Below are 72,089 nucleotides of genomic sequence, written 5' to 3'. Positions count from 1 at the left end.
AATAAAGTATTTGCATTTTTTTAATACACCCAATTTTTCAAGTTGTTTTTAAAATTTGTAATTTTAATTTTATTTAAGTGTTTTTTGTTTGAAGTATTGTACTTAACAAAATGTTTAATCATAGCTGTTACTAAGTAAAAAAATAAAAAAATAAAAAAAATTGCAAGGGGAAAAAAAGAACGCACCCCAGAAACTACTGCACTGATTGATTGATGGGCGGAGAACAAACACGCTAAACTCACAAGAAGGCAAGTTGGAGATGGCCAAGAAAGACGCCACTGATGCAGACTCAGCTGAGAGCAAAATGCTAAAGTCGCTACCGGCTTGCTCATCAGGGACAAACTTACACTTATAAAGAACATCTTATTAATTTTTATCACCACATTATCTGTGTTAAGCTGCTATGACACGATGCTCATCGTTAAGAGCGCAATACAAATAAAAATGAATCGAACTGAATTAAAAGTTGTTGAATGCACATTCTCACTATCTGAATTCTGAATCTGCATTTGTGATTTCTTTCATTATCATAAAAGACATAACACAATTTTTTTTGCTGCAAAAGTGCACAACACAAGTCATGGACTGTAGTGTTTTTTTCTTTTTTTTTGTTATTGCATTTTAATTTGTAAAGGTGTTCATTCAATTAAAAACAACCTGTTTGAGATTTATATCTCCTTGTCAGTTTTGATTTTCCCACTATACCTACAATGTTTTTTTTTTTTTATCAGTTTTATCAATTTTATACTGATTTTATAATAATAATAATAATAATATGAGGAAGAAACAAAGATGGAACCAGATGCCGACGTGATCTCATCTGTGGCACACAGAATAACGTCCGTTCATTGTTAAAGCCCATCAGCTGTTGATTGATGGAGGGGTGAATGCACAACTGTTTGGGGAAAATGTAATCCTAACATATCAAAGCATATTAATTGCATTCAAAAGCCAGTTTTATGTTATCAACAAGGTTCTGAATTTTTCATGTGGAGCCATCGACAGCAGCAGCCAATGCCAATGATTATGATATAGCAGATAGGTCTAGAGAGCAGAAGGGGTCCAGATCACTGGTTTGTCAGGAGCAGTTCTATTTTGGCAATGAAAGAGAGAATATGAAAATGTACTATGAATATTTTATCAAATTTGCTTAGTTTTGCTCACATATAATGAACATGCTTAAGGACATCACCTACCAGTGTAAAAAGCTACTAATAGAATTCTTTATCTTTACCTATTCCTTTATACTTATTTTTAAAATATAAGTATAAATATAAAATATTAAAATAATTTCAACATTTGTACCGTATGTAACAAATACAATTTGATTTGATAACTTCATTTTATTTATCATAATCAAACTCTTTTTAAAAAAACTTTATTTTATTTAAAGTTTTGTGGCACTATGCACCAATGGGTTTTATTCTGTACAGCAATGAACTGGTCAGTTTGCTGATGATACAATTTTTGGTTAGCCTGATTTTAAATAGTGAGATGTTAGCCGTCTGGTGTCATGGTGTGAAGCCAACAACCTGAAGATGAATGTACAAAAAGACTAAGGAGATAGAAATTGGTTATGGATCCTAATACACGCGAATTCCTTCCCTTGTGTTATTCTTTGGTCAGCAATTTCCTGCACATTCATAGAAGCAGTCATCCAATTTGGGTTACTCCATTTTGCTGGTTCAGTTTTATTCAGCTATTATTGAATCATTCCACACAGTGTATCTGCACAGCTACTTAACTCGAAGAAAAAGACATAATCTTGCTTGAGCTACTAATTGGAAGTTTGTGGGTTAAAATTCCAATATCATTAAACTATTACTGCTGAGCCCTTGAGCAAGACCCTCTACTGCTATGTACTCTATGTGCTATTCCTTTATTCGATGATTTCTGACTAATATTTGATATGTAGATTGATTTCTTCTCGCTAATCTGTTCCTAAAGCGTGCTCTTTCAGCACCACTGTTGCTACGTAAATCAGAGTATATGAGAGTCACATAGAATACAGATTAACATGTCAGAGGTAGAGCTACCTGGTCTACCTGTAGACAAAACAGGAAAAGAACGTCTGCACTACAAGGGCGTGTTTGTGAAGGGGCCATGTATTAGAAGTCCGAAGCCACTTAAGTAAATTGGTGATTTGCTGTCTGTCTGAACCAAAGAAGTAAAAGTGACTCATCTGTACTAGAATGAACTATAGAGCATCATATTTCTTCACATTGCATCATATTACATTGAATCGCATTGTATTAAATCTAACTGAAATCAGATTGCATATCCCTATAACAAATATTAATTGGTCGCTCTTCTTGTTTCTAGAAATATACCCTGAAAACTGACTATGCTGTATTGATGTTATAGCTATTGTCGTTTCTATAGCTAGCTGCACTAGAGTACAGGGTAATTTTTATTTCTTTGTGCCTGATGTTTTGACAGATGTGGTTGTCTCTTACACAGATTGGTGTTTGTGAAGCTCCTATGCTCGAAAACAAAGGTACCGGTTTGTTGGCAGTGACTTTAATTAAAAGCCAAGTTTTACTTATGCTGCTTTCTCTCTTGCACTCAGTATAATTACCAGTGAGAAATATTCTCTGGATGAGTTCACCTGAGTCCACACCACAGCAGTTCATCTAAAACCATATCATTTATGCAGAGTCTGTGACATTGTTCAACATTCAATATGTACAGAATTATCACTAGTCAACAATTCTAGTGAATATATATATTCATACAGTGGTCCTCTTGGGGGTTATGTTCTAAGACCCCCTGTAAATTCAGAAAAGCCGTGAATTTTGGACACACTCCCACAGCCCCTATGGTGCCTTAGTGCATTCATCTAGACATTGTTACTTTTGTACAATAATGAGTTTTGAAAATTGTATGAAATTTGTTAGAGAAAATATAAAATGTTTAAAATGTTTAAAATGTTATTCCTACCGTTCCTGAACATTTGGTCTTTTTTTCAAGATGCGAGTTCCAAACCATGAATTATCAGGAGTTCACTGTGTTGGCAAAGGCCGCAGCTCATTAGTGTCAGTGCGCTAGGGTGATAAGTGGAACAGAATAGTTCTGGAGTGCATGTAAAAGTTCATGCCAATAATTTTGTAGTGGTTGGTTTTGCAATATGACCAAATAACATAGCCAATGTATTTACTTGTGTTAAACTGCATATTTTTTTATAAATTAGTAATATGCTAATTGATTTCCATGTTCATGTGTTAAACAGGGTTATTATTTTAAATGTATAACAGAATTTAAAGGAATGCATTTACAATTTACTGTTAAATAACTTATAGTAGCAGAAATATTATTGCAACTACAATTAATTTGTTAGTGGGAATAGTTGATGGAACATACCGTATCTAATAATATAGTGTATTCCTCCACATTGGTTACATGCACTATGAAAAGTGCAAAGTTAACGAGGTCTCATGTTAGAAAAAAAAAAGAGAACTGAACCCTTACTGTCTGTACCATTTGGCATCTTGATTTGCATTGAGAGTTCCAGATAAGACATCATGCACACACAGTAGTGATACAAGTGCATTTGAGGACAAGAAATTGAACTCACGTTAATACACATTTCCACGGAATCCAACTCTAAACCAACATACCACATACACATAAGAGACAAACTGAATATTAAGGGGAATTATATTTATTTGTATTATTATTTTAAGATCTCTTTCGTTATGTTATTATTTTTGTGTACACAGTGGGGGAAATTTCTGTTACAGCAGCAAAGAAAAGAAATGTGCAAATATATAAAGTAGAGAAATAATACAAGTATATACATCACAATGTATAAATAGAAAAGAAAAAGAAAAGAGGCCACCAATTAAGTAGTAACATAAGCTCATAGAACCTAGGTAGATGTTAGCAGTGCCATATGCTAATTAATGTGAATTTGAAACTGATCAAACTCACACGCAGTAGGTTATGGGAAATGTAGTCTCTTTATATAATCCTGATAAAGACCCTGTCTAATTACCACCATTTAAAAATTAACTTTTTATCAAGCAGCTTTACACAGATAATGTGGTGATCAAAAAAAACATTTGATTACGTAGTGTAAATTAAACATAGATGTAGGTTTAGATTCCTGATAAACAAGTCAAAAAGACTGGTTAAAAGAAAACTCCCTGAGATGTAGATGAAACCTTAAAAGGGACTTTTTACTATGACGTTTGCAAATGGTGATACACTTATTGTCTGAAGTTACACGTGCATTTTTTCGGCTTGCCACAGAACTATTTTAATTATAAAACATAAAATAATTGCCCAATTTCATGACTACCTCATTCAGTTGTGACAGACTAATGGCTTTATTCATCCTGCAGGCAAATGCTTGTGAAGTGCACTTTAAATCCATCAATATTGTTTCGAACATGCAGAGCACAATGCTTAGGTTTCATGTCAATTACTGCCCCCCTGCTTAATCAAAGCACAAGTACTGTCTATCTACAAAATAGTCGAATTAAATGATCAGATTTTTTACTTTCAGCCTAAAAAATGATTGCAGCTTCCCACACATGCCAACACCTGGACAGCATTCTCATTCTCTCTCTCTCTCTCTCTGCTCTTAAAATGCAAAGCCAAATCCACAGCCAATTTCTTATCAAAGCTGCTGACAGGTAGAATAGGGTTTATACTTGTACCTACCTCATGAAAAAGGCCAGTCGAAAGAGATGTGATAGGATACAAGTGCATAAGCCCAGCATGTTCTACATTACCATATTCATTGTGCCATTCCCTGTCTCTATCCATTCCTTGCAGAGCATCATTAAACCTCACAGCTCCAGGCATGAACAGCAATGCATCAATATGTGTGTAATGTTTATTTACTTCATTTGATTTAATCAGTACTGCATTATTTTTTATAGCATTATTATTGATTATATCTTGCCAATGGTTTTCCTAAATCATACAGATCAGGTGTTTTATTATCTCACTGTGTAAACTTTCATAATATTTTGTTGCATTAGGATTTAAGCTTCATTTTAAATTTAATAGACTATCCTAGTGTGGGTCTGGCTGCCTGTGTGCTATGTATGTCAATGTATTTTGCATTGAGCTCGAGTTTTGGCTCAGTAAGGTGGACAAATCAGGTCTTCCAGGAAAGTTTAAGTCCTGGATTTATCAGCACAGTATCCTGCCCCAGATCCTGTGGCCTTTGCTAGTGTACAAAATGCCAATAACAACGATTGAGACCCTGGAGAGAAGGATAAGCAGCTACCTGCGAAGGTGGCTTGGTTTACCACAAAGCCTAAGCAGTGGTGCTTTATTTGCACCAAAAATATTCTGCATCTCCCGATTAGTAGTCTTACTGAAAAGTTCATGGTGTCAAGAACATGGGAAGCATGGCAATACAGAGAATCTAGGGATCCCAAGGTGGCAGCAGCTGTCATACAAGGGCACACAGGTAGGAAATGGAGGCAGGCAGGTTTGGCGTGGAGGAAGAAAGAGCTAGCCGGATGGTGGGATTGGGACAACAAGGAGCTTGGACTAGATAGGTTAATGGTCAGCAAGGAAAATCACCTGTGCTGATATTTGGAAAGCAGATTCCCATCTAATCAGGTTTTTAGTCCAAACAGTCAATGATGTCTTGCTCAAGGTTTCTTTCTCATAAAATCTAAGGGAGTTTTTTCTATGAGGAAGAAACCTTGAGAGGAACTCGACTTAAAAGGGGAACCCATTCTCATTTGGGTAAGTCCACATGCTGAATGGGTTTATAGAGCACAGTCCTGAGATTCACATGGTTGAAATCTCCAGCGTTTCTGTCGGCACGAAACACGGTTAGCACATCTAGATGGATGGCGGCTCCCAGAGCACTGTCGTTGAACCACGTCTCTGTGAAAACAAAGATGCAGCAGTCTCTGAACTCTCGCCGTGTGGTCCGCTGGAGTCGGATGTAATCCAGGTTATTGTCCAGGGAGCTGACGTTTGAAAGTAGAATGGATGAGAGAGCCGGCTGTCTAGGGTTAGCATTTAGCCTAGCACGGACACCCGCCCGCTTGTCACGTTTTCCCTTCCTCAAACAGTGCTTCCAACGTCCCCTCTCCCGGCCACCGGCATCAGGTGACACCAATAATTACATCATTATTAGTTACATCATCAGATTAGTGGTTGCATGATTCCTGTACCATAACAGCGTCTGGTGGTTGTACACATGAACACAGCATGTAAACACAAAAGTTTGTGCAAAACAGCAGGAGCAGCAGTTACTAGATGTGCAAAACAGCATGTAAACAGTTATATAGTAATAATAAATTATATTATGAAATGTATGGTAAAGAGATAAATGTGTGTGATTCGAAATGAGTATGTGTATGTGTTTGAGTTCAGATTTGTAGACGCTCAGTAACAGTTGAGTGAGTGTGTGCGAGAGATAATCTGGCAGTGAGTTAATCAGTCTTTGGTATCCTTAAATACTGGGTGGTGCAGGATGTGGGAGTCTTGAGCCCAGAAGATCCTGATAAGAGGAACAATGGTGAACCAGCGACAGGGTCATGGGCACCCAAGGCTCATTGATGCACGTGGGCATCAACGGCTGACCCGTGTGATCCGATCCAACAGATGAGCTCCTGTAGCTCAAATTGCTAAAGAAGTTAATGATGTTAATGCTTGGCAGGTCAGAACACAAAATTAGGCAGGTGGCCATAAAGTTATGCCTGATCGTATATACAGTATATATATTTGTGTGACCTCTGGTTTTCTTTGACCCGGTTTGTCCCACCCTTCATCAGTACTCTAACTCTGGACTCTACAATCTATTTGATGACTGCACACAGAGCAAATCATAAAAAAACAACATACAAAAATACAACATGAGTCTGAAATGTCAACATTTCCAAGACAATAAAATTGATTTCTTTTATTTACAATTTAGTTCGCACTCTTCTTAAATGTATGACTTTGTGATCGTATAAGGCGTTTTAAAATCAACTCGGTAAAACTAAATGCGTTATGAAACACAGTTAGCACAAAACATCCACAAATTATAATGTGCATTTAAATAAGCAGAATTTCTTAAACACTATAATCTTCTTCTTCTTCTTCTTCTTCTTCTTTCGGCTGCTCCCATTAGGGGTCGCCACAGCGGATCATCCGTCTCCATACCACCCTGTCCTCTACATCTGCCTCTTTCACACCAACTACCTGCATGTCTTCCCTCACCACATCCATGAACCTCCTCCTTGGCCTTCCTCTTTTCCTCCTACCTGGTGGCTCCATCTTCAGCATTCTTCTACCAATATAATTCATGTCCCTTCTCTGCACATGTCCAAACCATCTCAATCTCGCCTCCCTCACCTTGTCACCAAAACATCCTACATGCGCTGTCCCTCTAATAAACTCATTTCTAATCTTGTCCATCCTCGTCACTCCCAACGAAAATCTTAACATCTTCAGTTCTGCTACCTCCAGCTCTGCCTCCTGCCTTTTACTCAATGCCACTGTCTCTAATCCATACAACATCGCAGGTCTCACCACAGTCCTATAAACTTTCCCTTTCATTCTTGCAGATACCCTACTATCACAAATCACTCCTGTCACTCTTCTCCACCCACTCCACCCTGCCTGCACTCTTTTCTTTACTTCTCTAACACACTCTCCATTACTTTGCACTGTTGACCCCAGGTACCTGAACTCCTCCACCTTCTCCACCTCTTCTCCCTGCAACCGCATCATGCCCTCCCTCTCATTCACACACATGTACTCTGTCTTACTCCTACTGACTTTCATTCCCCTTCTCTCCAGCGCATATCTCCACCTCTCCAGGCTCTTCTCAACCTGCTCTCTACTCTCACCACAAATCACAATATCATCTGCAAACATCATAGTCCAGGAGACTCCTGTCTGACCTCGTCCGTCAACCTGTCCATCACCACTGCAAACAGGAAAGGGCTCAGGGCCGATCCTTGATGCAGTCCAACCTTCACCCTGAACCAGTCTGTCGTACCTACTGCACACTTCACTGCCGTCACACTGTCCTCATACATGTCCTGCACCACCCTCACATACTTCTCTGACACACCTGACTTCCTCATACAATACCACAACTCCTCTCTTGGCACTCTGTCGTCGCTTTCTCTAAATCCACAAATACACAATGCAATTCCTTCTGTCCTTCTCTATACTTCTCCATCAACATCCTCAAAGCAAATAAGGCATCTGTGGTGCTCTTCCTCGGCATGAAACCATACTGTTGCTCACAGATGGTCACCTCTTCTCTCAGCCTGGCTTCCACTACTCTTTCCCATAACTTCATGGTGTGACTGATCAACTTAATTCCCCTGTAGTTACTGCAGGTCTGCACATCTCCTTATGCTTAAAGATCGGTACCAGCACACTCCTTCTCCATTCCTCAGGCATCCTCTCCCTTCCAGAATCCTGTTAAACAATCTGGTTAAAAACTCCACTGCCATCTCTCCTAAACATCTCACGCTTCTACCGGTATGTCATCTGGTCCAACCGACTTTCCATTCTTCATCCTCTTAATCGCTGCTCTCACTTCCTCCTTACTAATCCTATCTACATCCTGCTTCACCAACTCCACATCATCCAACCTTCTCTCTCTGTGATTTTCCTCATTCATCAGCTGCTCAAAATACTCCCTCCACCTTCTCAACACACTCTCCTCACTAGTCAACACATTTCCCTCTCCATCCTTTATTGCTCTAACTTGCAGTACATCCTTCCCAGCTCGGTCCCTCTGCCTGGCCAATCGGTATAAATCCTTTTCTCCTTCCTTAGTGTCCAACCTCTTATACAGCTCCTCATATGCCTTTTCCTTGGCTTTCGCCACATCCCTTTTTACCTGCTGCCGCATCTCCTTGTAATCCTGCATACTTTTCTCATCACTCTGTCGATCCCACTTCTGTTTTGCCAACCTCTTTCTCCTTATACTCTCCTGCACTTCCTCATTCCACCACCACGTCTCCTTGTCTTGCTTTCTATTTCCAGATGTCACACCAAGTACTTTTCTAGCTGCCTCCCTCATCACTCCTGCAGTAGTTGCCCAATCATCCGCACCTCTTCACCACCACCAAGCCCCTGTCTGACCTCTTCCCTGAACCTCACACTACACTCTTCCTCCTTCAGTTTCCACCATCTTATTCTTCTTTCAATCCTTACTTTCCTCCTCTTCTTCTTCGCCTCCAAAACCATCCTACAGACCACCATCCGATGCTGTCTAGCTACACTGTCCCCGCCAACACCTTACAGTCTCCAATCTCCTTCAGGTTGCATCTCCTGCATAGCACATAGTCCACCTGTGTGCACCTTCCTCCACTTTTATACGTCACCCTATGATCCTCCTTCTTCTTAAAATACGTGTTCACCACTGCCATTTCCATCCTTTTAGCAAAATCTACCACCATCTGCCCTTCCACATTCCTCTCCTTAAAACCATACCTACCCATCACCTCCTCATCACCTCTGTTCCTTCACCTACATGCCCATTAAAGTCTGCCCCAATCACCAATCGTTCTTTCCTAGGTACACCATCTACCACTTCATCTAATTCACTCCAGAATCTTTCCTTTTCCTTCATCTCACAGCCAACTTGTGGAGCATAGGCACTGATGACATTTATCATCATCCTTCAACTTCCACCTTCACGATCATCACCCTATCAGAAACTCTCTTCACCTCTACTACATTCTTACTGTACTCTTCCTTCAGAATCACCCCTACACCATTTCTCTTCCCATCCACACCATGATAAAACAGTTTAAACCCACCTCTAATGTTCCTGGCCTTACTCCCTTTCCACTTGGTCTCCTGAACACACAGCATATCTACCTTTCTCCTCTCCATCATATCAGCTATCTCTCTCCCTTTACCCGTCATAGTACCAACATTTAAAGTACCAACCCGAACCTCTACTCTCCTACACTGCTCCTTTTCCTGCCGTCTCTGTAGACGTCTTCCTCCTCTCCTTCTCCTCCTTCGGCCAACAGTAGCCCAATTTCCACCGGTACCCTGTCGGCTAACGATACCTGTGGCGGTCGTTGTTAACCCGGGCCTCGACCGATCCGGTATGAAATTCTCCTTTGTGATCCGCATATTTGATTTGCCACATGTTTTATGCTGGATGCCCTTCCTAACGCAACCCTCCCCATTTACCCGGGCTTGGGACCGGCACTAAGAGTGCACTGGCTTGTGCCCCCCTAATGGCTGGGTTTCTTAAACACTATAATATTAAGAAATAATTACCTGCACACAGAGCAATAGGAGACAAAATTATGGGGTCAATCATGCTACAGCTCCATCTATTCCTAAATAAATTGCAGTTCATTAGCACATGCAAAATGGCACACGTGGAAGATTTCAAATCAGAAATAAAAGTATAAAAACTACACATATATGAACAGAACATACACTCTACAAATCACTCGATGTCTAAGGTGTTTAATACTTTTCAAATAGTGTCTAACATGTCACATGAAACTATATTATTTTACTTTTAGCACGGATCTACAGCAGAAAAAACTCACCCACAGCATTTCTCCATTATTCTGCTGCAGATTCTTGGGTTCAGTGTTATAAAATTGTCACCAATAGGAAACAAGATCCCATTAATGCCGGATTTACTTAAAGAACCCTAGAACTAATATTTATCCCGTTACATATAATCAGTTTTACCCGTTCTTTGCAAAGTAAGCTCAAAGTGCTAAAATACTGACTACTCTTTAGTCTACTTCTTACTAGGGCCATTTCCCCCATTTAATGTCCTTGTTTTGATCTCGGCTTTCACCTTTTGATTCTCTGGATTTACCTCGTCTATATTGTTTGCACCTCGACTAAACCTCCCATGCCTTCTGGCTACAATTTTTGGATTTTTTCTATGATCTGTCTTCCAGTTTGTTTTCAATAAATCTCCTGTCTGCATCTGCATCTGTCTTGACTTATAATGGCTTGACTGCTGTGACAGTGCTTTTACAAATGTTTTACACAGTGAATTTTTTTCCCCACTTGCCTTGACTTTCTTGCAAGGGATTCATAAAATATTGTTCTTTTTTCTGCACAACTAATTAATTCATTATGATTTTTTTTTTTTTTTTAATAAAAAAGTCTACAAAGACTCCCCTCTAATAAACTACAGAAAAGTGAACCAGGAATGTAATTAAATATATTGTAAAAAGTTAGTAGGAAATAATGTAGGAGTGGCTGGTGACTCAGATGTTACACTTTAAAACCACTGGCCCAGAAAATAGCCTCCCTAACACTTAACCATCTTTCATCATATCCAGGCATTGGAATTTTTCACATGACTGATTAGGTCACGTATGCACCACCATATCCATGTTATAATGTCACGGATATCATACTCTACTTGAGAAATGCAAACAAGGAAATATATTCTTTGGAAAGAAATTCATTTCTGTTATTTCCAGCGAAGAACTAGCTAATCACAGCTTAAATTCCATATAAAAGGCTTATTTTTTATTAAGGCGAAACTGAAATTGGAACAGGAAATAGAGTCATCATACTGAGTGAACATTTGAGTTAATTATTAGTGGAGTTGTTGTATGTCATGGTCATTGTCACAGGCAAGGGTGTATATAAATCACATTATTATACTATTATATTCTCCAACAACATTTTCAGCCTAATTGTTATCCATGTTGGAGCATGATGGAATGAAATAAATAACCTAAAACAAGCAACAAAGAGTTCATTGGGAACGTAAGCACCGGAGTGTCTTTTTAATATCCAGGTACAAAACTTGCCTTAATGCTTACAAAACACAAGCAAGTTTTTATGGCTAAAACTAAGAGCAGAAAAATATGCTCAGAATGAAAAATGAATACAAAACATTAACCAGTTCCTTTAATTATGCCTGGAGTTCCTCGTCTAAAATTCTTTGTCTTAGTTTTCTCACTGGAAGTTTCTGGATGTAATTACCAGTTTAAAATTACAGGTAAAGAAATGTTGGTACTGGTTTTTAAATACTAGCCATAATGTTTTAGTCTTAAAAGACTAAACTTTCTGATTACTTTGTTTAAATTCTTAGGTCTTAGGTTCTTGGTTTTAAGTTTCCGTGTAAACATTATCCGACCTCCTATTAAATATTCTTGCTTAGTTTTTTATGTTTAAGTTTCTGACTTGGAATTCTTGAGCTTTGGTTTCTAGCTTCAGGTTCCTCGGCTTACTTCCCTGAGCTCAGTCTTAGATTCTACAGTATGAACAAAGTTTAATTGGGAACTTAAGCACCCTTGATATATCTACGGACACAACTTGTGAATTAAAACTACATGCCAGAATTAAAAATGAAAAATCAAACTAATAGCAGAAAAATATGCTGAAAATAAAAAATTAATACAAAAAAGTAACCAGTTCCATTTAATTATACCTAGAGTTCTTTGATTTAGTTTTCTCACTGAAAGATTCTGGATATAATTATCAGTTAATTAATTGGTTTTAAATTTAAGCAAATGTTTAGTCTTAATTTGCTGGATTTCCTGTTTACTTAGATTCAATTATTGGTTTCAGGTTCAGGTTTTTAGGTACAAAGAATTCCTACTATTGAATTCTCCGGCTTTGTTTTTTTGAGTTTAAGTTTCTGATTTGGAATTCTTGAGCTTTTGTTCCTAGATTTAAATTCCTTTCTTCCTTCCCTCAGTTCAGTATTAGATTTTATGGATGAAGTTCCAGGGTTTCTTTCTTTCTTTCGGCTTCTCCCATTAGGGGTCGCCACAGCGGATCATTCATATGTTTGATTTGGTACATGTTTTTACGCTGGATGCCCTTCCTAACGCAACTCTCCCCATTTATCCGGGCTTGGGACCGGCACTAAGAGTGGCTGGGGTTGGTTCCCTGACCGGGGAGAGCACCGCATCCTAACCACTAGACCACCAGGGTTTAATTTCCCAATTTTAGATTCCAGGGTTTATGGTATATTGGGCTAATGTTCTGATGCTGAAATTATTTCTCTTTTGGTTTCTGGATTATCCTCCTGGGCTTTGGTTTATGGTTGTGCTTCTGGGCTAAAGTGCCTTGTCTAACATTTCAGTTATGCTTAATTTTGTTATTTAGGTTCCTGGGTTGAAGACGCTACATTTAAAGAGGTTGGTTTGAAAGTCCTAGTTAATTTCCCTAGTTTTAAAGATATTGGCTAAAGTTTCTGGTGTCCATCTCCTAAGAAAGAAAAAAAGAAAAAACTTTAGTATGAACAGGTTTTTTTATTTTAAACATAATTACTTTATTATATTTCTAATATTTTTACATCCCCAAAATAAATAAACTCTGTACCTTACAGATCCAAGAACTAACCTTATGCACATATAGACAAACACCTTTTCCTCAAGCCCCCATCCGTCGTCTTAATGTACAACAGAAATGTGTCCTCATCCTCATGCATCATTGAGAACAATCACAAAATACTCCACTCATTAGGCTGCACTAAATACTGCTCTTAAGACCAGCTTATGTAAAATCAGATACATTTACATTCAGTAGAATAAGTGGGTAAGTAATTAACTGTGCATTTTCGGAAACATAAAGCAGCCCAAAGGAATAGTAGATATATACACATTTTTGACCTTAATATGTTTCTTTATTATAAAAATCACTTTAAGTCTAATGGATGTAATACACATTCAGAAAATTGTAACATGAATACAATGCAGTTCGGACTGAATGCTCGACTTGGATTTACAGCACCATCCTTAGAGCTCATAAATCATACTATGTGCAAAGGAAAAAAAATATATACCCCACCACACACCCCATATATTTTTTTCTGTAACATGTCAGCACTGTTTTGTGATGAATTATAACATCTCCCACCTTGCTACCTTAAGGTATCTTTGGGGGGAAAAAAAACCAGCTCAGAGCTCATATCCAATTCAAATGATTGAACCCCTAATTTAAGACATGTTTGGGCAATTATGATGATGATTATGGTCAGAATATTATCATAGATCTGATTTCTTGCTTTTGGGAAAACAAACTCCTTTGAAACAGATGAGCCTACAGAGCTATAGGCATGTAATAAACATTGGTAAAAACTGTATTACTTCTGGCTTGAAGACGCTGAAGGTCTGGTTCATAATAGACATTGACAGCCCATATGGAAATCTGATGTATGGCCATATATAAACAACAAATTCTTCTTTTGGCTGCTCCAGTTAGGGGTCACCTCATCTGTCTCAATACTATTCTGTCCTCTACATCTGCCTCTTTCAAATTACCCACCTGTCTGTCTTCTCCCTCCACCTCCATAAAACACCTCTATTTTCCTCTTTCCTGGAGGCTTAATCCTGAGCATTCTCCCACTAATATACCCAATGTATCTCCTCTGCACATGTCCAAACCATCTAAATCAGGCCTCCCTTACCTTGTCTCCAAAACGTTCTACATGTGTGGTCCCTCGAATAAACTAATTTCTAATCCTGTCCATCCTCGTCACTCTCAATGAAAATCTCAACATCTTCAACTCTGCTACCTCCAGCTCCACCTACTGTATTTTACCCAATGCCATTGTTTCTGAACCATACAACATCGCAGGTTTCACAACCGTCCTATAAAGTTTCCCTTTCACTCTCACAGATACTCTTCCATCACAAATCACTCCTGACACCCTTCTCCACCCACTCCACCCTGCCTGCACTCTTTTCTTCACTTCTCTAACACACTCTCCATTACTTAGCACTGTTGATCTCAGGTACTTAAGCTCCTCCACCTTTACCACCTCTTCTCCCTGCTACTACACCAGTCCACTCCACTCCTCCCTCTCATTCACACACATATGCTTTGTCTTACTCCTACTGACTTTCATTCCCCTTTTCTTCAGCATAAACCTTCACCTCTTCAGTCTCTTTTCAGCCTGCCCCCTTCTCTCACCACAAATTACAATATCGTCTGCAAACATCATAGTCCATAGAGACTCCTGTCTAACCTCACCTGTCTATCACCACTCCAAACAGGAAAGGGCTCAGAGCCTATCCTTGATGCAATCCAACCTCCACCTCAAACCAGTCTGTCTTTCCTACTGCACACTTTACTGCTGTCACACTGTCCTCATATATGTCCTGCACCACCCTCACACACTTCCCTGCCACACCTGACTTCCTCATACAATACCACAACTCCTCTCTCCACCCTGTTGTATGCTTTCTCTAAATCCACAAACACTCAATGCATCTTCTTCTGACCTTTTCTTTGAATCTCCATTAACATTCTCAAAACAAATATTGCATTTGTAGTGCTCTTCCTTGGCATGAAACTATACTGTTGCTCACAGATGGTCACCTCTTCTCTCAGCCTGGCTTCCACTACTCTTTCCCATAACTTTATGGTGTGACTGATCAACTTTATTCCACTGTGGTTACTGCAGGTATGCACATCCCTCTTATTCTTAAAGATTGGTACCAGCAAACTTCTTCTCCATTCACCAGGCACCCTCTCACCTTCCAGAATCTTGTTGAACAATCTGGTTAAAAACTTCACTGCATCTCTCCTAAACATCTCTATGCTTCTACCGGTATTTCATCTGGTCCAACCGACTTTCCACTGGTAATCCTCTTAATCCCTGCTCTCACTTCCTCCTTACTAATACTATTCACTTCCTGCTTCAACATCTCCACACCATCCAACTTTCTCTCTCTCTCTCATTTTCCTCAATCATTAGCTGTTAAAAATACTCCCCCCATCTTCTCAACACACTCTCCTCACTAGTCAACACATTTCAATCTCCATTCTTTATTTTTTTTAGTTATCTCTAACTTGCAGTACATCCTTCCCAGCTCGGTCCCTCTGCCTGGCCAATTGGTATAAATCCTTTTCTCCTTCCTTAATATCCAACTTTACATACAGCTCCTCATATGTCTTTTTCTTGGCTTTTGCCACATCACTCTGTCGATCTCAATTCTGTTTTTGCCAACCTTTTTTGCTTTTGCTTATGCTTTCCTGAACTTCCTCATTCCACCACCACGTCTCTTTGTCTTCCTTTCTATTTCCAGATGTCACAGTAAGTACCTTCCTAGCAGTCTCCCTTATCACTTCTCATGTTTCATGAACATACAACATATCTACCTTTCTCCTCTCCATCCTATCAGCTAACTCTCTCCCTTTACCATACTACCAACATTTAAAGTGACAACTCTAACCTCCACTCTCCTACACTTCTCATTTTCCTGCTGTCTTTGTAGATGTCTTCCTCCTCTCCTTCTCCTCCTTCAGCCAACAGTAGCCCAATTTCCACAGGTATTGTTAGCCAACAGGGTACCGGTGGAATTTGTGTGACAGCATTGAAGTGTGCAGTAGGAATGACAAACTGGTTTAAGGTGTAGGTTGGACTGCATCAAGTAGGCGTGGGGGATCATAATGGTACAGAAGTTCACTCAGATACTGCGGCACGAGACAGTTAAGTGTAAATCAGTAGTAGTATTTCATAATCAATATAAGATTTGAATTGGAGTCAGTGTAGACTGATTAAAACAGGGGTGATGTGGTCATATCTAAATCTAATAAGGACTCTTGCTGCTGCTTTCGGAACTAACTGAAGCTTATTTATGCACTTACTCGAACACCCAGACAGTAACGCATTACAGTAGTCTAATCATGATGTAACAAAGGCATGAACTAGTTTTCCTGCATTCTGTAACTTAATCATGTTTTCAAATTTTAGCAATATTTCTAAGGTGAAAGAAGGTGATCCTGGTAATCTTATTCACATGAGCCTCAAAGGAAAGACTAAAGTGAATATACACACCAAGGTTCTTTGTCAGATGTCGATGAGCTTATGGAGGTTGTGACTGAGGCCGTTGCCAAGTTGGATCTGGCTTTGCCGGTGATGAGCAAAAAGCTGTTTTGTCCAGCAAGCTCGATGAGTGCTTTCTGCAACCCACACCACAACATCCATATTGGGGTCTGTCGTTCATTCTGGTCCTGGGCGGCCGTATTAAGCCTGCCTCTTTAGTCCCAAAGCAGAATTGTATTCCAAACTTATGGGATTGAAAGAACAACGGCGCCCCGGGTTAAAGAGATGCTGGCCAGCTATCTCTCTTCAGCTGTTGCATTGTCCCTCAAGACCCGAACATTGCCCACCAAGTCCCTACGTAATAAGTCAGCGCTGGTGGGTAAGGCTTACACCACAGCGGGTCAAGCCGCTGCATGCCTACACATTGGCGGTGCTACAGGCATATCAGGATGACCTGCTAGATGTGGGGGGCATGTGAATGTGGCGGCCAGGAGGTCTGGCAAGTATAGTTCTCAGGGCCACAAAAGAGACCGCTATACCTCTCCCGAAAGACACCTGTGGCTCACCCTATAGAATCTTTCCAATTGGGACAATTCCAGGAGGCAAAGAAACAGGTGGCGGCATTTCAGCGGTTCCTCCTACGTCACTCTTATGGGGCTGCTGGGCGGGTGGTACAGAAACAGAGCGTCGCTAATCGCACTTCCCCTGTGAAGGATCCTGTGTGTCACTCTGGGCCGAAGCCCATGAGATGAAAGATCTGAGGACTGTCATTTTCAATAAGAGGGCTTTGGCCAAGAAGTCCTGACATGGGACATGGGGATCCTGCCAGGAAAGGGCATGCTACACCCCATTACACAGTGCCTGCCCTGCCCCGGCACCCCCAGGGACCTGTTCTGACATCCCTGCCACGTTCAGTGCTTCAGGGCACGGCCAGCTCCAGCGAGCCCTCTCTTCGATCTCTGCCCGGCATTGTAGTGGACCTGGAGAATAGGCCTGGCTTTTTTTAAGGCTCCTAGAGCTGCATCAAGGCGTAGTATTGGGTCACCTGAACTTTCCTGCTATATGTGGTTATTTTCCAAACTGTTACCAATAAGCTAAAGGCACTCGATTATACAGGATGTCTTTAGATGCGCTATAATAAAATTGGCATTCACTTGAACTTGGAAACTCAAAACCTGTTCCAGCATGGCAATGCCCCTGTGCATAAAGTGAGCTCCTTCAAGATCTGCTTTACATGCTTTGGAGAGAAAGATTTTGAGTGGCCTGCTATAGAGCTCTGATCTCATCCCTACTGAACACTGACCACTTCAGACCAGGAACAGCCCATAAGAGCTGCAGTTTTGGAGATGATCTTACCCAGTCATCTAGCATCACAATTTGGCCCTTGTCAAACTTGCTCAAATCCTTACGCTTGCCAAATTTTCCTGCTTCTAACACATCAACATTGAGGACAAAATATTCATTTGCTACCTGAAATATCCCACCCACTAACAGGTGCCATGATAAAGAGATAATTAGTGTTATTTACTCACTGTTCATAATGTTGTTATGCTATATATTTAGACCACAGTCTAGTATTCTTATCTCTCTGAATCTTCTTTTGCATAGAAAGCTTGCAAGAGATGGAGGAGTGAAGACGTTCACGGTATAGGGCATTGCTTATTGTTCTTTAAGTAACTGCTTTAGATTATTCTGCAACTTTTTTGTGTGACTGTTGTCATTTCCCACATTTTCAATACAATTAGTTTGAGCATGTTTTTTTAAAACATATGTCCCAGGTATCTGGGGAATTTACATTTACTAGGTCTTTCCAGCTGCATTTTTTATCAAAACCACCAGCTGTATACCAAACATCAGCAGTGTCTAAATACTTGTTTCTTTTCACTATACAAGTCAGGGAACAAGATATAGCTGTTGACATTTATGGCTCAACGTGCATCACATGATTTGAATGCATTTATCGGAGGCAACCAACCTCCTCTGCCTAATCAACTAAGCTCAGGTGGTTATTTGATTGTGAATGTTACACTAAGATTGCATAACAAAATTCTTTGGAATGGGATCAGGATGAGGAACAGTGATTTCTTAATTTATTACTTTTATTTCTTAATGGTGGACTCTTTAACTATAAAGCTATGCTTAACAGAAATACTTATATATTAATAAAATAATAAAGATGCTGAATAGTGAACATAATAATCAATTAAAATTGCAATGACAATCATATGCCTGGGTTTCTTATCATTTCTTTCTGAGATTTGCATTGTTTAATCAGAGGTTCAGAGACTGATTAGGTCCCAATTTACATTAAAAAAAAAAGATTTGTTGTAATGTAATGGATTTTGTCATATTAAGGGTGTTTTACAGTGTCATGTCTAGTGTTCCCACTGTCCACTGTGACCTTGACCAGGATAAATAGGTCACTGAAAATAATTGAACGAGTGAGTTTTGCTTAACATATTTAAAAAAATCTTTTGCAAGTAACTATATGTCTTACTGACTTGCAGGTTTTAAATATACTGCTGAAGTGTCAGATTTCTCATACAGTACATGCCTGGCCTCTGAGACTCTATTAGTGAAAAGCTTCACATAATGAATTGCAAATGAATGCTGCCATGATAAATTTTTTTTCAGACTATAATCTGCAGCCCAGGCTCCCACCAGATACAGAGTTTACCGACCTTCATAAAACTTTCATTTGGTATGCAGCTATGCTGTGAACCTAACACACTTCACAGTTTCTGAACACATCAGTGCTGTAATTATGGAATGCGGTAGCCCAGTGGTAAGAATGAACTAAACTGAAACCTAACAGTAGTATCTTGGTGGTGTTGGGATTTTAACTCATTATATTCTGTTTTCAAAGGCCAAAGCCAAACCCCCGAGCTACCACCTCATTGAGGTACCACCTCTCAACTAAAATTAAAGTTGTTGAACAGAGTCAAATATAATTTAGGTGTAATCACAATTATAGCTCATTGGCCAAACTACAGCACATTGGACAAACTTATTGGCTAGCAACGTTAAGGATATTTTAAAACTGAACTCCTAGATTACTGTAAACTACATTACCTTATATACTGTAGTAATTTTGTCTTTAACCTAAGTAGTTTCTCTGGAGTCAAAACACTGGGCTTGGAATGTGCGTACAGAATAAAATCTTTAGAAATGTCTTAAGAAAAGTTTAATTGTAAATCAATTTTAGAACATTGATTGTTGTTTGCAAAATATATACTAAAAAAATTATCTGATGCCAGATGTTTTCCTCATAAAATAACAAGTACAAGTTAAGTTACTGGATGAAGCAAAAATGAAGTTTAGGGTTAGGAAAATTCACAGAGTTACTGAAGGAAAATTTTTACAAATTGAAGTGCAATAAAAAAAATACTACTCCATCTTTCTTGTTTAGTTTAGTGCATTTGTTCTCTGCCTATTAATCAGTGCAGTAGATTTTGGGGTGCGTTTGCCCCCCCATTAATATATATATTTTTTAATTAGATAAATTTTTTAGTTTATAATTTCAAATATAGTTAATTACAATTCTTAAAAAAACATACTTAACTAAAAGTAAAATTAAAAAGTAGTACAGTAAAACCCCGTTGTACGAGCATAATTCGTTCTTAAAAATTGCTTGTAGGTCCATTTGCTCGTATGTTTGAACTAATTTTCCCCATAAGAATGAATGTAAAAGTGATTTAATCTGTTCCGAGACCTCATTCGAGCGCTTCTTGGTTTCAATGGTAATTCTATTTACTTTCTTTTTCACATACAATTCTCAAGATTTCTATTGAAATAATATAACACAAAAAATAATAATATAAAACAAAAAAAAGTTTTTGCTGCACTGAACAATGAGAGCGACCAAGCGACATGAGATGAACTAAGCGACTGATGCTACCCTCGGCCTAAAGCAGGGAACCGGCAGCATGGGTTTGCTCGTGCCTTCGAAATTTCCTCGCAAAATAGGGTAAAATTTTGAGAGCAAGGTCACTCGTATCTCCGTTTGCTTGTACTACTAGTTGCTTGTACAATAGGGTTTTACTGTACACACAAAAAAACCCTACTCAGTTACAAAAGCCAAGTCAAGTCAAGTTTATTTCTATAGCGCTTTTCACAACAGACATTGTCTCAAAGCAGCTTTACAGAAATTTAACAGTTAAGGTGAATGGTGTGTATTTATCCCTGATGAGCAGCTATGGCGACTGTGGCAAGGAAAAACTCCCTTAGATGACATTAGGAAGAAACCTTGAGAGGAACTAGACTCAGAAGGGAACCCATCCTCATTTGGGTGACATCAAGAGTGTGATCATATTCTTTAAACAATACAGAACACTGGAGAGTAAAAACTAACATGAGCACTGGAATGTAAGATTATGAGTGATGTTCTTTCTACATTTTTTTACAGTCATTTGTGGTTATAGAACTAGGAGATACTAAGCAACTCATAAAATAGGTAAACATTTGAAATCATCACAGATCCAACACCAGCTTCACCATGCCAGAGCCTTTAAACACTCAAGGAGGTCCAGTGTCCAAACTCCACATGAAGTGGGATCCAACTGGCACTGGTACGTCTCTAGATGGCTCGGATGTTTGCAGAGTCGGCATCTACTTCTTCTTCTTTAAAGGTCCACAATCTTTATAAGGTGAGACGTGACTGGGACTGGAGCAACCTCAGGATGCCTCAGGATGGGTAGAGAAAGAGAGGCAGTGGAGAGGAATTAGCGTAGCTGCTGTTAATGATATTAACAAGCACAAGTTGATAATGTGCATTTGATCAGATGTAATGGAGCACAAGGTTATGATATGCGATGTGTGTTATGTGTAGGCTTTGCTAACAAGAGCACGGCGGACGTGGAGTGGCGTCATCATGCCTACACTTGCACCACCAAATAGAGGAAGGCGTTAAGCGTGGGGTAAAAAGCCTGTGCGTCAATCTGGAGGTCCGAAAAAGAGTCTGTGTGGGTTTACAATAGCACGAGTAAATGTAATTTGTTGTTTTCCACCTCAGTAACACACAGCTAAAAAAATCATTTCCACCACTGGTTTTAATTGTTTCCATGTCTCCTTTACTATGTAATCTTGTTCTAAAACAGTCAGCAAATCATTAACTTGTATAACCTTCGTAGTAGCCACTTAAGTGTTTCTTTGTCTCTCTCTCTTGAGATAATTTTATTCTTGTTTTTTCCCCAATGCACACTTGTTTAAATGTCACTGATTTTCATAATGAGGTGTAACCCACATTTATGACTGACACATCTATGATTTAGGGAAGGGAAGGAAAACTGATTAACCTCCCCAAATATACACTGAACTTTACACTTTGGAGAAGATCACTGCATAAAGTTACGCTACATGATATTTTCATGATTTAATTATAATAGTGAAAAATAAAGCTCAAGGAGCTTTATGCATGAAAGTGCCGGCCTTTATTGCTAAAATGCTGTTGTAATAGATTTTTGACTCCCTGTTGCTATGTTTTGTTATGGTCACTATCATAAAGACATACTATATGTGGTACCTTGTGAGATAAAGAAACTTTGTTAGCTAAAAATCAAGCTTGAAACTGCTGGAGATCAACGTAATATTACTGTTCTTCAAGAGCAAAATGTACCCTAAAGCACCCTGTATTTAACCTGCATTTAAGGTGCGTGTAAAGGATGTGAAACAAGTCTTCAGAAGACAAACGACTAGGAAAGCTTCTGGCCCAGACGGTGTTTCACCTGCCTGCCTAAAAGTCTAAAAAGCGCTAAAGAAATCAACTTGACTTGAATTCTGTGCTGACTGACTGGCCCCCATCTTCACTCAGATTTTTAACAGATGACTTGATCTGTGTAGTTGCCTGGTGCTTCAAATGCTCCACTATCATTACGGTCCCCAAACAAACCCAAATCACTGGTTTTAATTATTACAAACCTGTTGCTCTCACATCTGTGATCATAAAGGTATTTAAAAGATTGGTTCTGGCCTACCTGAAGAACATCATTGGACCTTTGCTGGATCCTCTTCAGTTTGCCTACAGATCAAACAGGTCTGCAGATGATGCAGTCAACATGGGACTGCATTATAGTCTGCAACATCTTGATAGACCTGAGACCTACACAAGGATCTTGTTTGTAGACTTCAGTTTGACCTTCTCTCGGTCAAACTGGACCAGCTCTCCGTGCCCACCCCAATTTGTTCCACTTGTAAATAACATCTGTACATTAATTTAAACAATATTTCTACTTTTGTATATAGTGCATTATATATATATATATATATATATATATATATATATATATATATATATATATATATACACACACACACACACACACACACACACACACACACACACACACACACATCTGTACATTAATTTAAACAATATCAATATTTCTACTTATACTACTCTACTTATATCTTACGTATATAGTGCATTTTATATATATATATATATATATATATATATATATATATATATATATATATATATATATATATATATTCTATATTATATAAATATATAATTATATACATATAAATAATCTGACAAATTTTCTGAAACAATTATTTGATTTGACTTGTTACTTGATCGAAAAGTGATATCCCTGAAATGTCTGGTAAATTCCACGCAATCTTCATAGACAGAGGATCCAGACATACTATATAGTCATCAGATTGTAATAGAAGCACAACAAGCAAACTTTCCTCAGATCTTTGAAAAAACCTTTCCCCAGACTTATGAGGATTGGCCACTTCACCACATATCTGAAGGATGAGCAATTCCCCAAAGAAGCTGCTTGGAAAGTCCATTATTAATTCTGTTTGTGAGTGACAGACCAAGTCAAGCTGCTCCTCTTGGGTTAATGTGATGCTCTGAGGTGACTGACCTGGTGCTGTTTGGCTGCTGGAGCATGAATAAGTGTGAAACTGAAAGGACCTGAAGACTAACAGCCTTTAAAACCAGACAGATTTTGTACACCACAAAAAGAATTTCTAAAGAGGACAAAGGCAAAAACTTGTTTACGCTCTCATTAGTTATAAAGGAGCATGACTGTGCTAAAATTAGCTATTAGCTTTCATATTAAATGTATGGGTTTCTCATTTGAATTGATTCCAATGGCATAATATTCCAGCTCGCCTTAATTCAGGGAAAGCTCTTTCACACCAAGAGAATCATTATTCACTCAGTTACGATCTGTGTCAGCTGCTGTCGTCATGCTCTCTTTCACCATGTTCTCATCATCAGTGGTCTGGTTGACTGCTGTGTAAACCCAGAACAAACTCTGATCAGCATTTGCTATGATATGAGCACTGAATCATTTCCCATCCACTATCAAAGGATGTCCTGTTGTAGGATTGGAATAAAAACCATAACTGATTGCATTAACCAAGAAATCAACCATAAGGAAGTTGACTTAGCAGTTGCTCACACAGACATGAATGTCCCAAAAGGAAGAATACAAAAATGGAATAATTAAAATGTTAATGATTCAACAGTGTGTTAATGAAGCAATCAGTATTGAAATTCTCAGATTAATGTACTAATACAGATTAGCCTATGCTTCATTATGTACTAAAGAACTGCAGTCTATTTCCTTTATTCCTAATTATTTTAGACATACTAATTTGATGTTTAGTTTCTTCAGCTCTGATACCTTTTATGGAAGTGTTTCTTCTCCCTATTCAACTTCAATAACCTGTGAGGAGTCTCTTGTAATGGGTTAGGCTTGTCAACGTTATCTTTCTGTACTCTGACATTAACCACGGATAGCACATAATTACACAACAGGATTTTCAACCACTAGGAGTAAAGTCCCTTTATAGCCTGCCAGCTAATGTTGTGCTCTGTTAACCCTTTCATTGTTTCACTTTGGGCACATTGGGGAATCAAGCAAAGTAGCAATTATTTTTTGTGGCTTATAGCCAGATTTTGTGAGTAGACATGCTCCATTAATCAATAAGAGTCTGGCAAGACCCTACCTGCTTCAGAATGTATTATGATTCTGAATGCAGAAGAGGGGAAAAAAAATCATGGTCATGGTCAGAGGACTGTGTTTGCCAGATTAAAGTGAAGTCTAATGATGAAGCAAGTCCACCCCCCCTCCCCCCGTGTCGTTTTTGTGACAGGAAGTATTTTTTTAGATTTATTTTATTTGTGTACATATCATCGCTGTTAACCACCAGTGTTTAAGGCTCTGGGTTACTGAACAAAAGGTCAAAGGTTTAAGCCCCAGTATTACCAAGCTGCATTTTTTGGGCCCTTGAGTTCAACTAATATGTGAAGAAGGAATTTAACTGTGCTATAATGTAAGTGGCAGATGTTTGAAGAAGCATACATGGTTCTCTGACATATGATCCAAGACATATGGCCCTTCAGGTACCAGAACCCAAATTTATGCCCCAAGGTACACTGTTCCCAAGATACTGGCCCACAGACAATTTCTTCTAAAGCACCAACCTCAAATAATAAATGAGCCTAAGATACTAGCCACAGATACTAGCAAGATACGAGGTGGTATCAAAAGTTGTTGGGACTAGTTTTGTAACATGCTTACAGATGGCAGCACAAGGCTGCACGCACAGTCACAGGGAGCACAGACCTTTATAAGTGTGTCAGAGATCGTCCTGTGTACATCGGGAGCTGTGCAACAGGTGCTATTCTGACCATGTGCTCTACCCCATCTGATATTCTATTCATGTGCGCACCCTAACCTCTCCTTACAACATGATCTCACACACCTCACTCACCAGATTGGCTCCTGCAGACTTCGGCCTTTTTCCGAAGATAAAGTTCCAGTTTAAAGGTCACCATTTTGAAACATTGTGGAGATCCAGCTCGAATCACAGAATGTGTATGACATGCTCCAAAAAAGTAGACTTCCAGGACATATCCCAAAAGTGGCAGAAACGCTGGCAACGCTGTATTGCTGTTCAAGGGGTCTATCTTTAGGACACACTGACACCTGATCTCAAAACACATGCTTCACATGCCCCCTAAACACATCCTCTCAAGATACTATCCCCCGAAGACAAATGCTCCAAAGATACTATCACCTAATACACGTTTTCAAGAGACCAACCACCAAGTGACATGCAAACAATATACTAGACCATAAAACAAATGGACAAATTTAAAATAACCATGCCTAATTCACAATGGTTTTAATGCCATTACCCAAGCTCCATTATCTGAAAAGACACATTTTAAGAACATCTAACACAAAGACAAATGCATTGAAAGTATTAGCATCCCAAAAAAACATGCTATTAAAGACCACTACCACAAGACAGAGCATTTAGAGCTCACTCCCTCGTTTTCAGTGTTGCCCAAACTAATTATTTCGTTATTGTATTTGACAAAGGACCACAATTGCATAACCCAAATCTTATCATAATAGTCTATTTAATATATTTGCTAATTTTACATTTACAACATTTGGCAGACGCCCTTAACAAACGCAACATACAGTTATCTCAGTTATACAGCAATTATGGGTTAAGGCCCTTGCACAAGGCCCATCTTGGGATTTGAACCCATGACCTTTTGAATAGAAGTCCAACATTTTATTCATTAAATTTACATTTACCTATTTTGGCTGAATCCTTTGTCCAAAACAACTCACAATTAAAAGAAGAGTCGAGGGTTAAAGTAGCAGTTGTGGCAGCTTAGTAGCGCTGGGATAAAAAAATACAATCATCACCATATTACCTCTGAGCCACCACTTACCATAATCTAAATGTTTTGGCCAGGGTCTTTTGACATATTTATTTGAGAATCTTCAGCATAATTCTCTCCCCTGAGGATTTTTCTGATGCCATACTTGCGTTGTGAGCCCTTCATTAACTTACCTTTACACACAATGTTTTAGGAACTGTACCCTCTCCTGGATCAATCTCAGATCTCTTTTATCACTAAGCAGCTTGCCACAGCTCAGTAATAAAGACAATCCCAAGGCTATCAGTATCCAGGATAAGAGTGTGTGTGTGTGTGTGTGTGTGTGTGTGTGTGTGTGTGTGTGTGTGTGTGTGTGTGTTGCTTTCCCTCATATATTACATTTTTTTTTGTGTGTTTTTACTGGATAAGGAAGATTAGTGACATACTGCTTGTAATTTAAAAACATTTATCATGAAATATAGACATATTTTTTGCATAGGCTTGATGAGTTTATCTCTCATACAGGAACAAGGTGAGTCAATGCTTTAAGAAAAAAATATATAATAAAAAACACCAAAGAAGATTCAACATACTTTCACTGCTGGCCATTGAGTCAGAGGATCTAGGCAATTGGGATTTCAGCGCTTAAAGCAAGCCAGAAATAAAGTTACACTACACAATAGTTGCATAACACAACTTTGCATACCATCATATTCTGCAATATGGTATGGTTTATACTTCAGGAAAAAAATGTTTTAAATTATTTTAGTTATTACACAAAGCTCACAAAACTAAACTTTTAGAATTAATTCTGAAGAAAAAATTTCCAAATGTTCATCAGATACCGGAGTTGCATTAAATAATATTTGAATACTGAATAATATCTGTCTTTGTGCAGTTGAATTAAATGACCAAAAATTTGCTTTTACTTTCTTTTGCTGAAATACAAGCAAGTCCTGTGGAAAGACTTACCAATACATCACATCTAATGTAAATTGTGTCAAGAACAGACTGAGAATATTAATGACATGTTATTGTACTCTACTTCCTGAGAAGGCTGAGGAAAGCTCATCTCCCTCCCCCCATCCTGACCATGTTCTATAGAGGGACCATCGAGAGCATTCTGAGCAGCTGCATCACTGCCTGGTTTGGGAACTGCACCGTCTCGGATCGCAATACCCTACAGAGGATAGTGAGGACAGCTGAGAAGATCATCGGAGTCTCTCTCCCCTCTATCATGGACATTTACACCACACACTGCATCCGCAAAGCACACAGCATTGTGGATGACCACACACACCCGTCACACACATACTTCACCCTCCTACCATCAGGAAAACGGTTCCGAAGCATTCGGGCCGTCACATCAAGACTGTGCAACAGTTTTTTCCCGCAAGCCGTCAGGCTCCTGAACAAACATCTGGACTGAACTCTCTCTCTCTCACACACGCGCACACACACACACACACACACACACTCACACACACTTACACACAACTGAGTGACTGATCTGTACAACCGGACTCAACACACATACACTTCACACACCCAGGTTTCAGCACCATTCACACCTCTCATTATAGCAAAATGTTTACATGCCGTTTGTTGCTAATCTTCCGGGACTTGCTCTTTTTGCACAATATTCTGTCAATCCTTTGGTCACTGATCACTTTATTTTGATTGCTGCTATCATATTTTTATACTATTATAGAATTGCAAAATTCTGTTTACATTTCTGTTTACATTTCTGCTACTGTGCACCTTATCCTGTCACGACAGGTTTTACTGGCGGAGTTACTGCTATTTTTATATTTTGTGTACTGTGTATTGTCCTGCACTGTCCTGTGTTGTCTTGCACTGTCTTGTGTTGTCTCTTGCACTGTTTGCACCAGTTGCACACATGCACTTTATGTGGCGAGGATCTTAGTTCCTGGCCCTGTGTTCTTCTGTTCTGTGACTGTTGTTTTATGTTGTTTTATGTAGCACCTGGGTTCAGGAGAAACGTTGTTTCATTTCACTGTATACTGCATCAGCTATATATGGTTGAAATGACAATAAAAGCTTCTTGACTTGACTAGACTTGACTTGTATTTCAATATTCTATCACATCCCATTTATTATACTTGGAAATAATTCTATTTAAAAAGGCACATTTTGCATATTATGTAAAATGTAATAAGCTGTATGTATGTAATAATAGGTATGTGATATGTATATAATAATACGTATGTAAAATGTACCTATTTCTTAACTCCCATCTTTTTTTATGTAGAGAATAGTTGACTTTTTGGTGTGTGAACCTTCATTACATTTTCCAAAAATGATCAAACCAAGGCATAAGCAGTTGCCAGATAGTGATAAAGTTACAGTAAAATGTAAGATGATCTTGAAGACTATTGATTGGAAAAGACCTATTACAACAACTAAGCAGATAGCCTTAAGGCCTTGTTATAACACATCTTAACTGTAATTTCGAACAGCTTGAGGCTTAAACATCAAATTGCCTCAATTAGCTTATTGCGATTGTATTTCAGTCATGCCTTAACCTAAGGCAAAGATTAAAAAAAGGGTGAATCATCACAGTTTCAGGAAATAATTCAGGTCGTCCCTGTGGCATTCGTGCCAGCTAATGCAGTGAGTCAAAGAATCTTAGACAATAGACCCTTCACTTTCTGAGCACAGCTGCTTCTCAGTCAGAGCATTATACGACACCTCGGAAAAGCAGATGGCCAAATTTACACTTTTACAATGTCTGCGTTACAAGCTTTTATATTGAGATTAATGTTAGGGAGAAATTGTGATTGTACATGTGAATTCAATGCAATTGACAATCATGCACAGGCTTGACACAAAACTGAACTAAAACTCACGCACACACATTCAACTGTGTGACTGATCTGTACAACCCAGACTCAAACACACAACCGTACTCACTTCACACATCCATGCCCAAATTATATCACTTCATTACTACTAACTGTTTACATGCTGTTTTTGCACATCATTTTTGACTGCTGCTTTTGCTTTTTTGCACAAACCACTTAATTACAAGTACACTTCTGTACTCAGTACTCTTTTACACACTGCACTGTGTAATATACAGCAGGGTTACTGAAGGCTTTATTTTGTTTTTGTGTATTTGTCGTACACTGTCTTTTGTTGTCTTTGCACTGTATGCACCACTAGTCTTTGGCTCTGAGTTTTCTGTTATGTAGCCTTATATTGTAGCACCAGGGTTCTGAAGGAAAGTCGTTTTATTTCGCTGTGTACTGTGTCAGCTATATATCATTGAAATGACAAAAAAAGCTTCTTGACATGACTCTCTAACCAAGCAATAGTCCGCATTATGTATTAAATGTACATTCTTAGTGTTATCTCCTATCTACTGTGTATATTATTTTCATAAATGTCCTATTTTTGCTTGCTTTGTGTCAGGCAGGCAGGTACAGGATGCAAATGCAGGTATACTGTACCAGAGATGTGATCCAAAAACAAGGTCAGGGTGCAGGCAACAACAAACTAGGCAACACTATGGGCAAAACCACAAAACCAGAACAGCAATCAAAACCAGAAAGACAGCGTATTGATATGCATGGCTTGGGATCTACCATTACTGGACCACAAAATACTTAGAGACTCATTGCCACAAGTGCTTTTAAACAGTTTAATCCAGACACAATCGATCGATAGATATTTTATTTATCCCAATTGTAAATTTAAACTGTGTGGAGAGACCTGGGCAAAGATATGATTTCAGCAAAAACAAAAACACATAAGGCAGCAGAATCAAAAACTAAACAAAACAGAAATGTTTACGGTAGTGCTGCTATACTGTAAGTGAATGAATTCCGAGAATTAGAGAGAAAAACTCCCTTAGATGTTATGAGGAAGAAACCTTGAGAGGAACCAGACTCAAAAGGGAAACCCATCCTCATTTGGGTGATAAATCTTTAAACAATACAAAACACTGGAGAGTGAGAACTAACATGAGTTAGGAATGTGAGAATATGAGTTATGTCCTTTCTACAGTCTTATATGCATATTTGTTTGGCCTAGCAGGCCATAATAGTGGTGCAGGGATTAGAACTCACAACCTTTTCAATGTGGGAGCTTCCACATTACCCTTTTCATTAATTAATCTGATTTATAATATACCTGTAATGTGCAGGCAATCACTATGCTAACTATTGTTTTGACATTTACTGTATTTGAAAGACGTCCTTGTCAAAGAGTTTTAAGGACCTTACTCAAGAGCCCAGTCAAAGTCTTGACTTCAGACCTGAGTATACCCAAAATTCCAGGTTTCTCACAAGTGATCCATTTTTGTATGAAATTGTGGATAAATATCCAACGAATGCAATCATGCCAATGTAATGACATGCCATGTTGGGATTTATGTTGCTGAATTCAGATCACATTTCCTTGTGTATGTGCAAATCACTGCTGATTCAATGCACACATTCATCTAAAAAGGAGTGCAAGTGCTAAAATGGCACAATGCATTTACCTTTTATTCATTGTTCCTCCTTGTTCATGAAACAAAAGACGCTGTTAGCAGACCTTGTAAAAAAATCTGGTACTGATAGCTCTGAAAGAGTGCATGGCTTGGACAATTTGTCTTTTATTCACAAATAGCATTTGTTATTGCACAATTACTTTTTCCAGTCTAATCTTCTTACCTTATTGACTCACATTCATGTTTGTAAACAACCCATATAGTAGCACAAGCGTGCACGGAACACCGCCGTGAAATGGCCCACGTTCGCATAGAATGATTTCAGTGGTGACACGCTTTTGAGAATCTTGGTAAGTCGGATAAGATAATAATGGCGTATATACATGCACTTCTCAATGCACTCTACGCACCTTTTAAAACCCATGCGGCTCCTAAGCTGTAATTATCGCCTGCTGATATGGATTGAATGCTGCCTTCAAACCTTTTGGGAAAGATTGAAACATGATGATGCTAGCTCGAAGACAAATCCTAGATATGACCATATAAAAGCAGACAGAGACATATCTAAGAATGAAACTTTCCATCACCTCTGGAGTGAAAAGGCTGTAAATCTCTGAACTCTGCAGATTAGCATCAGCTTGTCCAAACAAAGTATCTCCCAGGGGTTGCTGTTGAAAGACAAACATTTTTTGGCAAGCTTACAATGTAAATATTTCATTTTAAGAGCATGAATTATAGCATTAGGGTGCAGTGCTGACAGGTGCATTAGCAGGACTGGAGAGTAATTGGGTACAGGACTCCACCAGTGTATTTTAGGACCCATCTGGATTATTTGTGTTCGACTTTATTACTCAGTTTTCAATACTTTTAGGCTAGTATTATACTACTTTTGGCTCTGTTGCTTTTATTACAAATACCTTCGGGCATTAATTACGTTTGTATATAATTTGAGCCACCTGTAGAAGGAAATGTACAGCCAGCTCCACAATTTAATGCATCCTTTGGGAGGCTGAGCATAAAATACTGTATAAGAAACCTTGGAAAAACTGTGTAAAATCTACTTGGAAATATTATTAACACCCTTTAAGAGCATTATATGCAAACTGTCATTCTTGAATTGTTTTGTTAGTATCAGGAAAATGTCAGCATGGATAATTATGTGTTGCTCTGAGGCATGTTACACTTGTTACAGTTTGTACACAGGAAAAATCTGCTCATCCACTCATCGTCCATGGTCATGAGAAAGAACAATGGCCATTTATCCATTTATCAAATGGTCATTGCCATGTATGATGCAGGTAATGGATATAAAACAGATACAGTATACAGTAGATAAAAAAAAAAGTCTACACACCCTCATTAAATTGCTTTTTTTAATGTAAAGACAGAAAAATTACAACTTAAATTTTAGATTTGTTACATCTTTAATGTAATCTTTCAAAAAAACTAAATCTAAAGACAAAAAGAAAAATAAAAAAAAAATAAAACCTAAAACATCCTGATTGCATAAGTCTGTAAACCCCTCCTAATAATTTGTGGAAGCACCCTTTGACTTTAATTATGGCATTAAGTCTTTGTGAATAAGTCTGTATTAAATTCACACATCTAGATTTTCCCCCCACTTTTCTTTGCAAAACAAGCTCAAGTTCCCTTAACTTGTGAGGGAATCCCCTGTGAACAGCTCTGTTAGAAAGGATTCCTATTCAGTTGTATTTCCATGCTTCACCACTAGAGGCAGACATACAGTTTACCAAGCTATGATAAGCTACCCGTGACGTCACAGTGCACCGTCCTCCCCCAAGAGTATTAAAGGCCAGAACACCGAGTAGAAGTCGTCATTGACCAGTGGCCATTTGACATTGTGCAACCTGTCACAGCACTGACCAATCACGCAACCTACCGAACAGCAACTAACAGAAGATAGCAATAATCACCTCATATATGATCCATTTTATACCCAGTAAAGTTCAGTGTTCTGAATCCTGTACTGTGTTTTTACTGACGCGCTGGGGCAGGTACAATCCCCTGATCAGCGCACACCAGAAAATCCTTATATGGTCCTTCGAGCTAGAGAGGAAAACTTCCTAACAGCTCTTTTTAGGTCATCCTATAGGGTTTGACTGTAGATTTGGCAGGTAGGATGACACTAAAAAGTATAAATCAACTAAATCAAACTAAATCAATTTAAGTGTGAGTTAACAATGTGCAAGCTTCCATCACAACCTTTAACGACTCAGTTTGAACAATTTTTGACAGACAGTTGTGTTTGGTAAAGCAGCACATCGCCAGTAAGGTGTTAAACAGAAGATGTTTTGCCAGTTTAAAGCAAAATTGCATCTCACCTAACTCTTAGAAACCACAAAAAAAAATCTAGCACAAATACTCAAAGAAAAAAGAATTCAATGGCCACAAGGTAGGCCTTGTTTTATAGCAAATAATCAGCCCCAAATCGAATTCATTTCCACAACAAAGGCAAAATGTTAGTGCAAGCAGCGTCTCTAAGATTTACAAAGACATTTCTGCTGTAAGATATATCACAATGATAGGAGAAAAGAATACAACCATGAAGTGGACAACATCTGTACATTTCCTTTCTCTCATACATTTCCCCAAACAAAGGCCAAGAAATAGCAGTGTCTTTGTGCAAAAAACACTCTTCATGCCTATAAAGTACAGTCATTTCTGATGTCAGATTTATCACACTGTTTGCACTTACACTCTGTCTGTGGAAATGAATTTGTTTGAATGAATCTGATTATTTGCAATAAAACAAGATCCAGGTTCCATGGACTGTTTTTTTAAACTACCCCAATCTGGCAACCCTGTCATTAACTGTCCTGTAAGAAGCTCCACCAGTAAATATGGAACAGTGGGGATTCCTGCCCCAAGTAAGCCTCTGTTACACATGTTGCAGTTTAAATTTTGACCAATAGGTGCTCAAATACCCCACAATCACACAATGTTTGGAAAGTTACCCTGCAAATAGTCTACTCTGCCAGCTTCAGTGCTTTGCAAGATTGTATTGTTCAAGAAAACACTTCATTAAAATAAAACTTTAAAGGTTCCCTGGTGGTCTAGTGGTTAGGATGCGGCGCTCTCAACGCTGCGGCCCGGGTTCGATCGGGCTGAGTAAAATACTGCGCACCGACGATCACCCTTCAAGTCGGATTGCTCCACCAGGACGGTGAGCGTTATACTGGGGCGACCATGGCTCACTAAACACTCTTTTAGATGCTCCTGGGATCCTTGCGGCGTCTTCCTGGTGCCGGGAACACTGTCTGCACCTCCTCCCATCTTCACTCTTGGAGGGTATGATCCTGGCTGCGACACTAGTGAAAGGTTCCCCTAAACCATCCCAGGTAAAAATCCCGGGTTAATACCGAGCCTATGCTGATGTGTTCAGCGAGCAGGCGGTGACACGCCTACCAACTTACCAGCTTTGGGATTGCGCAATTGATTTGGTACCTGGAGCCAGACTACCCAAAGGTCGGATTTATTCCTGTCAGCTTCTGAACACACGATAATCGAAGGATACATACAACAGGCCCTCCGGCAGGGTTTAAACCCCCGTCCTCTTCTCCCACAGTCTTCAGTTTCTTCTTTGTGGAGAAGAAGGATGGGGACTCCGACCTTGCATAGACTAATAGCCTTATAAAATTCCAAAAAGCGTGGATCTTCACTAAGCTGGACTTACTGAGTGCTTACAATCTCGTGCGCATTTGACGGTGGGATGAATGGAAAACCCCTTTCATCACGCTGGTCACTACAAGTACCGGGTCATGCCGTACTGCCTTTCCTTCTCTCCAGCCATGTTCCAGAACTTTATGAACGAGGTGTTTCGGCCGTTTTTGCACAAGTTCGTAACAGTTTACATCGAAGACATACTAATCTTCTCCCGGACACCTCAGGAACACAGTGACCAGGTGACACGGTTATTAGAACTGTTGCAGAAACATCACCTCTACCTTAACCCTCCTAATTGCAAGTTTCATTGCACGGAAGTACAGCTCCTCTGCAATGTTATCAATGCGGCGGGGATCCAAATCGATAACAATAAGGTGCAGGCGGTACGGGATTGGCCACTCCCTGCCTCCGTGAAGAAACTGCAGAGATTCCTGGGGATTGTGTACTTCTATTGCCGGTTCATCCGAGGATTTAGCCTGATCAAAGCCCCGCTCACTTCCCTCCTGGATGCTCTCCTGGACCCTGGAGGCAGAAAAGGCATCTCCTACGCCACCCGGATCCCAAACGCCCGTTTGTTGTGGAGGTGGACCCATCTTCCACCAGCGTACGGGCTGCACTCTCCCAGAAGTCCAGGAATCCTGCTTGGTTCCACCCCACAAAAACAACTAAGTCCTTAGTCGAACAGAACAATGACATCGGGAACCAAGAACTCCTCACCATCAAGCTGGGACTCGAAAAATGGAGGCACTGGCTCGAGGGAGAGATGCACCCTTTACAGTGATCACCAACCATAAGAACATTCAGTACCTCCGTGAGGCAAAGAGGTTGAACCCCCGGCAGGCACGGTGGGCCCTGTTCTTCACCCGGTTCCATTTCACCATCACCTACAGGCCGGGTTCGAAGAACGGTTAGGCAGACGCCCTCTCCCGCTCCATAGCCCAGATGAGCCCACCGATCCGGAACCAATCATTCCTCCCAAGCTGTTCATGTGCCCCATTGTTTGGAACCTAGAGGAGGAGATCCGCTCAGGCACACATCAGGAACCCATTCCCCCAGGGTGCCCTGAGGGTCGAACATTTGTCCCCAAGGCCTGTCGCCCAGCCTTATTGAAGGCTGTACACGAAGCTCCCGGCTCAGGCAACCCGGGTCGAGGAAGCATCTGGAGAGCGTTCTTCAGGCTCCTAGGAGTGTCTGTCAACCTGTCTTTCAGGTACCATCTGCAATCAAATGGGCAGACGGTACAAAAAATCCAGGAGTTAGGGTGATACCTGAGATCCTATTGCCACCAGGACCAGACCGAGTGGAGACGATTCCTGGTGGTTCTTGGGTGTGGCTTTCCACGAGGGATTTTAAGCTATGTCTTCCCTGCAGAAAGCCCCCGGTTCATAGGGTGACCTATAAACTGGATCTTCCCTCTATATAATCACCCACTCTCCCCAGAGTCTTCATCCGTTCTAGTAGTTTACTAAGGAGAACATTCATGGACTAACCCTTTGGGATTATTGCATTCACGGGAACTTACCTTTCTCGGGAGATCTGAGATTCTATGGACTTTCTTACAGATTATATTAACTTTCACGGTACGGCTGGACTCTGTGCATCAGTGTACGGTTATTCTGGATTCCTTTAATAAAATCTCAGCTTTTTGTTACATCGGTTTTCAGCCTCGTCGTTCCAAACTATAACAACCCCTGTGCATTGCATATTCTGAATACCCCAGTTTTGTGCCTCTTCCTTTAATTGATTGAGATTGATTGCAGCATTTTGTTTTTAGGACTGTAGTGAAAAACATAACTTTTCACTTTTGGGTGTTTTAGGTGGGAGCTCAGTGTTTAAGGCATTGGACTTTGAATAGGAAGGTTACAAGTTAAAATCCCACCACCACCAAGCTGTCAATGCTGGGCCCTTGAGCAAGGCCCTTAACCCTCCCCTGCTCAGTTGTAATTTGCTATTCGAGTTCTTCATCCTCTGGTTCCTTGCCGATCTTCTCAAGCGACCAATTACTCAATGGTGGACAGTAACGAAGTAAACGTCATTCTTTACTGTACTCAAGTAGATTTTCCGTGTATATGTATTTTACCAAAGTATTTAATTTGGGGAGTATTTCCATTTTATTTATGAGTGGATAAAAACGTAAATGGTCAATCACGCAGCAAGCCACTGAACATGTTATAGCATGTGCTCTGTTCTAAACTTGTCTTGATTTCTGCTTTGTGGTATCTACTTATGACCAACATAACATTTTGAGAGTAATAAAAGATGGAAGAATCTCCTGACTTTAACTTGCCACAGCACCCGTGGTTTATTTATGATCATTTTAATAGAAACAAACCAGTGTTTTGAGTCTTTTCACATAAACTGAGTTGTTGTGCCAAAAAGAGTCTTAAAATAGGAACATTATAACCATAATAAAATCACAGTACTTTGGATAGTTAAATTTGAAGGCAAATTGTACTTTTACTCAAGTGACAGTTTAAAGAGGGCAATTTTAACTCGTGCATCAATTTAACTCAAATACATCTTCCACTATTCCCATACTAAACTTTTTGCTGTGCGTAGGGGTGCCAATAGTTTTGCAAATAGCCTTTTGCTAACCAATTGGTAATTATTTACATTTTAAATATAAGATACTGTAATTTCTATATTTTAAAACGTTATTCGACCTATATAATTATGCACTTATATTATGCAGACTATTTCTTTATAAGGGAAGGAAAATCCAACTCAAATAGTTCCGAGAAAAGATAAGATAAAGATGGTGGGAGAGGGGGAATAAAAAGAGAAAAAAAGGAAAAGAAAGACACTCTCAGGAGCCGGAAGTGTGAGTGTGTGTGTGAGTGTATGTGAGAGTGTGTGTGTGTGTGTGTGTGTGTGTGCGCGTGCGTGCGTGGGCCCGAGCGTTGACCACTGCAGGAAGTGCGCGCGCTTTAAGGCAGCCTTTCCTCCAGCGCGCACGTTATTATGATCAGAGTTGCTCTGCTGGAAATATGTCTTCACTTCACTTCTCCTGTCTCTTTGTGCTTTGTGCAGGACTGGGATTTGCCCACACGGCTTTTGTCCAAGGTAAGGAAGACTTGCATTGGGTTTGGGTTTAATAGTGTTTTTTTTGTGCTTAAAATGCATATATACTTTTATATACAGCTTTATATCTGTGTGTGTTTTCTCAGACTTTACAATCATTTTTAATGCAATAATTATTAAGTGCTACTTTTTCATGAAAACTCAAAACTAACAAAGTTTCAAGTACTCTGAAAAACACTTTTTATTCTTTGTGGTCAAATCAACTTTTAATCAATTAGATCCTGCTCTAATTCATTCCTATTGAGTTTATAAAGGTTTAAAATACACTCTTAAACTCGTTAGTTTTGTAATTGAAAGATTTGTTGTATTTTTATTATGTTTTTTTTTTTTTTTTTTTTTAAGAGGCATTGTGTTTGTTACTACAGGGCATGTTGTGGATACTTGTACAGATCTCCTGGGTACATAAGGCACTCTGAGAGGTCTTAACAATACCCATAATATGCTTTACCTGTTGTACAATCTCTATAAAGTACTGTATAATATCTAGAAAATCTTACAATACATATATCATGCCTTAAATATAATATACACCTCTATATCTATAACGAAAGTAACTTTTGTACCAGAACTGCTGTACTGTACTTAATGTTATTCCAAAATCACTATAAGATTTAGATGTTATTCTTTATATATATATATATATATATATATATATATATATATATATATATATATATATATGTGGTTAGAATCTAAGCATTTGGTACTTATAACACACTTTACTGTTCTAAGGGGCTGTTATGCTCTAATGGTTGTAATGTAATTTATTTAGTTTAATCATTGTGAATTCAGGTTGGATTTCAGAATCAGTCTGTTTAAGTTAAGTGCAAAACAGAATTGGTTGTCAACTGGATTAAGGTGAGGGGTTTTATTGATATGATCTGAAGTTCGGAGAGTTTCAAAGATAGATTTGAGTGGTAGTTGTGCAATTCATGGTGTAAGAGCACAACATACTATTCTTGCTCAATAATTACTTTCCTTCTTATGCCTTAACACAATAAATATTGTCGTTATTTATAAATATATATATATATATATATATATATATATATATATATATATATATATATATATATATATATAAATTCCTTACTTATCTCATATCAGTCTTTAAAAAGTCTTATGATCCAGATGATCCAGAAAGCAAGATTAATAACAGATGATGGTAATGTGTAAAATCATGTCAGCAGGCCTCCAAAACAATATGATTTGTGAACAAAAAATAATTGGCGCTACTTTGACGATTCTTAGAAGGAAATGTTTTTTTGGCTGCTGTATAGTCTGTGTTTTTTTTTTGTATATTTGTATAACTTTTATTTATGTGTAATTTTTCAGTAAGGAAAAGTGTTACACCCGATTTTCTGTATTAAGTGACACACACACTTGTATAACTTGTAATTATAATCAGGTAATTATCCTTTAAACATTTGTCCTTTCACCATTTCTTGGGAATTTTAATCCCAAGAAGATTCCAGGAACTTCACCCCACATCCAAGGAAATAATATACAGCATTTTGGTAGACTATACTTTTTCTTTGCCCTTGTATTTTGTAGTGTGTTGGAGAGAAATTTCTCTCCAGTTAAATAAATATATCACTTAAAAATAGTCCTTTAAAGTGTTCATTATCTTGACCAACCCTTTGCTGCTGTTTTGCAATATGTGCATTTTGTCATGGTTTTAGTCTTACTTTCCATTTTATTCCCCTTGATGACATAAACTGTCTATAAAGTGGGTGTAAGAATGTTTATATAACCACAGTAACCACTTGAGACATAGGGCTTAGATTTGACTAGGAGTGTCCAAGTGTTGGTTTGGGGAAAGTCTCACTCTGGGACTTGACTTCCTGCTTCAACTGCAGTAGGAACGGTGGCTTTTGTAATATATTCACATTGTCAGATTTTGATTTCTGTTTAGGCTTCATTATTGATCTGAAAGTGAATCACAGGCACTGATCAAAGAAAGCACCATAAAAATTCAGTCATGCTTGTTTGCAATTAGTTACTCAGTATTTGCTGGCATCTGTTACAATAAAACCTTTGACTGGAAATAAAATGAGAAGGATGTGCCAGGTTTTAAATAATTTGTGTAAAAAAAAAGACATGGAAATATATAAAACCTGAGTCATTCTCCTGAAATATAATTAGAAGTAATTACATGTTGGCTAATTAGCATGGTACAATAAGATGCTTTTTATTTTAAGCAATATATAGTCAAGTTTCATCGACTTTAACCCGATTCCCGGGCAGCTCCAATTGATGAGAAATATTAACCACAAGTCTTGTACTGGTTTAAAATATTTATAGTATTGTGAAGAAAATAAGATTAAGACATTATAGACATTAACTATACGACTATAAGAAATTAAAAGTAATTATCAGTCAGGTTACTATGGGTTTTAAAAAAACCTTTTAATAGAGAAACCTTCTGTTAATTCAGTTAAGTTTTTGCATATATCATAATACTAATAATAATATTTGCATTATGCAATTTACACTTGAGACAGGAAATGATTGAACAATTAAGGGTCTTTTTCAATGATCCAGAGGAGACAGCATGAAATTTTCACGATTTCAATTCACAACCTGCTGATCAATACCTCCAAGTTTTGCCCATTTAACTACCCTTTAAAACTACCAAACAACTGAAAATCTCTTAAAACTAAAACTTTATAAGCATTAACATTATAAACATTTACTATACATGGTGCCCTGTTATGAACTGTCCATTTTTACTCGTAATCTGAGTAATTTGACTCCTGAAAGTCAGAAAAATATCCGTTTATATCCGCTGAGTGACACAACGACTGCTGTAGCGAACTAAAACATTCACAATAGATTAGTGGTGCTCCCATTGCTGCCTCTGTCAAACATAGAGAGTCTAGCCAATCACTGGTGAGCTCATGTATGAGGAAAAGGGTGGAAAGTGCTTATCTTTAAGTGTGTTTTTATGTTTTAATGTGACACCACAGCAGCAGAAAACATGCCATTAGCTAGTTTTACGTCTCTGATTGTCAGGTGTCAATATGCAGGACTTTTTGAAGTGACCTCAGAATAGCTAATTACCATAACCATCTGCACCTACAACCTAATGCTTGAAAAAACACTGATAAACTATATACTTGTTGATTCTTAGAAACATTCTGGATTATCTTTATATATCCTGCAGATATTTTCATATATAAATGATTTCAGTGACAACTGTCATTCATCATTCATATTGTTTGCTTAACAGCTTATGCACCTATTTACTGCCAATAAAATATTTATTTCAATTCAATGTTAATTGTATAGTGCGTTTAAAATTGGACATTGTGCCTAAGCATTTCAGAGTGGTGGTGAAACTGGTGAAGAAAAACTCCCCGAGATGGTATTAGGAAGAAACAATGAGAGGAACCAGACTTAAAAGGGAACTCATCATCATCTGGTGGCACCGAATGCCCATTCATTAAAGTTCCATCATTGTTGCGGTTATCAACTGTTCACTGATGGCTGAATCTAACATTAAATTTTTCACTGCATAAACATTTTAATTAATAACAACATACCAACCTATAACACTCAATACATGTTGGAGAATTTGGCATACTTTGCTCTATCATAAAGATTCTCTTTACCATTTCAAATCCAGAATGCACTAAATGTGCTGTGCTGGTGGAATAGATGTTTCATATATTAATTGTAGCATTATTGTGCTTCTCAGCACTTTCTATTTATATGCTGCAGGGGAGATTTGGTCTTACAGTCATAGTTTGTGTTAAATACGCCGCCATTAGCTGCGGCTCACTCGTGTGAATCATTCAAGGAAAGCGTGTAAGGGCTGATAGCGCAGTGGCTTTCCTGAGTTTTGACACTTTTCCAGACAATGGGCCTTTCAACAGCTTGCTGGTGCTAGAATCGCTCAGCGTACATTCATGTCTTAGAAATGACTTAATGGAAATGTGCTAGACCTGGTCTAAGAGAAACAATCCCAATTACCAAGGGCATTTTAGTGTATTATTATTTATTATATATTTATTATATCAACGATGTTATTAGTTTTTGCATGTTACACATTGTATATATTACATGCATTGGTTTTTATGGTACAAAAAACGCTATTGCAAGCTAGTTTTAATGTTCATTCAGAGAAATCTGCTGACCAAACTGCTGCATCCTAAACCATACTATGTGTACTACACATTATGCCTGTATAGTAGTGTATATGCAGTAGTATTCAATATAAAACTATTTAGAGTATCATATAGTGTTCATGACTATGAGGATATAATAATTTAGAGATTTACTCATTTCCTCAGTAAAATTACAAGATTTAATGGGTGAAAGTGTAAAACCATTCAGGTTCCTCTTGGGATGCTGGTCTACTAACTCTAGCTGTCTAGTTAACTACTGTGTAGAGAACAAATCTATAACCTGTGGTTGCTTCTGTGTGTTTTTTATTCATTGGTTTTGGCTTTAGCCAAAAGAAAACCTAGCAGGAGAAGTATGTGGATTTAACCAGATGCCTGGAAACAAACACACACACACACACACACACACACACACACACACACACACACACACACACTCTCTCTCTTGAGTTTTTCCTGAAGTGTTTCGAGTATTATTCTTCAGTTTCCAAGCAAATTAGAGAGCAAATAAATACCAGCAAGAAAAAACTATTATTTTTTTTAAGGACCCAGCATACTTGCGTAATGTAGACGGAGACAATGTCCACAAGGGCTGTAAAGTTAAAATTACCTGTGTAAAATTACAAGTTAGGGTATTTCTTTGGTTCTGTATTGGCCATTTTGTTGCTGTAGCTGCTCTAATCACATGCTGTGTTGTGTAGCATGTTCGTTCTGGGATTTTGCCCAGATGCTATGCGCATGACGTGACCACTGAGGCCTCCGTCAGTTTCTTCTGTGATTGCATCGTATTGTTCTTGCCAGCAAGCCCATACTCACCTTAAAACATGCTGAGACCTTTCGAGTGTAACAGCAAAGGCTCTTTCATTCTGTCAAACACACTTTCTTTCTCCCTTTTCTGTTTGATTCTTACATGTGCCAGTTCCATTCTTTCCAAAGCAGCTTCCAATAAATACGGATATGGATTTAGATTCCGTATCTATTTTAGAATCTTGAGGAGCGAGCCAAAGGCGATGGTAGCAGGGAAAGGTTTCCCGACACGACATCAGGATTAACCCTTGAAAACAGATTTAGAAGGAAACTGATTTAAAAGTCAAGCAGTGTGAAGTTTGTTGCAAGAATCTTCATTCATTCATTGTTTCTCTAAGTTTTGTTAAACTGCAACACAATTAAACTATGTCATGTCGTTTTATGTGGTAAAGTGGTTAAGGCTGTGGGTTTAACTTGGTGGTTAAGGCTCTGGGTTGCTTATCGAGATGTCAGGGGTTCAAGCGTTAGTTTTACCAAGCTGGCACTCTTTGGGCCCTTGAGCAAGGCTCTTAACCCTCTATACTCAGGGGCGCTGTATCACGGCTGACCCTGCGCTCTGAACACAGCTTCGCAAGATTACTGGGATATGCGAAGAAAGCATTACACTGTTATGTATATGTGACAAGTATAAAGCTCTTTTACCTTTAACAATATTTTGTAAATACTGGCATGTCGTATTACACTGGTACACTTCCAACTACATTGTCTAGTGTCCTGTACTAGCAGTAAACTCTCCTAAGTAACAGAATGTTAGGACTTGACTGCTACGTGCCAACCTGTCCAATGCCAAATCTATTCTCTCATGCCAACACACAGCTTAACTTAGCTTAGCTCTTCCTCCGTACTGTATCCGCTGTGCTACTATGAGAAGCCTGGAAGATGAGAATACAGCTTGACTGCACACTCGTTGTTGAACAGATGATAATTCTAATAGTCAATTCAAAACAAACGTCACGGAAATCAAAACAGCAAATAAATTCAATTTCACTTGTGACTTATAATAATTTTTCAGTCAATTTAGCAACAGTTTTTTGTATTTTATTATTTTATTGTTTAGATAAATATAAATTTTTATTAATATTATTGTAATAATTATTAAACATTTTTAAACAAAATAAAATAGTTCAGTTAATCACCTATACTTGTGAAAGCCTAAAAAAAAATAATAATACTGACTAATTGTACAGCTCTAACACTTATAATATGATCTTACAAGCTGGAAGCTAATTACCTTGCTAGCACATATTTATTCGTAGCTAACCTATCATTTTCGATACTTGTTCAAACATGTGTGTTGGAGTTTAGATGAATGCAAGAAATGTTGGTGTGTGTGTGTTGGTGTGCATCGCTTTGTTGCACATGGTTGAATTTCAGGTTTTGCAAGACCCATCATGCAGTATTTTGAAGAAGAGACTTGCACCAGTTACTTCATTTCGATCCAGGACTTGAGGAACTGAGTCAAGTTCAGGCAGGCACTGGCACTGTTTCTTTGTTTGCTTATGGGCTTGGCACGGACATTATTAAGATCGGATTTCAGCACTGTACTAATCGTAAATCCAAGCTTAGCCGTGTTTGTGACTCACTCAGCTACTGTTGTGTTCGAACAATTTCAGTTCTCAATGGCGTTAGAAGCCCATGGGAGAAAAGGTTATATCATTTACAATTGTCAACGTTTGTTATCGCATCCTTACGTTCAAGGGCGTGTTCTTTATTCCAGTCAAAACAGGTTCGATGGAAAATTAGGGGTTTGTTATCTTAATTAGCTGTAGCTTTTTCTTTATAGCTGTGCACCCAAGCATAAGAAACAAACTATGCCGAGTCGATCAGAAATGATCAGTTATTACATATAATATTAAAATATACTTCAAATCCAATATGGTTTGTCAGTTACATCAGTTACATCAGTTACAAGGTGAGGGAGGCGAGATTGAGATGGTTTGGACATGTGCAGAGGAGGGACATGGGGTATATCAGTAGGAGAATGTCGAGGATGAAGCCGTCAGGAAGGGGGAAAGAGGAAGACCAAGGAGGAGGTTTATGGATGTGATGAGGGAAGACATGCAGGTAGTTGGGTTGAAAGAGGCAGCTGTAGAGGACAGGGGGGTATGGAGACATATGATTCGCTGTGGCGACCCCTAAAGGGCGAAGCCGAAAGAAGAAGAAGAGGAGGACTCTTAACAATGGACACCAGTATTCCAGAGTAGATTACAAATTTACATTTCAGCCTCATAAATTAGTTCCTACAGGTTTATTCATAATAAGCGATCCAATGGTAACAGTGGCAAGATAAAAACTCCCTAAGATGGTATGAGGAAGAAATCTTGAGAGAAACCAGACACTAGCGGGAACTCATCCTCATTAAGGTGTTGCTAAATGTCCATTCATTATCGTTCCGTCATTGTTAAGGTTATCATCTGTTCATTCGAGTGCGAAACTGTTTATGTCAAAACCTACTCCTAAGCCAGTGTATCAAATTGTTTATATAAAATACAATCCAAATCCATCAACATGGTTCTTGCATTTAACCTCCACAGCAGACTCGTGGATCATAAGCTGTTCCTCCTCACCTGCACAGACAGACAGACAGACAGACAGACAGACAGATAGAAAGAAAGAAACAAAGAAAGAAATTCAAATCTTAACACTGAGAATCTGCCACTGCTGGGACCTTGAGCTAGGCCCTTAACCCTCAACTGCTTAGTTGTATAAAGGAGATAACTCTTGAAAAAGTGTCTGGCAAAATGCTAAAAATGTCATTATCGTTATCATCATCATCATCATTTTTTTTTCTTAAAGGAACTTCTTCACAGGCAATTAAACAGACACAGAAGGGCAACACAAAACAGCTTGAACATGAGGCCTCTCTAAACCTTTCTTGTTCAACCTTAAAAAAATGTATGATGTAACTGACAAACCATATTGGATTTGAAGTATATTTTATTAAACCAAAAAAATAAAAAAATAAATAAACCCCATCCAACATCTGTCCCTGTTATGATTAAATGCCAAACAATCATTTCACTGAGCTCCTTTTGTTCTCGCAAGGCATTCAGCTGCATCGACTAGCTATTCAAGCTGCTCAGTTTGTGCAGGCAAAACAATAATAAATCCATATTTATTGTGTAATTTAATGAAAAAAGTGTCAGATCCATAACTCAGGATGAATTCCTGAGAGAATGTCTCTGTTCATAACACTGCTTGAGCAAGCACATTATCTGCTCTGATGTTACCACATGAGCAGTAGTCAGGCTTGCATGGTCAATATTGGTCTCTGAGTCTTCACATGTCTTGTGAAATCTCACTAGACTGATTCATTTTCTCACTGCCTGCTTGCTTACAGTAACTGGTGCTTTATTTTGGCCATTGAAGTTGTGGTTTGTCTTTTAGAGTTTAATGTATATGTTTTATTTGGATGCAGGGCTGTATTTCACTTTATGTGAAGGATGTGTCCACTTAAGTCTCAATAAAGGAAGTGTGCCTTTATTACAGGTCGACTGATAGTGGATTTTACTGATACTGATAGCTATGTTGGACTTGTACTTGCAGATAACCGATTAAACAGATTTTTTAAATGGATACTGGATTAAAACAACTTACATAACACTCTATGTAAAATAGTAGTGAACTTTATTACAAAAATTATTAAAAATATTTAATACATTATAAATAATAAACATAGTATAGCACTCTCCGTGCAGCGCACAGTCTCATGGCTAAAAACAAACAGCATGTGGCATCAGTGATTCGCCCCAGACTTGAAACAGGAAAAACTATCGGTATAGAAATCTGCCGATAGACGATAGTTCCAGCAATCAACTATCGGTGTTGATTAATTGGCAAAACTGATTTATCGGTAGACCTCTAGTCTTCATGTATGTCAGTACTAGGAAACAAGGCATCGCCTACATGTATGTACTTGTCAACCATAATAAAAGACATGTTGCTTCATTCATACAAATGAGCAGCTATTGGGCTAAGGGTTTCGATTAGGGCCGGGATTTGAACTCATAACCTTTAGAGCCAAAGTCCAATGCCTTAAGCACTAAGCTACCACCTTTTCCCACAAATAAGGCGTGGTCTTTATATGTGTAAGTATCAAGTGACATGTGTGTGTAACCTTTGTACTTTAGTCAAAATGAAGGACAAATATCATCTCTAACATCAGTGCAATTGAATGGGTCAATGTATGCCTGCTAGTCAATATTTTGAAAGAGTTGAAAATTGAAAATGCCTCTTGATGAGGGTGAGGGTGGGGTCTGGTCTCTATGCCTGACAGTGTATGCGAGGAGGTGTGGCATGTGTACCTGTCAGTCACAGTAAATAAGGCCTGTATCTGTCAAGCCTCCTGAAAGAGGCATGGTGTTGTTTGTTATTTGTCAGTTGAACTGGTGGTTGTAGCTTAGTGGTTAAGGCATTTGACCTTGAATCCAAAGGCTGATGGTTCAAATCTCATATCTCATTAATCCCATAGCTTCTGGATTGTATGAATGTGAAGAATGTAAGTTGCTCTGGATAAGGGTTATGTGTAAATAAGGGTTAAATGTAAATCTTCTATACCGCTTAGTTGCAGTAAAACAGGCATGGCCTTTGTACATCAAAGTAAAGAAAGCATGGTCTCTGAATAATCTTTGGCTTCTTTAATTGGAAAACAAACTGTTACATATTTTCTGTATACATTAGTTTCATGACCAGAAATCAAGATATATTTAAGATACTCACTGTCAAAGAGTCCTTTACATCCTCTGCATAATTACAATTACAACTTTAACATGTTGTGTGGATGTCGACTGATGACCCTTAACCGACAAACAGATGGAGTTCGAGTACAGGCTTTTGGCTCTCCAAGCTGCAAAATACCTTGTAGCAAGGTCACCTTTCCATACTCAGTATTGTAAAACCTATGTTTAACTTATGGCCTCATAAAAAAACACCATATGGCCACATTTCAATTCGTTTACCCTCTTATGAATTCTCCTGCAGCTGAGAGCTTGATTAATTGGAGTGTAAGGGGATTATTTGCTTCATTGAGCCCTGAACTGCAGAACTCAGATAATTGTTCAGGTGCAGAGTTTTTTCCTACTTTACAAGCCTTAGCATTATAAGAATTTATTCAAAGTTCTGTTGTTGTTGTCTTCCACTAGCCCTTAGTGAAAAGTCCAATCAGGGTTTTTTTTTCAGAAATGGGGAACAAGGCATTATGTGAGTAAGGGCTTTTAAATACAGCCAATACAAGGGTCTGGATGGCTATTGATAACCCAAGACACTAAATTATCAAGGCGTGATTACATCTACAGGTAAATAACCTACCTTAAATCCACAAAAACCTAGCTATTATTGTGCCATGTTTGGATTTCTCATTGAGTTTGTTTAATCGAAGCAGGGGGAAATAACTGGAAATGAGTGTACTGGAGCCTATATAGATTTTAAATATTTTCTGGAAAACACAGATCAGTTTACACATGCTGTTAATGCGGGTACAATGCGGGGTGTATTTTGTATTCAAAGCAGTTCCAGATCATCTACAGTAAACATTTAAATCTTAAATTTACTGTGATCTGTGAAAACATTATCATTTTCTTTTAGCTACCCCAATTAGAGGTTGCCACATGGGATCATCCGTCCTTACACTACCCTGTCCTCTACATCTGCCTTTTTCAAACCAACTATCTGTATGTCACCACATCCATAAACCTCCTCCTTGGCCTTCCTCTATTCCTCCTTCCTGGTGGCTTCATCCTCAACATTCTCATACCAATATACTCCATGTCCCTCCTCTGCACATGACCATCTCAATCTCGCCTCCATCACCTTGTCTCCAAAACGTCCTACAACGTCCTTGCAGCGTTTGCAGTGGATATCACCACTGCAAACAGGAAAGGGCTCAGAACCGATCCTTGATGCAGTCCCACCTCCACCTTGAACCAGTCTTTCGTTCCTACTGCACACTTCACTGTCACGTTGTCCTCATACATTTCCTGCACATACTTCTCTGCCACACCTAACTTCCTCATGCAATACCACAACTCCTCTCTTATTCTTAAAAACCGGTACCAGCACACTCCTTCTCTATTCCTAAGGCATCCTCCAAAACCTTGTTAAACAATCTGATTAAAAACTCCACTGCCATCTGTCTTAAACATCTCAATGCTTTTTCTGATGTCATCTGGTCCTACCGAGCTGCTCTCACTTCCTCCACTTTCTCCCTTATCACTTTTGCAGTAGTTGCTCAATCACCACCACAGAGTCCCTGTCTGCCCTCTTCCCTGAATCTCACACTACAGTCTCCCTCCTTTAGGTTCCACCATCTTATTTTTATTCTATACACTGTCCCCTGCTAACAATTTACAGTCTCAAATCTCTTTCAGGTTGCATCTCCTACATAGAACATAGTCTACCTGTGTGCACCTTCCTCTACTCTTATACGTCACCCTATGCTCCTCCTTCTTCTTAAAATACGTATTTAACGTTAGATGTCTTCCTCCTCTCCTTCTCCTCCTTTGGCCAAAAGTAGCTTAATTTCCACCAGTACCCTGTTGGCTAACGATACCAGTGGTCATTGCTAACCCTGGCCTCGACCGATACGGTATGAAATTCATGTTTATGATACGCATATTTAATTTTACACGTTTTACGCTGGATGCCCTTCCCAACGCAACCCTTTCCATTTATCCGGGCTTGGGACTGGCACTAAAAATGCACTGGCTTGTGCTACATGCCAGGTTTCTATTCGGAACCTTGTTGCAAGAGACCATGTCTGTAACATTTAGTATTTATTGTCACAAATTTACTGTATTTTGAATTGTTTTGGTGGAACTCAGTGGTTAGGGCTTTTGGTAACTGATCGAAAAATTGGGGGTTTAAGCCCCACCACTGCCAAGTTGCCATTGTTGGGCCCTTGAGCAAGTCCCTTAAGCCTCTCCGCTCCTGGGGTGTTGCATGGCTGACCATGCGCTCTGACATCAGTTTTCTAACAAGGTGGGATATGCGAAGAAAGAATTTCACTTTGCTGTGTGATAAGTAAAAGCCTCTTTGAAGCTGAAGAGCCAGAAACTTGACTATTTTTATAAGCTAGGTTTCCTTTGGAAATTTGTATGTTTGTCCAGTTGATCTTGATAGTATTGTCTGTTGAAGGAAATACATTTTGGATTTATATAATCTAATAATACTAAAACATCCAGAGTTTGGCTAAATTCTTTGAACCATAATATAAACCGGGAGGGCACCATGGCTTTTCTTGCTTGGGGGCAGCACAGTCCCTATACAATCCCTGTGGCATAAATAGAGCCGAAACTATAGCAACGTCAAAATGGTTTTGCTGAATTTGCTGAATCCATTCAAAAACCAGTGTGTTTAACAGATTTTAAGTTCATATCCAAACAGTGAGATAAAACGTGTACACCACGGGTATAATCGTGATCAGTGTGATTAGAATCTATGATCCAGTCCAGTAGATTATGAGGTCATAATAAGACTCCCTAAACAGGACAGAGTCTTGTTCCTCTTAAGATTTCTTCCTCATGCCATCTTAGGGAGCATTTTCTTTGCGACAGTCACCTTTGTCTTGTTCATTAAGTTTCTAAAGCTACACCTGGATTTCTATAAATCTGCTTTGTGTCAATGCCTATTGTTCAAAGCGCTCTACGGATAAAACTGTAATCCTGGGACTGCCAGAGAGAGAGCCACTGTAGAGCCCTTGAGCAAGACCTTTAATACTGAACTTCTCAGCTGTTTAATTAGAGCCTGCCTTGGCACTAAATCATGTTGAATAAAACATCGGTCAAACAACTGAATTTAAACATTGTTATTTAAAAGCCTTTGTAATCTCAGTGTTAAGTGGCTTATGACTGACTACTGATAAGGGGTTTAAAGTTTGACATAGATTTTTTTAACATTACAACAAAACAGCTGTGTAGTACACATCAGTGTACTTTGGACCAACTCTCATTACTGATTGGCTCAGTGTAATAGGAAGTCAGAAGCAGAGTCAGAAAATCTAAAGAATGACTAAGATGTGCCTTTATTTAATCCTGTATAAGTAAGTCAATAGTTATAATTAAATAATGATTTAATCTTAAATATAAAATTATAATTATACTGTATAATAGTATATAGTTTTACATTGCACAATGTCATCTCTGTCAGTAATACAGTACTGTGTATATTTTTTTGTGTGTAAATATATTTATAGAGGTGTAACAGTACACAAAATTCACAGTTTGGTGCTTTAATGCAAAAACACAAGTGTTTTGTATTAATGCAGTTTATTATTATTATTATTATTATTATTATTATTATTATTATTATCATCATTTGTGAGCATCAACAGTTTACATTTTTAAAACAATTTTAAATAAAATGCCTGCTTGGTTAAATAATATATAAAATAATATAATATTTTATACAAATAAAATTAATAAAAATTAAATTAAAGAAATTAAATTAATACACTACACTATTTTGATTAATTTATTAAACCATTAAATTGGTAAAAATTAAACTGATTAAATACAATTAAATAAATGGAAACCCCAGGTCTTCTCACCTCACTTACATCAGTACCTTCACCGTTGTGACTGTTTGAGCACCAATCTTTACAAGCACATGCAAAACCTAGGGGAACATCTTCCCAGAAGAGTGGAGGTCATTATAATTATATTATATAATTTAGATTTAACAGGAAATGGGGACTGAAGACACACACATACATACATAAATACATACATACACACAAAGTATTTACAGTAATTCACTTTTCTACATACACACACACACACACACACACACACACACACATATATATATATATATATATATATATATATATATATATATATATATATATATATACATATATAGAAAATGTACATATATATTATATATATATATATATATATATATATATATATATATATATATATATATATATATGTGTGTGTGTGTGTGTGTGTGTGTGTGTGTGTGTGTGTGTGTGTGTGTGTATATATATATATATATGTGTGTGTGTGTGTGTGTGTGTGTGTGACACACACATTTTCTGATCCACTTAAAACAGCTCTTGGCTCATGCATACAAAGCAAACACTGATGATATGCACATGAGTGTAAAATAATTGACTGGTTATTGATTCACAAACGCACCTACTTCATTACATCATCCCAGGAGTCAGTGTTTGCTGTATGAATAATTTGCTGCTCTGCTTTGATGACCAAGAGGAAAACCTTAAGCAAACACCAGACTCACACGTACTCATACACACACCTAGATATTACCTCATTAGTAATTGTTTTTAATTCTTTTTTTGTCTTTTATTAGGATTTACATCATCACTCGTTGGCATTACCCTTATATTCTATTGATGATTAAAAGAACAAGAATAGTGAATAAAACTAAGCAACACAAATACACAAGCAGCACACAGCATCTTATCATAATGGTGGGAAAAGTCATACAAGTAGAAAGACATGAAAGACAAGAGATAGACAAAGAGTATAGTGGAAGGTGTGACTTAAGTACTTGCGCTCATTAACGAGCCATTTGACGTAATTCAGAATCGGCATTATGTTTAACAAACTTACTCTTTGTTCTGAATAGATTAGTTTTAAACATTGATCCTTTTTCAATTGATCTCACCAGAAATAAACAAGAATTCAAGATAACTTAAATTTTATAATAATAGATTTATAAGAAAATAAACTTCCATGAATATGATAATAACTGGACTTTGAAATTTAATAACACTATATGGTAGAGGTGTAACGGTACACAGAATTCATGGTTCGGTACGTATCTCGGTTTTTTAACAATCGGTTCTTTTCAATTTCAGTACATTTTACCCTAGCGCTATGAATTTTTAAGCGTTTTCATGCAAGCACAAATCAAATCGTTTGTTTGGTAGGGAGTGAGTAGCCACAATGAATATCCTCCACTCTTCTGGGAAGATGTTTGACTCGATTTTGGAATGTATTTGTGTAGATGAGTCTTTAAAGATCATTCAAAGTTAGTGAACTCTTGGTAGTTTTGTTAGTAAAGTCAGGTACTGATGTAGGTGAGGTGAGGAGGCCTGGGATGTGGTCAGTTTTCACATTCATCCTGAAGGTGTTCAGTAGGGTTGAGGTCAGGGCTCTATAGCAGATCACTCAAGATCACTCAAGATTCAGGTGTCCCAATACTTTTGTCTATTTAATGTGTGTAAGTAAGTGAAAGTGCTTAAGAAAATAAATGAAGCAAATAAAGTATATAGGTAAGAAGATGTTTTCAAGCAGGTAGCTGAGGTGAAGAGAGTAATTATTAAGATAGGATTTATAAATGCAGACATCTGAATGTGAAGGAAACAACACTCTCTTTATTTCTCTTTCTATCTTGATTTACATTTATATTTCGACCCATGAAATTCATAGGCAGTGTGTGATTGCTGTCTTCACCCCAGTGTCTGGTGAAATCATCTCTCACGGAGCTGCTAAATTCCATTTCATGATAAAAATCTGCGTTTACTATTCCAGAGTGAGAGCAACATGCGTCACTGAGCCTCAGTTCACGACGAACCTGCTCGGAGTCACTGCGTGCTTATTTTACACCATTATCGTAATTAAGGTGCAAGCTGCGATTGTGTGCATGTGTGTACTGGCTGAGTTTGGCCAAAAGACACTGGCAGTATAAATTAAATAATCTAGAACGCCCCAGCTGAATTATTTTATATTTACAAATTATTGTCTGTCTTATTTTGGCTTCTATGAAATTTTGTGCAGAAATATGTAATAGCAAATATTTATATTCGTTGAAAAGCTCAGAATTGCTCTGCTGTAGCAGACATTTCCTCGTTTTCAATTTAGCTTTGTGTTTATGTCGCTGTCTAATCGTGCATGAGGCAAACGTGGCAAACCCAAACGTAGCTTTTTGCTATGGAAAATATATTTCGATCACAAAATGGATATTCCTGAACTATGCTTAAGGATATTATATAATTTTACCAAAATTATATCATTTTGGTAAAATTTGCCTTTTAATATACTCAATTTCATTTTTAAACTTTATTGTTTGAAATTTTTGCTGGAATCAAATGTCTGTTTGGGATCACCTAGTCTTTTATGTTTTTTTGAGATACACATGCATGTTTCGTTTGTTTCTATGCAACAAAAGGTCATGTAATGGTATAAAGATTTACTAATATAAATACACTGATCAGACATAACATAAGCAGTGAAGTGAAGTGAATATCACTGATTATCTCTTTATCATGGCACCTGTTAGTGGGTGGATTTATTTATTAGGGAGCAAGTAAATATTTTGTCCTCAAAGTCGACATGTTAGAAGCAGGAAAAATGGGCGAGCGTAAGAATTTGACAAATTGTGACGTCTAGACGACTGGGTCAGAGCATCTCCAAAACTGCAGCTTTTGTGGGATGTTTCTGGTCTGCGGTGGTCAGTATCTTTTAAAAGTGCTCCGTAGAAGGAACAGTGGTTACCCGGCGACAAGCTCATTGATGCACTGGTGAAGGCTGGTCCGTGTGGTCCGATCCAACAGACGAGTTCCTGTAACTCAAACTGCTGAAGAAGTTCATGCTGTCACTGCTCAATCGGTCACAACTGTTTTGGCAAAAAAGGGGAGACCAACACAATATAATGCAGGTGGTCATAATGTTATGCCTAATCGGTGTATATAATATACACACTATATTTTAGTAAAAAAATCCTACCTTTGAATAATTAACACCTTTACACACTCTTGGCTTTTGGACAATTTGTTTCTTTAAAAATTTTGCTGAAATACTTTGCCATGCTTCTTGTAAAACTTCACAAATTCGTTAGAGAATTCTTTCGTGATCTAGTTCATCCCAGAGCACTTTAATTGGATGTAGGTGCGATGACTGGACAGGCCATTCCATAATAGATAACAGTCTAGCCGACTGTTTGCTCTCTAAATAGTGCTTACAGAGCATGAACGTACACTTCGGTTATTGTCTGGTTGTATGGTGAAGTCAGTTCAGGAGTTAATGCTTCACTCTGGCTAATCCCCTCGCTGCTAGCATTGAGGAATGTAAATAAAGCTATCGGTGGATATTTGCCTCAAAAAACATTAATTCTGCACAAAGCAAACTTCATGTCCGATGGTTGGTTAGCTCTGTCTCGTTGCTATCATTTACAGTATCCTAGGAGAACCTGGGGGAACAGAACCGTGCTCATTACAGGATAGAAAAACAGGAAAGTGGAATGTATGAGGATCTTTAGCCTTCCAGGGCAGTATCACTGGACCAAGTATGGGGTTAGACAGGATTCTGAATGGGATCAATGTTTTAAAAAAAGACTGTTCGCTGTAAGGTTCAGACCATGCTAACTTGGATCATTTTTGAAACGCTTTTTGTTTCGGTACTAAAACAAATTTTATAACATATGTATGATTTTTTGCCACACAATGTTCAGGAAAGCAAATGCAAGTGCAGATAATAAAAATCTAAACCTGAGAAAACAAACAATGAGACCCATGGCAGGACAAACAGGAGACAAAGAATGTGACGAAGATGAAACTTAAATACATGGACTAATTAAGGCGACAAAGAACAGCTGTGTTTGTTTAGTGGAAACTGATCCAGACATGGAATTGCACTGGCTGCTGGGTAACCTAGTCCATGGTCAGTCACCTTCACAGCATCACGGGGCTTCTTATATACACTTATATTAGGACTCATGACTTTTCCAACCATGTGTTTGTTCCCCAAACTGTTACCACACAAGTTGCAGGCACACAATTGTATAGGACGTCTTTCCCTTCACATAAACTATAAGACCCTCTGGTTGACATGGGTTAGAATCGATATCACCTGCTTTAGAGCTCAGAACTCAACCCTACTGAACACTGACTGCACCCCAGGGCTCCTCGCTTTACCTAAATCAGTGGCTCACTAAACAAGCACACTCCAAAATTTGGTAGAACACCTTTCCAGAAGAGTGCAGGTTTTTACAACAGCAAATGAGGACTAAATGTTGAATAGGACATTCTAAAAGCACATACAAATCTTATTGTGAGGTACCCAACCCCATTTGTCAATATAGTGTACTCATAGGGTAGAGGGTGTATTTTTTTTAAAGCATCTTTGAGACATACTGTATGGCAAGATTTTTAACATACATATAAAAAAATAATCTAAAAAAAATGATAGATACATTACCCAGAATGTGCAATTAAAAACTGTAAAAAGTAAACATCTATACAATTAAATGTTAGTAATTTCCAGTTAGCATCTAGAGTTTAACTAAATATTGAGTCATGCAACATGATCTGTAGCAACGAGCGTTGCTAAGTAGAAAAAGTTGCATAGGGCTTTTTCTTCAGTGAATTACTCATAGCTGTGAGAGGTTTAGAGCGAGGTGTACAAGCAGCGCTGTAAAAATAGCCACGATATACAGTTTTTTTTCTTTGTTTTTGTTTGAAATGATCCCAAACTTTGGAAACTTTCTGGCATTTTCTTTGGCCCGAATCTTCTCCTCGCCATTTTCTCCCCATTTCTCCATTTTTCATTCTGCAGCGATTTCAGTGTTCCCTGTTCAGAGCGCTCCAGAGTTTAGCAGGTGGTGCATCAGTAATAACGGTCCGTGGGAACCACAGTGCTGAGTGTTTCGTTGAATGGATGCATTTTTGTAATCAAATTACTCGAGTTGCTCAAAGAATCATTTCAATATCATTCATTATATGTATTGCATGTGTGAAATTGTGTGGTAGCATTTCTTAAACTAACACATAGTAAGTATGCATTAACCACTAGTTTTATAAGAGGGTAGGGTCAGGTTTTAGACTTGAGATCTTCAATTGAATATTGAGATTAAGATGAAAAATCCATAGTTTACTCAGACGTTTTGAATAAAATACAAAAATATGGAAAATTTGTTGAGAAATCTGTGACAGTTTGATAAAACTAAAGATTCTATAAGGGCATAGGGTAGCAGTCCATAAAATCATGTCCAAATATACAAAAGAAATGAAGGCAAAAAATACAACACACTTCACACAGGGCAACTTGAGCTAGGTTTGGAGAAAGCATAAACCAAAACTACAAAAGACAGACTTCATAATATTAACAACTACCTGCCAAAAGGGGAACTTAAATAGCCACAGCAGCTGATTGAATACAGGTGGAAACAGATGGTAACTAATAAAAAACACAGGGACACAATGGCGACATCTGGTGGAAAACGAGAAGAACCACAGACAGAAACAATAAAAAAGGGGCCGAATCCAGACAGGACTCCTAAATCCTGACACCGAACTTTTGTAATAGAGGCTTATTTGACCCCACAATCTAAAAAATTGCCTGTGATGTTGGAAATTCAAAAAAGAGAGTAAACATGATTGTTTTCTTACAGGCTCTTTGCATGTACTGTGAGTATATAATATGAAAATGATTGCACTTTAAATTATCTCGAGAACTGGGGTTCAAAGAGGAGTTCAGACAAATTTAATATCTGCCCGTTAGTCACATTCATTTGCCGAGCAATCCCTGAAGTGTCTCTGAAAGGCTGCAGTAAATCACACATTCCTGTGTTTCCTGTTCATTTGGGAGTTTAGGGTGCTGAAGGTCAAGTAGATGACCTGCAGTAGGAAGCTGACAGTCAAAAGCTATAACTGTGGGTTTTGTTTACTCCACATGCTCTTTCATTCCAGTTCTTTTTTAGACAGCTTTCAGAATGAACCTATTCAACACTTATTACTGTATATATTCTTTAAAAGCAGACTCACAGCCCTAAATTCTTTATAATATCATTAACATAGTAAGTGTATGTATTTAGTCAGTCTAGAGGAATTCTTAAACTGAAAAAAAATCTCATAATTGTAGAAGTTATCAAATATTTAAAAGTGTGTCAGAAAGTCCTGTATAAAACTAGCTAATGTGCTATACATTCCCATCTTCCCCTCATTCTTCATAAATTTTAGTAACAGCTAGAATGTTGTTTGTTTTTTCTGGCTGTTTAGTGCGTATACAAGCTACATTATTAATGATATAAATGGAAGGAAGCAGTAGCTCTGTGGTTTCTGTTGATGGCAAACATCTGATCGGAAGGTCATGAGTTCAAACCTCAGTACCTCCTTAGTGAATTAGTTACACTTTTTAGATTTTGTCACCCCATGACGTGAAAAGCAGAGGTGCATCAGGCAGCATTGCATCTGACAAGTAAAAGTTGAAAGAATATTAGAGTCTTTTGTCTTTTTACGGTGTAGTCAGTTTGAAATTCTGATATCTCGCTTTTACTATTGTAATGCAAAGTCACAGGTTCAGAGTTGGGGCATTTTCTTTTTTTTTGAATCCTTTCACAGACTTATTATAACTCTTCTGTGCAGATGGAAAGCAACTTCCACTCAAGATTTTCCATCACTGGTGCGCTCTGAAGAAGGACGAAGGCCCCTGCAAGGCAATAATCGACAGATTCTACTTTAACATCGAGACGCAACGCTGCGAGCTGTTTGAGTACGGAGGCTGTCAGGGCAATGAGAACAATTTCGAAACGGAGGAACAATGCGAAGTAATGTGTGTGGTCAAAGGTAAGAGGGTCATTTTTTACTCACAATGAACTCGACAGAGCTCTGTACTTTTTCAGTGACGTGCCGAGGTTGACCAGGGCTTCGGAATGTTTATCGGAATTGCCACAACTGTATGCCTGAGGAAAGGTTTATTTCCGAGGACTGAAACTCCAGAAGAGTAATACTGAATTCAATTAAAGCATTTTCCGAACTCGGACAAAAATAAATAAATAAAATCCTTCCTTGCAGATTGGAATTCTTATTCAGGAACTCAAAACAGTTAGTCTCTTTTGATTGGGTGTTGTAGTCTCCCTCACAATGCATCCTGGGATACCGATTCTGGCTTATGCTGGGCACACAGTGTGATTTTTTTTAATCGTTTTTTGCGATTGGTAGCTAATGGTAGCTAGCAGCAAACAAAAACAGTCTGTAGTGTTCATTTTGTTTATGATAATAAAAACCTCATACAAACACTCATTTTCCCTCCATAACTCAATAAGACTCCTTGCCGTACTGTCCACCTGACTCATTTTGGCCGTTTCCCTGAGGTGGTTTGATACTGACACGCTAATTTCGTCATCAGGTTCAGCGCTCCTAGTGGTCGTCGTAGGCGAAGTCACACCGCAGGAAAGGTTAACATGTCAAACCCGCAATCAAAGACTACAGATATTAGCCTGGGATAATAGGAATCATTGACGATTTAAAAAATATATCTCAGACAAACAAATCGTTTCCAATATCGCACAGTGTTCACCTGGCTTAAAGCATGACAATAAATAAAGTTTCCCCTTTTTGTTTCCGTCATTTATTTCTAGCCATGTTGAAAGTGAAATCGGTAGAAATCCATTTTATGTTGTATTTTACTTTTAAATTTTTTCCAATTTATTTGCAGAAGAAATATAAAAAATAAGACATTTTGGATAAGACATGGCAATCAGAAGGGTTTAAATCATACCTCCACCATGCTGCCACTGCTGAGCCCTTAAGCAAGGCCCTTAACTCTTACCCACACAGATAATTATAAGTTGGTCTGGATAATGGAGTCTATGCTCTAAATGTACTGTTTCTGATTCTAGCTTCGAGCCCCAGACCTCTGAAAAAACTGGTTTACACACTCCTCTTTGTTCAGCTGTGCTAACTGGTGTGACTCTCTGATCTGATACAGTGGGACTGTCACGCATCCCCTGAAACACTGAGATAAGGGTATCTCAAAGCCAATAAAAATAACACGCCATCGCAGGAGTCACTGTGTAAACACGTTGACACTGCGCTTTACAAGGTTATGAATTCACCAGCTGGCCGCTCCCTCCTCCACTTCCACATGTTTGGATCGCACAAATTATTGATTCAAGCGAGTGTCTTCGGTAGGACTGCACAAGCAGGAGCTTATTATAATCATTTCTTTGTAGACACCTGACTATAAGATTCATTGCTTTTTTAACATCTCGCATCTATGCAGTCAGCGTTCACACTCACTCCAAAGGTGTTCAGAAGGGATGCGAGGTTTATAACAGACCACGCAGGATCTACCACTCCAACCCCCTATACACCATATCTTCACGGAGTTGGCTTTGGGCACAGGGGCACTTTCATGCTGAAACAGGTTAGAACAGGCTGGAACAGTTTTTTTTTTTTTGTGATCTAGATAACTGGTAACTCTTCGTGCAGAAGATTACAATTTGCCATTTTGTCAAAGGAGAAAGGAATTGACCATTTTGTCCAATAGTGTACTGCTGTCTGAGACAGAATTCTAGCTGCTCAACAGTCAGTTGGTTTGTATTTGTCGACTGTAAAATAATTTAAACTCTTAAACTCATGTCTGATTCGGTGTCCAGCTTTTAGTTTTATGACAGTACTTGTTTACTTTATTCCAGTCCTCTAGCTAGCACAAGTAATAAATATCATAAACATTTAAAAAATTAGCTTAGGTCAGCAAACTACAGAGTACTATAAAGAAGATGTGTGTGTGAATAAGAGAGAGGGCAGTGGAGTGGTGTAGTTGCAGGGAGAAGAGGTGGAGAAGGTGGAGGAGTTCAGGTACCTGGTGTCAACAGTGCAAAGAGTGTGTTAAAGAAGTGAAGAAAAGAGTGCAGGCAGGGTGGAGTGGGTGGAAAAGAGTGATAGCAGGAGTGATTTGTGATAGTAGAGTATCTGTGAGAGTGAAAGGGAAAGTTTATAGGACTGTGGTGAGACCTGTGATGTTGTATGGTTTAGAGACAGTGGCATTGAGTAAAAGACAGGAGGTGGAGCTGGAGGTAGCAGAGCTGAAGATGTTGAGGTTTTCGTTGGGAATGGGACGAAGGACATGATTAGAAATGAGTTTATTAGAAGGACAGTGCATGTAGACATTTTGGAGACAATGTGAGAGAGGTGAGATTGAGATAGTTTGGACATGTGCAGAGGAGGGACATGGGGTATATCGGGAGGAGAATGCTGAGGATGAAGGCACCAGGAAGGAGGAAAAGAGGAAGACCAAGGAGGAGGTTTATGGATGTGGTGAGGGAAGACATGCAGGTATTTGGTTTGAAAGAGGCAGATGTAGAGGACAGGAGGGTATGGAGACGGATGATCCGCTGTGGCGACCCTTAACGGGAGCAGAAGAAGCTTAGGTCAGCAAACTAAATACAGCCTTACTATTAATGGCAATGACTTCCTTGTTCTTGTCTAAAGACTTCCATTAATAGACTCGAGCACGTTCTGAAATGGCCAGCAAAGCACCCCCACACCAGTCTACTCTTATTTATTCTTATATACTGCTTTAGTGATAGAGTAAATTTGTGATTTGAGACTTAAAAAAAAGAAAATTAAAGCTCACAACTTGGTTTGTGTGTAAACATTCGAGTGCTTTGTGACTTTCTAAGATTTCTCTGCAGTCATCACTTCTGCCAAATAAGTTTTTCAAAAATCTGTCTGCAAAACATTTGATTAGAAACAACACTTTGCATCCAGGTGATGAGTTAGAGCAAGATTTATGATTTTTCTTTTCATTCAGGCAAAAACATGCTTTTCTGGTCTTTCTGGCAAAGCATTTGTCTCTAATGGCATAAACTACTTCAGCACATTCCATTTATTCTGAGCTGTAAATCATTTCGATGCTGAAATACAGTTTGATGGATATTCTGCCTGGTTGGTACTCCGACTCAGTTTTCAGGGTTTTTTGTCCTCATCACTTTTTTTTTAATATGAACTGTTTTTGACTTTTATAATCACTTGTATAAATGAGATATTTGTAACTTGCTGTGGATAAGGGCACCTGCCAATTGTCAAATGTTAATGTAGAGGTCCCTGGCCAACATTGGGTCAAATGTGAAGTGGCCTTTTTTCACCATCATGCTACTGTAGACTAGAGGTTGGCCGATTGCATTGGATTGGATCGTACTTGCAGATAACCGATTAATCAATCTATGTGTTAGATGTTTATTAGGGCTATGAAAATGTATACTGGATAAAAAACAAAGATAACACTCCATGTAAAAAAGTACTGAACTTTATTATGAAAAACTCAGATTGGCTATTGAACTTAGCGAATGAGCACATGAAAAAAAACTTGTCATTCTTGCTCTTGTCTTTGTAACTTAGCGGACATGCTACACGAATAAGTTAGTAATGATCGCGGCAGGTGGAATATATATTTACAGTTCTACGCTTCTGGTTTCCAAGTTTGGACGCTGAATATTAACTACTGCCACCTGCTGGTATGAGTTATGTTCTCTCATGCAAGTGAAGAATGTACTCGCACGGTTTAGATGCGCCTGCTTCATAAACGGCCTAATTTGCTGCACAATCAGCCGATTAATGTCTAAACCTAGTTTCTATAGCTGTGGGGTCATAATGATTGTATTAAAAGGTGGATTGATTTAGGTAGGACACCACTGAAAGCTTAGGTGTGAACTGAATGGCCTGTCAGTGCTTCCTTATAATAATGTAACGTGTTTTTTTTTTCGTGTTTTGTGTTGTAATAAATTTTATATCATAATAATGTGAGGTTTTTGCTTTTCCGTGACGCTTTCTTTGCAATAACGTGAAGTCATACCTTGTAATAACGTGAAGCTTTATCTTGTTATATTGTGACGCTTTTTCCATCGCACTAACACAATGTTTTTCATAATAACATGATGCATTTTTCTCGTAATAAAGTGACATTTTTCCTCATAAATACGTGACTTATTATACGTGACTCGCTCTTATTATCTCTTATTTGAAAGTAAGTGATCCTGCTTCACATTTCTACTCCTTTTGTGCTAAGAGAAAAATAAACACAAATACCAGCTCGTCTTGGTTCCAGCTTGATGTGGCATTTGTCACATCAGCTTCTTCGGGGACCCCTGACACGCCACGATGGTGATCGCTGTGAAATAGAGAGCGTGGAGTCGTCTTTCATAGTCGCGTCATTAGACATTAACCATTCCTTTCATTCAGAGAAACAAAGTCACACATTCAGGGAGCCGTACGTCACTTTTTACATTAAAAACACAGTTTGGAAAAGAGCAAACTGTCTAAGCTGCATCTGTGGATAACAGAGAAGAAATCAGCAATTCTAGAACCCAGAAATCGTTCAAGTGTAACATGACGTTAAGCAGAATCCATGAAACCCTGGTAATTTTAGTAAAAATTGTTTTGGATACCTTAAAAAGTTGTATGGGTCAGAACCTTTAGAATCTGGGTGCTTGATGAAGATGAAGTGTAGATATTTTTGCGTCTTTTCATAGAACAGGGTCAAGATTTCGCTCCTATTATTTTTTGAGGGTGATCAAAAGTAATTCAACATACATTTTTCAATCCAGGGGTGTCATTAATTCTGGAGGTGACAGTCTACAGGGAATGTCCAGAAAGAAGTGCATTCGCTCTAGTAAGAATATAAGAAAGGTCCAAAACTTAATGGAATTGCTGGAACACTCAGTACTGACTTGTATTTGAGTGTGTGTGTGTGTGTGTGTGTGTGTGTGTGTGTGTGGGTGTGGGGGTGTGTGTGTGTGTGTGTGGGTGTGGATGTAGTGCTTGTGTATCTTTATAAGAAGATGTAGTGTGTAGATGCAGTGCTTGTGTATCTTTATAAGAAGATGTAGTGTGTAGATGTAGTGCTTGTGTATCTTTATAAGAAGATGTAGTGTGTGGATGTAGTGCTTGTGTATCTGTGTAAGAAGATGTAGTGTGTGGATGTAGTGCTTGTGTATCTGTATAAGTAGATGTAGTGTGTGGATGTAGTGCTTGTGTATCTTTATAAGAAGATGTAGTGTGTGGATGTAGTGCTTGTGTATCTGTATAAGAAGATGTAGTGTGTGGATGTAGTGCTTGTGTATCTTTATAAGAAGATGTAGTGTGTGGATGTAGTGCTTGTGTATCTTTATAAGACGATGTAGTGTGTGGATGTAGTGCTTGTGTATCTTTATAAGAAGATGTAGTGTGTGGATGTAGTGCTTGTGTATCTTTATAAGAAGATGTAGTGTGTGGATGTAGTGCTTGTGTATCTTTATAAGATGTAGTGTGTGGATGTAGTGCTTGTGTATCTGTGTAAGAAGATGTAGTGTGTGGATGTAGTGCTTGTGTATCTGTGTAAGAAGATGTAGTGTGTGGATGTAGTGCTTGTGTATCTGTATAAGTAGATGTAGTGTGTACCGTCGCCCCAGTCTGAGGTCTAGAGCGCTCTGGAGCAGGTTCTCATCAAGGACCCCAGGCAGGTTGTCATGTGCTTTTTACTAAGGAGTGACTTCCGTCTGGCCACTATCCCATGCAGGCCTGATTGGTGGAGTGCTGCAGAGATGGTTGTTCTTCTGGAAGGTTCTCCTTTCTCCACAGAGAAACGCTGGAGCTTGGTCACCTCCCTAAATAAGGCCCGCTCTAGGAAGAGTCCTGGTTTCAAAATTCTTCCATTTACAGATGATGGAGGCCACTGTGCTTACTGGGACCTTTAATGCTGCAGAAATGTTTCTGTCCCAGATCTGTGCCTCGATACAGTCCTGTCTTAGAGGTCTACAGACAATTCCTTGGACTCCATGGCTTGGTTTGTGCTTTGACATTCACTGTTAACTGTGGGACCTCATATAGACAGGTGTGTGCCTTTCCAAATCAAATATAATCAACTCACGCTGAGCATTGACTTGTTTCCAGAATAATCATCCTTTAGAGAGCTGTGCTGAAGAATGATCTCCTCTGTACATTAGCTTCACATGAACCCCATGAGCTTTCATTACTTTAGTCCACACTTATTGAATGAGCAAATGTTTTTGAAGGATCTGTGTCTCCATCTAGTGGCCGCAGCAAGCAATAATAATAATAATAATAATAATAATAATAATAATAATAATAATAATAATATAACACAAGTGTGAGGTGAGGTGAGGTGAGGTGTATCCACAGGGAGTTACACACTTCATCTGCTCTTAGGAGCCATCTTCATATTCAGTGTTTCTTTGTGAAAAACACCTGGACAGAAAAACACACCATGAGATCAAAAGCTCCATCAACAGGAACAGTGTGCAGAGACCTTATCTTGCTTTCCTTCACAATTCCCATGATGCCATGATGCTCCCTGCATTATTCATGGATGTGAGAGTCTGGATATGAATCGCTTCACTGAATCTGTCCTGTAAGTTTAAGCAGAAGAGATGCTGACAGAATGAAATCACTTGGGTTGCTCACCTGGAGGTTAATTTAATAAATAAATGTGGACATGTGTGTGGATGGCATATTCGCTAATTAGAGGTACATTTCTCTAGTGCTTTTAACACCATCCAACATGTGCTCCTGGGATAAGATGGTGAACATGGGAGTGGACCATCATCTGTCTGCCTGGATATTGGACTACCTCACAGACCGACCACAGTATGTGAAGACTCGTGACTGTGAGTCTGACATGGTTGTCTGCAACACTGGAGCCTCGCAGGGAACGGTTCTTCACCGTCTACACTGCAGACTTTATGTTCAGCTCAGCAACCTGTCACATGCAGAATTTCTCTGATGACTCTGCCATCGTCGGTCTGATCACGGACGATAATGACAGGGAGTACAGAGGACTGATCCAAAACTTTGTGGACTGGTGCCAACGGAGCTGCCTCCAGATAAACACGGGGAAAAAATAAAGAACTGGTGGGGATTTTCACAGGCACAAACAAACTTTACCACCAGTGAACATTCAGGAAAAGGACATTGTGAGAGTGGACTCTTACAAATACCTGGATGTTCATCTGAACAGCAAACTGGACTGGACAGACAATACTGAGGCAATTTATAAGAAAGGACAGAGCAGACTCTTTCTGCTGAGGAGACTAAGGTCTTTTGGAGTGCAGGGAGAGCTAGTGAAGACCTTTTTTGACTATGTGGTGGCCTCAGCCATATTCCATGGTGTGGTCTGCTGGTGCAGCAGCATCTCTACGGCAGAAAGGAAGAGACTGGAGAAGCTGATCAGGAAGTCCAGCTCAGTCCTGGGGATTCCTCTGGACAATGTAGAGGAGCTGGGAGGAAGCAGGATGGTAGAAAAACTATCATCATTGCTGGAAAACGAATGCAATTATTAGAATGCAATTATTTGCAAATCTTATAAACCTATATAATTACATTAGGCATATGTAGACACTTAAACAACATATCATAAGTTTAAACTGAGAAATGTACTGAGGAAAAAAAGGTCATTTTACATTTGGGAACTGAGGAGACCGTTTGCTAGAGTTTTCGGAAAGAAATAGTGTTCCATTTGTGTCTAATACAAGATTTAAGCTGCTAAAGTGTCCTGGGTTTTCTTTTTCATATTTTTCGTTTCATGATGCGTCAAATGTTTTCAGGAGGTCTAAGGTCTGGATTGCACACAGTCTAGTCCAGCACTCAGACTCTCCTCTTTTCTTTTATTTATATTAACATTTTTTATTTACATTTTAGTCAGCGTTTTATTGCTTCTTATGTGGGATTTGGGTTGGAATATTTGAAATACACATTCACAGTTGATCAAATGTATACGCAGAAGATACTTTACTAATATTTCCGAATATCAGCTAGCAGTTTCCTTTGTGTCATGGACAGAGAGGTGTGTCAGCCTTCCAGCTAACAAATAAGCTAATTAATTAATTAATAGTCCAAATTGAAGAGGAGTATGGTGAGATTTTAGCCTTTAAGTACAAACAAAGATACACCAATTAGACAATGGTAAGAGAGAAGGTTGTCTACAACCAACTACTTAATTAGTCAGTTTGCTGACTAGCTGAGTGCTACTGTAGCTACGTATGGGTATAAAATAATGAAGGATGTAATTGGGAAATTGCAGTTTATACATTATGTTTTCGAAATTCTAAGTAGTGGAGGGCTCTGGTTAGCATAATTTTATGCTATCAGTGTCTTCTTATCTTGGAGTCTGTAGCTGTTTAGCCCTTCTGACTTTTCAGTAGTCATATAATGAATTTCACTTCAGACAAAATTGCACAATTTAGTATTGTGAAAGGGTTTCAGAAAAGGAGATATGACAAGGGGAAATGATAAAATGTTCTGTAATATTTCTCTTGAGAAAAAATTTCTCTCAGGTTGAGGACATTTTGATAAATATATCCACTTTTGTTCAGAGTGGGTGCTGCAGTGATTAATGGACTACTGCTTATTACATTGCTTCAGGTCAAGTTGCAAACTGTAAATCCAAATGCTGTAGGTGGTTTGGTTCAGGCAGGCTGTGTCTCATTTCAGTGCACAGCATGTACAATAGCTGGGAAAAAAATCGGACAAAAGGACATATAGTTTTAATATGTTTTGTCTCTGACAAGGTGGGCTGCCTGACACCCTGATGGATCTCCACTGCAGCCAAACATTTTAATTAGCATCTTCTATAAATGCATTTTGAATAACAAAGGGGTTGTTAGGTTATTATTAAATGGCTGTGCTCTTCTAGATAGAGCTAAACATTATCAATCACCCTGACACAAAAGTGAGTCCCTGCCAAGGGAACAGCTGAGTTAAGAATCATCAGGGACTCGAGAATTGGGACTCTATGACTTCTAGGTTTCTAGGAGGTTTAACTGGTCAAGCTGGGAGCTATTACCTGTATATATCACAAGCTTGGGCTATGAGAACCCATAATTATAATTATAATGGTTCAAAATTGCCTCATTGAACAGCACACTTTTACAGTGATGGGAAAGGGGTAGCTCACTGGTTAAGCTTTTGGAGTTCTGATTAGAAGGTTGTGAGTTTAAATCTCAGCACCACTATGCTGCCACAGCTGGGTTCTTGGGCAAGGCTCTTAACCCTTAAACGCTTAGCTGTATGAATGAGATAATTGAAGTCGCTCTGTATAAGATCGTCTGCCAAAGAATGTAAATGTAAATGAACTGTAATGAACAAACATTCATTGTCACCCAGATGAAGGTAGGTTCCCTTTTGAATCTGGTTCCTCTCAGAGTTTCTTCAGGGAGTTTTTCCTTCCCATTATCCCCACTAGCTTGCTTATTTCTAAGGGATAACTCTATATATGTCTATATATTATAAACTATATAATCTATAGTGTCTATTTTTTAAGCGACTATACTCATTTTTTGTTGTTGTTCAAGTAATTTAATCAAGTATTTAATTTTTTATATTTTATTTCTATTAACATGTTGGACAGTCGTAACAAGCATTTCACTACATGTCACTCTGTATTAATTTGTACGTGACAAATAAAATTTGATTTGATTTGATGTGACGCATTTACCTGCTCGCAAACCAAATAAATTCAACTACACACGGTTGCAGCTAATTTAGGGGTTTAATAACAACATATTTCGAATTTATACCCAATTTTTACATTATGCAATATATTCTGTATTTTATGTAGTCCAAGTCAAAATACCCTACAACGTTATTGTTTTTTATTATTATTATTATTTTTGTCCAAACCATTCCTTAAAGCAGAATAATTACATATTTTAAAGTAACTGATTTGTTTTCTGTAGCCAAAAAGAGTCCATGCCACCTGGAGGACGAGCCGGGCCCCTGCCGAGGCATGGTACCTCGCTACTTCTTCGACAGCAAGGTGAACGAGTGCAGACGCTTCTTCTATGGTGGCTGCTTTGGAAACGCGAATAACTTCAGGACCCTTAAAGAATGTCAGGACCGGTGTCAGCGTATGTATATATTAATTCTGCTGTCTTACATATTCGTAGATTATAGGTTTAGATTCATAGCATTGCAATGGAATTGGTACATGTATTTTATAACCCAGTGCTCCTGATATCTTATCTGATATCTTATCTGATATCTAATCTTATTGGTCAGAGAGTGTATAAATGCTTTTCAGTTGGTAGGGTAATGGTAGGATTGTATTAATGCTTTTAAACTAATATTAGAGTCACAAAACACGCTGGCATGAAACAATAAATTAGGCGTTTTCCTTTATTTTACATTTTGAGCAAAAAATTATTTACTGTTTTCTAAAAAAAACTTAAAGAACAACAAATGAATGCAACATAAAAATAAAAAAAGAAAGCTGTTTTTACTTATAGGAAAAACTTTTGTTCAGTTTAATCAAAAGACAGAGTAGTGATTAATAACAGTCTTGGCTGTGGTTCAGTCTTATTATCTTAATAACAACCCCCCACACACACCCCAAACACACACACACACACACACACACACACACACACACACACACACACACCACCACCACTTTCTTCTCTCCTATGATGAATATCCTTCATTTCATCCTTTTAATGATGTTTTTGTTCTATTAACCTCAACACACACTCGTTGTTTTAGCTTTTAAAAAAAAGCTATGTTACTTATTGCTGTGGACATTAAGGAAAAGGACACAGACATTATTGTTATATCTGACAGCAGGAGTTGTTTTATTTCATCTATTTTTAATCACAATTTACCACAGAGTGCTCAAGGTATCAAATCCGGTTGGACAGAAGGTGCAGATTATTTTTCTATATCGGATTGTAGCCAGTATAAAATGGAATTATTTTTGTGGTGGGCATTGTATACACTGGCAAGAGTCAACTGAAACATTCATGAAGTTGATAATGAAATAATCCTGTTAGAATAACAGGGCGTTCTTTTATATCAGCAGTTAATGAGACAGAGGAACCGCAAGACAAAGTAAAGGCTGAAAAAATGGCTGAAGAGAAGACTGAAAAGAAGACTGAAGAGAAGACTGAAGTGAAGGCTGAAGAAAAGACAGAAGTGAAGGCAGTCATTAAAACTGGTACATAAGTACATTGTTATAATGACACGTTTTCGAAGCATTATCTTAATGTTCATACGTAGCGCACGAAACGTTCCAGTTCAACATCAGGACCCTTCAGAATACCACATTTCAAGACATTATAGCATTTTAAAATGGCCGACATGAAACTGTGCAACATCGTGTTCTGTTTCACTGTTCTAATGAAAGTGTGCTGCTTTCAGACGGTAACTCGGAGTCTCACACCCAGCCTCAGACGATGACAGACGTGGATAAATGGACAGGTTTTATTTATTTCCTGTCGTTCTGTCTGTCTCTCTTTAACGCCGTCTGTTTCTGACTGTGGCTCTTCGTGTTTGTTACTCTGTCTGTCTTTTTGTATTTGTTTGTCGCTCTTTTTCTCATTCTGTCTGCTGCTATTTCTGTATGTCAATCTGTCAAGCCGTCTCTCTGCTCGTATTTTAGACTGTCTGTCTATGATTGTTGTGTCTATCATTCTGTCTGTCATTCTCTCGGTCTGTGTCTTTGCGTTTGTTGATCAGTCGCTCTCTCTCTCTCTCTCTCTCTCTCTCTTATTGCCTGTGGCTGTCGTTTTGTTTCTATTGATTTGTTTGTATTTGTCATGCTGACTGTGCGTTACTGTGTCTAAGTTTGTAGCTTTTTCTGTGTGTGTGTGTGTGTGTGTGTGTGTCTGTCTTTGACTCTTTTGTAAGACTACTGTAGCTGTTTGTCTTTGACTTTTCTTGCCTGTGTCTGTATTTGTCTTTTGTTGTCTGTCTGTCTCTGTTTGTTTGCCTGTCACTGTTTGTCTTTGACTTTCGTTGTCTGTATGTCACTCTGTTTGTCTGTATGTCGCTCTCTGTCAATCTGTTTATCTGTCTTTCACGCTGACTATCTGTTTGACTCTTCTTGTTTGTCGGTCACTCTGTCTCATTGTTGGTCTGTATGTCTTTTTGTCTTTTACACTCTTGATTTTACCCAAATGAGGATCGGTTCCCCTTTTGAGTCTGGTTCCTCTCAAGGTTTCTTCCTCATAACATCTAAGGGATAAATGCACAACATTCACCTTAACTCCTAAGTAGGGTCCCTGGTGGTCTAGTGGTTAGGATGCGGCGCTCTCACTGCTGCGGCCCGGGTTCGATCCCCGGTCAGGTAACCAACCCCAGCCACTCTTAGTACCGGTCCCAAGCCCGGATAAATGGGGAGGGTTGCGTTAGGAAGGGCATTCAGCGTAAAAACATGTGCCAAATCAAACATGCGGATGGTCCGCTGTGGCGACCCCTAACAGGAGAAGCCGGAAGAAAGTTTTTTATTCACCTTAACTCTTAAATTCTGTAAAGCTGCTTTGAGACAATGTCCGTTGTGAAAAGCGCAGTAGAAATAAACTTGACTTGACTTTCTGTCTGTATTTGACTTTTTTCTGTCTGTCACAGTTTATCTGCCTGTCACTGTGTGTCTGTCCACATCTGACTCTTGTTGTCTGTCTGCCACTTTGTTTGTGTCCTATCTTTGTCTGCCTGTGTGTGGCTTTCTCTGCCCCAGTTATCTGCTCACTTGATTTGTTTAATCTATGTCTGTCTGCTTCACCTTGTGTTTATAACGTTGTCTGTCTGTTTGTCAGTATAATCTGTCTCCATCTGGTCTAAACTTTCCATTAACCCTAAACTGACTTCAAACCCATTTATTTCTACACCTGCCCAACAAATCTCCTTGACATCCTTGTTATCTCTCTCTCTCTCTCTCTCTCTCTCTCTCTCTCTCTCTCTCTCTCTCTCTCTCTCTCTCTCTCTCTCTCTTTCTCTTTCTCTGTTGCTTAGATATCATTCCTCCTGAACACTGCATGATTCCTCCTGAGCAGGGCAAGTGTGGCGACCTGGAGAGAAGATTTTTCTACAACTTCAAAACTAAACGTTGCCAAGCCTTCAGGTACAGCGGCTGTGGAGGCAACATGAACAACTTTACACAAAAGAAGATGTGCATGAGAACCTGCATGAAAGGCAAGTCTCAGTTCACCTCAGAACACTCTACTTTACAGATATGATGCACTTCTCGTTTTTTACTTATTCATGTATTTATTTTTGTTTGGCATCGAATTGCAAGCGTTCTATATTTTGTGTTACAGATTTCAGGAGAACCGGGAGAATCCGAATAAAGACCAAAAACTCCAACATCTTATTCCGGTCCATCTGAGTCCCCTAAATCACTCCTGGTTCTTTTTCATGTGTAATATCTTTTACAGAGCCATATTATATACTTTGGTATACCACTCCCTGTATTTTTCTGTGTATATATCTAATGTTACTTATTTACCTTTTAAAATGTAACCTTAGATTTTTTTTTTTCATTCCAGTACAAAAAAATCTGTTGTTTTATTTGCACATATGTTTTTTTCTGTTATTCAGAAGGCTGTAAATTTCAGAACTACCAGAAAGCTGGCGTTGCACCCTCGAGTGAGACTTTTACCAAAAGTGTTGCTTTGAATGAAAGCATCTCTCAGATAATGACTGTATATATGGCCAAATACTCCATCAGCATTAAACGAGAAGCCTGAAATGTGTCCGAATTCCACATTCCCATGTAACTTTAGAATGCACAATGTGCACGATAAAAAATCCACGATAAAAGGACAACGCCCCAGAAATGCTTTTTTTGTTGTTGTTTAAGCCATAATTCATCCTCACACACTCTTTAAACACACACAGAAAACATTTGCAAGAATATTGCCAGATGAATTTGGTGTACATTTATAGAAATATTACATTTAAAGTTTACTTTTATGGATGTATTGAGGGAAGACATGCAGGTAGTTGGTTTGAAAGAGGCAGATGAAGATGTAGGACGGGGTGGGGCATGGAGACGGATGATCCGCTGCGACGACCTCCAAAGGAAGAAGCTGAAAGAAGAAGAAGACTCTACAGTACAGTACTGTAGT

At 38.5% G+C, this 72,089-nt stretch overlaps 1 protein-coding gene across 2 annotated transcripts; it reads left to right on the top strand.

Moving 5' to 3' along the window:
• Positions 1–37,385: 37,385 nt before the first annotated feature.
• tfpia (tissue factor pathway inhibitor a) lies at positions 37,386–71,787 on the top strand. Of its 2 annotated transcripts, none has more exons than XM_046845536.1 (7): positions 37,386–37,557; positions 57,838–58,038; positions 67,926–68,096; positions 69,044–69,178; positions 69,382–69,441; positions 70,975–71,154; positions 71,280–71,787. In XM_046845536.1, exons 1-7 carry the CDS (start codon positions 37,482–37,484, stop codon positions 71,345–71,347), a joined length of 891 nt encoding a protein of 296 aa, XP_046701492.1. In that variant the 5' UTR covers positions 37,386–37,481; the 3' UTR covers positions 71,348–71,787. The 2 variants fall into 2 exon arrangements, with proteins under 2 accessions (XP_046701492.1, XP_046701491.1); XM_046845535.1 differs by having other exon boundaries at positions 37,387–37,557; positions 69,041–69,178.
• Positions 71,788–72,089: the final 302 nt, after the last annotated feature.

The sequence above is a fragment of the Silurus meridionalis genome, chromosome 3, assembly GCF_014805685.1.
Source record: "Silurus meridionalis isolate SWU-2019-XX chromosome 3, ASM1480568v1, whole genome shotgun sequence".
NCBI lineage: Eukaryota > Metazoa > Chordata > Actinopteri > Siluriformes > Siluridae > Silurus > Silurus meridionalis.
This window is presented reverse-complemented; position numbering and strand designations above follow the sequence as displayed.

Coding starts and splice junctions, on each gene's coding strand:
- tfpia (XM_046845535.1), top strand. CDS start 37,482: ATGTCTTCACTTCACTTCTCCTGTCTCTTTGTGCTTTGTGCAGGACTG. Junction 58,039..67,925: donor AGTAATGTGTGTGGTCAAAG/GTAAGAGGGTCA, acceptor TGTTTTCTGTAG/CCAAAAAGAGTCCATGCCAC. Junction 69,179..69,381: donor GAAGGCAGTCATTAAAACTG/GTACATAAGTAC, acceptor TGCTGCTTTCAG/ACGGTAACTCGGAGTCTCAC.